The 72,089-nt window shown below is 35.4% G+C and overlaps 2 protein-coding genes and 1 pseudogene across 2 annotated transcripts; 2 read left to right on the top strand and 1 right to left on the bottom strand.

Annotated features, from left to right (window-relative positions):
* The first annotated feature begins 23,289 nt into the window (after positions 1 to 23,289).
* LOC148192359 (uncharacterized) lies at positions 23,290 to 23,912 on the top strand (annotated as a pseudogene).
* A 2,248-nt stretch (positions 23,913 to 26,160) lies between these two features.
* On the top strand, positions 26,161 to 27,228 carry LOC124826404 (MLP-like protein 43). The gene is made up of 2 exons (XM_047299231.2): positions 26,161 to 26,399; positions 26,694 to 27,228. Exons 1-2 carry the CDS (start codon positions 26,213 to 26,215, stop codon positions 26,963 to 26,965), a joined length of 459 nt encoding a protein of 152 aa, XP_047155187.2. The 5' UTR covers positions 26,161 to 26,212; the 3' UTR covers positions 26,966 to 27,228.
* Positions 27,229 to 32,669: 5,441 nt separating this feature from the next.
* On the bottom strand, positions 32,670 to 34,247 carry LOC124826403 (MLP-like protein 43). The gene is made up of 2 exons (XM_047299230.2): positions 33,947 to 34,247; positions 32,670 to 33,259 (listed from the first exon to the last, which is right to left on the bottom strand). The coding sequence occupies exons 1-2, from the start codon at positions 34,221 to 34,223 to the stop codon at positions 32,988 to 32,990; spliced, it is 549 nt and encodes a 182-aa protein (XP_047155186.2). The 5' UTR covers positions 34,224 to 34,247; the 3' UTR covers positions 32,670 to 32,987.
* Positions 34,248 to 72,089: the final 37,842 nt, after the last annotated feature.

The raw sequence follows: 72,089 nt of genomic DNA, 5'->3' as shown, positions 1-72,089 counted from the left end.
TGAAAGAATCAATGTTCTTCATTACAGAGCATATAACAAATGGAAAAAAAAATCAAAGAAACCAGGGATTCATACTTTTGAAACCCAGCCTCAAACCCCATTTCCAGTTTCTGTAAATCGTCAACGGCAAGCGGCTCCCGACGGCAAGCGGGAAGCGGCCCCCGACGGCAAGCGGCAAGCGGGTGCTAGGCCAGCGACTCCACCACTGGCACGGGCCGCACCAAGCGGTCCACGAACAACACCATCTGAGAAACAAAATGAAAAGGAAGAGAAACGGGATCGAGATCTGGATCTGGATCGGCCACCGCTTGCTCTTCACTCTAGCGGCGATGTAGTCGCAGGCGAGGTGGAAGCCGCACTCGAAGTCGTCGCACACGACGAGGTGGTGGTGGCTCCCGATGGCGGCGAGGCGAAAGGTGGTGTGGAGAAGGAAGAAGAAAGCTATCGATGCTCGAGGAGGAAGAAAAAACCTTACTCGCGTGGCGTGAGAAGATGAAGATGGTGGTCACGGCGTGGTTGAACGGCGCTGCTTGTGGGTTTGCGCGTGGTGACCGGCGGTGCTTGCGGCGATCGTAATGACTGGTGATGGTGGCGGTCTGATGATGGGGTTTGGTGGAGAGGAGAAATCGTGACGGAGGGAGGGAGGAAAAGATGAGATGAGAGCGCGAGAGATGAGAGCGAGAGTGCGAGAGTCTGAGAGAGGGTTTTTGATATTAACCTAAGGGTATACTGCCTCGGTTATATTTAAAACCGGTGCCTAAACCCTTTAATTGCATGAGTTACACAGCGAACCGGTGCCTAAACCATTTAAAATTTATATTATATGCCTCGGTTGGCCTTTTACTCGAGACAGTAACATCTATAGGCATCGGTTCAAATATAACTGAGGCATATAACTGCTCAATATTTACCGAGGCATATATAACTCGAGACAGTAGAACCGAGGCATATATAACGCGTTAAAAAAGCTTTTTTTACTAGTGTAAGAATTAATCCAAGCAAGAATTTTATTAATCTTCCTTGTAGCTTTCACTTGTGTTATCAGTTTTGTAAACATTTTTTACCGTGTATATTACATCTATAATTGTTTTACTTCCTCCTCCACTTTATCTTTAATATAACAAGTTAGACTGAAGGGTCATTCTCATACAACTCGAAATTTCTTTTCATTTGAACTACATGCAAAACAGCAGAGGCCATGTACTGTCATTCTCTTACAAAGAATCATGTTTTTTTTTTACTGGTATCATTATTACAAGAAAATGTATTTTGTGTGGCTTTGAAAAGGGAACTTTGTCAGGAACTTTTTTTATTATTATTTACAGTAAGCCATTTCTTCTGCCGGTGGAAGGTAGCAGAAAGGATTTTGATGTAAAACAAAGATTAGGTTCAAGGCTTATCTTCTCTATCTTTCAACAAAACCTAAACGAGAGAAAAATAAGAGAACCAGAGCACCACTCCCACTCCACGAGAGCAATGGAAAACGACGATGAGAGTGATGAGAGTGGCACGAGAAGGCGAGAGAGAACCACACCACAAGATTTATCAGAAGACGACGAGTACAAGAGAAATGAAGTGCAGTTCATTAAGAGTAAAAAAGGAAAAAATTAAAAATATTATGTCAATTATAGAAAATTAAAAATATTATGTCAGTTATAAAAAATAACATCATTGTATCTTTATTTTCTCTATTTTAAATTAAAAGTAATGTAAGTTAAATTTTATCACAAAAATTATCATTCTCCTATTCAATTATAGTAATAATTGACTTATAAAGTCTCATCATATTTAATATTATGTTACAGTTTTAATAATTGTGACGGATGGAGTATAATTATTATAATAAGTATCATAGAACCTAATTTTTGCACTAGTGATGTTTTAACTTTTCATTACTTAATATATAACCAATCTCTCATTTTGAATTCATTCATTTAAAACAAACAATTTTATCTCAAACTCAAACATTTATATTCAATTAACACAATATTCCAGCATAGAATCAAATACTGTGACTTGTATGTTTATGCTAAATATTTATACAAAAGAATTCTTTATTAAGTATATGAACATATCCTTATAATTCTAAACTAAGAAAATTTCATCTTTAGTCTAAGGATGACATATAAGACCTCTAATCCTCTTATATATAAAACTTTTCAGAACCAACTCAAAAGAAATAAGAAAAAAAAAACTTACTTTAAAATAAATTTTAATAAGACAAATGTACTCTATTATTCACTAAGATCTCTACAAAATGATGACCATATCTTTGAGAAATAGAAACGTAATGATTTTTATAAATAAAGTTTGAATGGTTAACTCTTTTTTTTTCTATTTAAACTTTACCATTAAAAAATCAAATATTTATACTTTATATCAATTATCCCACTTTCAATTTCTTACATTAACCAATTGTATTTAGCCGCAGTACAAGTAAAATTTTTCTTTTTATCAGCACAGATAAAAAGTAATGTTAGAAAGAGTTGTAATTTTCTTTAAAAATTTAAAATATCAAAATGAATAATTGAATTTACATTAAAACACGTTGCACTAGTGCAGAAAGGGCTATAGACGTCCGTTCTTTAGGCTTTTTGACGTCCGACGTTCGACCGACGTCTTTGCGGGTGACGTCTATGTAGACGTCCGTTGTGTCAGGCCCGACGTCTATATAGACGTCCGTTGTGTCAGGCCCGACGTCTATATAAACGTCCGCTGTGTCAGGCGGACGTCTATATAGACGTCCGTTGTGAACCTCTCGGACGTCTATACACTACTGCAGAAAGGGCTTTATTAGACGGGTTATTTAGGGTTATTTACGGGTTATTTAGGGTTATTTAGGATTATAGGGTTTGGACGTTTGTTTGTGCACTGCAACACGTTTGAAGAGCAGATTCGAAATGAAAATGGAGGGAGATGGAGGAGTAAACGACCTAAAACGTAGGCCAAAAACGCCGCCCAAGAACACGCTACAAACTGCACAAAAATGCACAGAAAACCATTTTTAATCGGTCCAAATGAAAGATATTTCATCACTGAACAATTTAATCGGAATAAAAGTAAGATTAAATGGTCCAAAACAGATAAAAACCAACCTGGAAATGCAAGGCGTAGAGGGAACTCTCACGGGTTCGCATAACTCCTCGCGGGTTCGCGTTTTGGTTAGTAAGTCCTTATTTTAAACGTCTTTTGAACGTCCGTTGTGGCGGGGGCGGACATCTATAATATAGTAGACGTCCGTCCCCCTCCAGAACGGACGTTCAAGAGACTAACAGTAGTTCAACCCATCAGTCTCTTGAACGTCCGTCCTGGAGGGGGACGAACGTTCAAGGGGCTGACAGGTTCAACTACTCTCTCAGTCTCTTGAACGTCCGTCCTGGAGGGGGACAGACGTCTATATATATTAAACGTCCGTCCCCCTCCAGGACGGACGTTCAAGAGACTGAGAGAGTAGTTGAACCTGTCAGCACCTTGAACGTCCGTCCTGGAGGGGGACGGACGTTTAATATATATAGACGTCCGTCCCCCTCCAGAACGGATGTTCAGGAGACTGACAGTAGTTCAACCCATTAGTCTCTTGAACGTCCGTCTTGGATGGGGACGAACGTCTATATATATTAAACGTCCGTCCCCCTCCAGGACGGACGTTTAAGAGACTGAGAGAGTAGTTGAACCTGTCAGCCCTTGAACGTCCGTCTTGGAGGGGGACGGACGTTTAATATATATAGACGTCCGTCCCCCTCCAGGACGGACGTTCAAGAGGATGACAGGGTAGTTGAACCAGTCAGCCCCTTGAACGTCCGTCCTGGAGGGGGACGGACGTCTATATATATTAAACGTCCGTCCCCCTCCAGGACGGACGTTCAAGAGACTGATGGGTTGAACTACTGTCAGTCTCCTGAACGTCCGTCCTGGAGGGGGACGGACGTTTACTATATATAGACGTCCGTCCTGGAGGGGGACAGACGTTTACTATATAGACGTCCGGCCCCCTCTAGGACAGACGTTCAAAAGGCTGAATCTTCAACTCACCCGTCAGGCTTTTGAACGTCCGTTAGAGGGGTCGGACGTCTACTATATAATAGACGTCCGGCCCCTTCTAGGACGGACGTCTCCACACTCAATTATTTACATTTATGCCACCGGTCAATTATTTACGTTGGGGTTTTGGTGGACGGACGTCCATGGAGTGACGTTAAAAATCAATTTTGCACTAGTGTTGGCACGGATGGGTAAGTTAAAATGGTTTTCCACACCACTTGTTTTTGTGCATATAACAACAAATCCAGAACTAACTCTAAATTTTTTTTTCTAGAATGGTTATTGACACTTGGCTTTAGTGTATAGTACTGTTGAAGAGAAAATACGATTATTTGCTAATAAAGTTGTATTTGTTTGACGTGATACAGTGATATAAGACGATGAAATTAGAATAATTTGCGAGACACTAGTAAAAAAAAGCCTACTAACGCATCATATACGCTTCGGTTACTACGAAACCGAAGCATATAAGTACACAGTGGCATTACTGTAAATATAGAAACCTTATACGCTTCGGTTAAATACAAAACGATGCATATTAGCTATACTGCTTCGGTTAAATGGAGCAATCGATGCCTATAAAGTCCACTGTCACATCCATCAGCAATCAGACTTTCTTCTGACAACTTTATAGAATGTTTTTTCTGCTTCGGTTCACTCCAGACCCGAGGCATATACTCTCTTGCTTCAGTTTCCACAGATCTGAGGCATATACCCTCTGCCAAAATCCAACTATATTGCCTCGATTTGGCGCCCACGTCGTACGGTATAGGCACCGATTTTGCCGTATAACTGAAGCGATAGCTCTTTCGTAGGTTCAAATTCAGATTTCACTGTTTATCTTCCTCGCGCTCGTTTCTTCTTTTCTCTCTCGCACTTTCTTCATCTCCGCTGGTGCTCCCTGCTTTCACCGTCGCTGCCTCCGACGATTTCTCCAAGGAGTCGACGGTGCCTCCACTTCTCTCGAGCTAAAGGTTGTGCACTTCCTCCATTTTGTTCTCCTCTCTACCCCAAAATGAATTCTTCTTCCACAGGCTTCTTTCCCCATTTCATTCTCCTCTCTGCCCCAAAATGAAGCAGTTCACGCTTCTTCCACTCGCTACTGCGGCCACCACAGTCGCCTCTCCTAACTCCGTCAAAACCCGCCCCTCTCGCAAGCACAAACACTCCAAAGAAAATGACCCTCCCTCCGATCCCAATCTCGTCGTTCCTTCCCCCACTAAGTTCAAGAGTCCCTTGCCTCCGAGAACCCCCGCTTCCAACCCTCTCAAGCGAAAGCTCGCCATGGCTGCCGAAGCCCTAACCGACAATTCCCTCCCCGCATCCTCCGATTCCGGCGTCAAGGTTGTTTTCACCTATTACTCTTTTCGATCTAACTTCCCTTTCTCGCTTCTTTCCTTTTTTGCAGGTTATTGTGAGGATGAGGCCTTTCTCGCTTATGGGGTTTTCTTCTTCTTCTCCTTCATAATGTACTAGTGTATAATGGTTTTCCCCTTACTGAACTAGTGTATAATGGTTTTCAAATCTTCAATGATTTGTTAAGATTCAGAGTGATTTAAATTAAAATGTCATGTTTGTCCTCTTTGATTTGTAAAATACTATCTAAAAAATAACACTTATAGGGATAATGATAACGGTAATATTTACCATTATCTGTGGTGCATTTTTCATACCAAATGAACTCTCTTTGAGCTTGAATCTTGCTTAATCCTCTCTGTCATTTAACATTGTGAAAAAGTCTAGTTTAGGTCACACTTAGGGTTTTCATCACTAATTCCCTCATTTTTTGTAGGCAAATTGTGTGCATTGGAAGAGCATCAAAATTATCAAGAGCTGGAACCCAGGAAAAGCTGCAAGAGCACATGATTTGAAGGAAAATGAAGACATTTCTCACACCTGCGCGCCCCACCAGGGGCGCTGAGCTTCTTTTGCCTCGCAATTCTCGCGCCTAGGTGTCCTAGAAAGGGGGCTGAGCACCATTCCTCGCGCAATTCTCGTGCCTGGGCGCCCCAAAAAGGGGGTTGAGTCCCATTTGGTTCGCATTTCTCACGCCCGGGTGCCCTAGAAAGGGAGTTGAGCGCAATTCCTTGCGTTCTTGCGCCTGGGCGCCCTCCTGTCTGAGCGCTAAGCGTGACACTTGCTTATGTGGCACCCTAGACCTATTTAGGGCTACCATGCAACGAGGGTGCCATCTTTTGGCGGCTGAAGCACGAAACTCACCTTCTTAGACCTCTTGGAGCAAGTTTGGGTGTGGTGGAGCTCTTCCTTCCTCTTCCTTGGGTCTTCATCTCTTCCATTTTCTTTTATTGTAAGCTCAAACTCTCTATTAAGACCTCGACAAGTGTACCAAATTGTATCAAGTATTATAAAATGGTAAGACCAAGTATCGTATCCTAGAAGACTCACGACACTAATCATGTAATACCTTAACTAATTAAGACTTAAGAAAAATTTCATTGGTTTAAAATGCAAAATACAGAAAAAGTAAATATGAATGAAATTTGATCAATTGGGGCAAAACACAAAAGTGAATGGATGATTTTGATACTATGAGATGAGTATGTTGTTGGGGTTTAGATTTCACCATCCTTACTCTCATGCATAGAAGAATTCATCTTCTTCATTCAACTGTTAATGTCACTATCTAAATTACTTAAAACTCGATCCCTCGGCGAAGAAAGCCTAACCTTAATTATTAGACCACAATCCCTTCCCTAATAATTAATTTTGCATTACAAACAGAAGCTTAAGAGAACCAAACCTCCTATCCCCATCCTTGGGCAATATTTCTTTTGGGAGAAATTCTCCAGATCGTGGTTTTTAGGTATTTCCCAATAACAAAGAAGACCATAAAATCATGCTATGAATGATCAAAACATAACAAGCATAGAGCAAAGGAGAAAATCCCTAACAATTAATGAAAAAGCATATAATAATTCAGAACAAATTCAAATACATGAGAGTTTAGAGGTTACATCTTCCTCAACAACAAATGAGTTTAGTTCTCCATAATCATGGAGAAACTAGGTGTATAATGGAATGAAAGTGATAGAAAAATCCTAGAAAATGAAGAGGAGAGCTTCCGCATCCAATTTTGCCTCCAGAGAGTGAAAAAATGTGTTTTTGCATCTCTGCTGCCTAAAGATACCAACCCTAGGATGAACAAATCCTTAAATAGAGCAAAAAAAAAGAGTCCAAGTCCAACGCGCTGGCACTCAGCACCCCTACTTAGGGCAGCCAAGCGGTAGTACGAGAGTGGAGGATGGAGGATAGTTAGTGATGATCGGTGATGAAGGTGGAGGATGCAGAGTGTGTCGTTGAAGCACTACATGACAAAGTTGAGGATGCACCAGAATCATTGAGCAACCTAACCCAATGTTTTCTTTATGTTGCAGGTGAAGGAGTTGTCAAGGTGGTCGAGGTACGTGAAGGTGTTGGAATTAGGTGAAGCTTGGTTGAGTTAGGTAAAGCTATTGTCAAGCTTGTGCAACTCATGGTGGACCTTTATGGTGCACTTGTGAAGGTAGCAAAGGTCGTGGAATTGCGAAGGTGTTTATCATATCACCGTGAACGAGTTTGGTAGTCTTGGGAACCCTTGTTTACAAGTTTTAATAGTGTTGCAGGTATTAGGAAAGAGCAAGGTGGCTGGTGGCTTATGAAGATGGTGGAAGTGTGTTAAGTAAGAGGTTCTTTCTTTGCGTTAGCATTGTTTGTGGTGCTTTTGTGATGCATCATTGAAGGGCAACCAAGGTGGTGGATTTTAATGAAGATTAAAGCATTTTTGAAGCTTTCTGTGCAGTTGGATAAAGGTATATGATGTTTAACAAAGTTATCATTTCTTGAAGCATTTTATGATATAATATAGTCATATAATTATAATTATGTTTGGAGGTTTGGTTTGTTAGGGTGACTCTTTGAAAATTGACATTTCAAATTACCATCTAATTGGAAAATCTATGAATTTAATTGGACAATCTGTGAGTGGCATTGCTTTGGAGGTTAAGTGGAAAATCTTGGCTCAATCTTGCTTGAAATCTTGATAAGTCTTCAAGAGGTAAGTCTTATACTATCTTTAACTTTTATGAATATATGACTACGTTAACGTGCTATGTTTATTTTTACCTTTACTTTTAATGAATATATGAATGCATTATTATGTTTATTTAATATATGAATATATGAATGTATGAATATATGAATGTCGTATGTTTAATGAATATATGAATGCATGAATTTGGTAATAAGCTTATGTTATGTTGAATGTATTATACTTTATTTAGTTGTATGTTATGTTAAATGTATTATACTTTATTTAATTATAGTGTGTATATTTCTTTAAGTAAATATAGATGGAAGAAGAACTAGATTTGTCTTTTTTGGACGGTGAAGATATAGACGATGATGTGGTTGGTGTAGACTTTAATATAGTCACAATGCTACATCGAAAATTACAAATAACCACCTCATTGGTCGCGCTAGCAATGTTATGCATTATTGGACAAGCCTTGAATATATTGAATATGCACTCGAGTGATTCAAGTAGTGTAAGCAATTTCCTACCAGACAAAGATCGTCGTAGGAAATAGTTAATTTTGTACACACTGTATACTAGTTGGTGTCGCAACATTACTCGGATGGGTCCAGAGGCATTTATTTACCTTTGTGCGAGACTAAACAACAATTGGGTTAGTTAAGGACGTCATTTGGTTTACAGTGGAGGAACTAGTAGCTCAATTTCTTCATATAGTTGGCCATAATGTTAAGAATTAAAGTGTACCATTTTTCTTCCATCGATCTAGAGCAATTGTTAGCAAACACTTTCACAATAGGTTGGATTGTATTATTAGTCTAGAATTTGAATTTTTAATTCAGTCCCCAGGAAATGAGGTTCATCTGTATGTCCTGAACAACAGTCAACTTTACCCGTACTTTAAGGTAATGATTCAACAATTATTAAGATGTTGTTTTATAAAATAAGAATAATGTTTTTGAGTTTTATGATGACTTGTTCATTCTATGTTTAGGATTGTTTAGGGGTCATAGATGGAACTCATGTTCGAGTAAGGGTGCAAAAATCAGATGCTCCGAGATATCGAGGGAGAAAAGATTGGCCAACTCAAAATATTTTTGTCGCGTGTGATTTTGATATGAAATTCACATACATTCTACCTGGATGGGAAGGGCTCGTGTACAGGTTGATCTTAATGAGAACATGGAATACATTCCTGAAGAGCCCATCTATCCAGGGTTTTAGCCCTACCTCCACATCCCTCCCAGCTATGGACGAGTATAGTCGAGGGAAAACTTAGTATGTGCCTTCCGTCCCATTCGAAGGCACTTCATCCTCATGTGGGTCGAAGAAGAAGCACTATTACAAAAATAGGCTTTTAAGTCTGCTAATTTAAGTCTTTCAAAAGAAAATCAAACTTAAAAAATATGTGGTGGCAATTTTGTAATTTAAAGATGCTACTTTAAGTCTGTTAATCTAATAGCAGATTTAAATTTTCATTTTAAGTCTCTTTAAAGAGAATCAGACTAATTTTGCATCTATTTAAATTTCTAACAGACTTATACTGATGTTAATCGTAAAAAGAAAAATTAAATTAAATTTAGGTTTTAACCTTTGGGTCGTCCTTATATTTGTTGGGTAATCTCAAGTGGGTCCTCGTATTTGCAACTGTCTCAATTGGGTCCAAATATTTGAAAAATTGAGCTAATTTTGCCCTGTCCGTTAAGTTTTCATAAAGAGCGTTAAACAGATGCTGAGCTTTAGTTTTTTTAGATGGTGTGGCATTGTGTATTAAATTGAATGGGTGATGTGTTATAGAATCAACAAGTCCACGTGGAAAAGTTATATTTTTTGGTAGCCCTAACATCCCTGACATCCAAATTGTTTTACATCTTCGTCTTAGGCAAGAAGAGGTTGTGGAAACACTGTTCAGCAGAGAAATGTCTCGTTCATCTTCGTCTTGCAAATGCACGGGTTGCGGCTTTCAACACAGTAGTGGTAATGGTAGCTGGTTGGGTGTAAAACCTACTTGCTTCTGTGGTCATAATGTAGTGTTTCGTATTACGAGAACCTCTAAAAACAATGGCAAAAATTCTGGGATTGTCCTAGCTTCAAGGTAAGTTTAATGTAAGCATAAATGTTAGTTTTATTTTTTAGGTTTTGACGAGAGAATGTGTCTGTTGGTGGAGCTATTGTGACTTCTGTTTGTTGAGTAGATTGGTTAGTAGGAAGCACTATTGTTGGAGGTCTTTGTGGACAAGATTTTTTGTTGTGTCCAAGTTGTTTGTAGAGACCACATTATGTTTTGTTCCCACCCTTTCTTAATTCACTGTCATTCTTCTTCAACTCCCAAGCCTCTAGTCTTCGTTTCTTCTTGGGCCTTCCTGGCATTGTCCTCTTCTTTAGGGGTAATACATCTGGATATGATGTAATTTCCAAGACATATTGACCATTGATAGGATAAATGATTGTGTTTTAGGTCTCTTCATAAGTAGACTTCCTAAACTAATGTCCAATGTAGTCTTTTGCATTTAAATTCAAGAATTTCATTGTAGTAATGGCATGAGTGCAAGGAATGCCAGTAATTGTCCATTTTCTACAAGTGTAGTCCATGTTGTCAACATTGACAACAAATTGCTCCCCAAATTGAGAAATGTGTTCAACTTCAAATAATTTTTCTGATGACCACTGTTAAACTCGCTTTTAGTCGCATCAAAGCCAACAAACTCAGTTTCCCCACTAATGTAGTAAAGGGATAACCAAGGATCAATCCAAGGACCAACTATGATTAAGTTTCAGAGTGTAAAGTTAATTCTTGCAATTATTTATTACTTGACTATAAAAACAAGGTGGGGAAATAGAAAATGAAACAGTGAAATTAAAGAGAAAAGAATAAAGGAATCAAATCTGTATAAAAGAAAAAAAATCAAGAAATAAAATGCAAAGATATAAAAACAAAACTGGAACCTAATCTAAATTGTAAAATAACTGCATAACAAAACAGAACCTAAACTAAAATGAGAACTGAGTGCAATTAACACTAACCTAATACAACAAAATGAAACTAAAACTAAAACTGAACAAGATTCTAAGAGTAGACAGTTCAACATCTAATCTACTAAACTTAGTCTATTCATAGGAAAACAAAAATCAAAGTAAAATTAAAATGCAATACAGATCACTCTATCCTAATCTATATATCACCAGAAATCAATCAATAACAGAATTTAGAATTGAAACAAATCAAAAACAGTACCTAAATTCTAAAAGCAGTATCACAATAAAAAAAAAAGAATTGAAGTCATAGGTGAATTGCACATTGAACTGAATAAAAAAGTGCTCAGAGCTCTCAGGAAGACATCCTGATAATATGAATTCCAATGCAGGATATTCTAAGTCATATTTCAGAACTTTAAATTGACTCTTTCCACTAATTTTTCCAATCAATGTTCATTAACCTATTCATCAATCTAAAATTCACAAACAAATTCAAGAAACACATATTTGAATCAATTTTTATGCATTGGACTGTTCTCTGTCTCGAGAAGACATCTCGATGAAGAATGCTCACTACGGAGACATTTAATTCCAAACGGAACCATAGAAGTGCAGAGTTACAGAATCCAAATCATTTTCTCAACACATAACAAGTACAGAAATCAAAAACAAAGAACAAAATCGAGACATAAACAAGAACAGAACAGGAACACAAAACTCAACTTTATTAACATGAAAAGAAAATTTTACAAACTACCGGAAATCACCAAGACTCTCGCGGCCTGTCACCCTCGCGATCGTCTCAACGAAATCCAAAAGTCGAGAACTCTGCTTCTACAAAAGCGGAATGGAACCCTAACCTAAAGAGCTTAGAACTATGAACAGAGAGTGTATCTCAAAGTGTGTAAAAGTATTATCTGTCTATTTACAAGGTGAAAGCCCTTTTTATAGGGTCAGAAAAACAAAAGAAAACGAAAGAGCGAAAAGGAAAGGGGGAAAAAGAAAAAATGGGAGATGGAGAACCTTGCTGCGACGTTTCGAGCTCTCCACGTGGCAGCTCCGGTCAGCTCTTCTTTCTCACTGGTCAGCTCCAGTCGTCTTCTCCTCTTTATCTTCACCGGTCAGCTATCCAGGAAGCTCTTCTCCTTTGGGCAGGGTTGATCTTCTCGCTTCTCTCTCTTTGCTCTAGCTTCACGGGAGTTTCTGCCTAAGTGAAATGATAAAACAAGACCCCCCACGAGTGCAGCTGCTGCTCTTCCTCAAAACGCAGCGTTCCACTTAGTTGGAGCCCAACCCAGCGGGCCAAATTCATTTGCATCAGCCAATTCCCAATGCCTTTGCTGACCAAGAAAACTAGTCCAGTTGACGAGGGCCCAATCTGCACTTTAAGGATATAAAAGAGATTTTCAGAAAATATTAATTGGCTTCTTATTAAAATCACTAAAAATACCTTTAAAAATCTATTTTTAACTAAAATTCTATAAAACTAAAGAATTAAAGAAAAAAACTAAAACTAACCTAATTCTAAACAATTAAAGGCAAAAATACACTAACAAGGATTTCTAGACACAGAAAAAGATGCAAATTTGGAGAGTTATCAACCACTTGTCATGAATAGAAAATGACAACACAGTTAGCAACAAAGTAGTAATAAATGTGAACACAAGTTAATTGTATTATTAAAGGTACCTTGGTAACCAATATCTAGTTAACCATGATTCCTTTTGAAATCTGTTCAGAACTTTAGGGCAGATAGAACCTTCATATGATGCCATTTTTGTCCTATTGGTAGTCCATTTCTTCATAATGTAAACCCTAATGTCTTCTAACATGGTAATAATTAGCTTAGACCTAGTATGAACTAGCACACTATTGAAGCCCTCACACATGTTGTTCACAAGAGTGTCACACTATGATGTAAGGGTGAATCTAGATCTTGACCAAAATCTTGGAGAAGTAAATGTCAGTCAATATAACTTGTCAAGTATTTAAATGTCAAATGTGAGTGTATAAAATATTTATAAGAGTGAATACATACCTAGGTGGAACGACAATAAAGTATTTAAATGCCTCTAAATTGACCTCTTCAATTTTCCTCATTTCAGACTCCCATTGTTGTGGATATATAGATGTTGTTGCCCTCCACATGAGATGTTTAATGTTTTTTCCAAGATATTTCTTTCTGAAGTTTGAATACAAATGTCTAACACAAAATCTTTGTTTTACCCTAGCTAGAAGATCTTGAATAGCTAGCAAAAGACCCTGACATTTTAAAATAGCAAAGTTAGCTGAGTTATATGTGAAATATATTATAATTTAACATTTGCTTTGACTGACCTTTTGTTGGTCTAAAATAAATGTGCATGATGCACACATAGCTTCCCCACCAAGGTCCTGAATGAGAAGCTCCAAGAACCAAGTCAACGAGTCTTTGTTTTCTACCTCAACAACAACATATGCTATGGGCAAAATTTATTCATTTCCATCTCTTCCAACTGTTGTTAGTAACTCCCGTCCATACTTGCCTTTCAAAAAGCATCTATCCAACCCAATAATGGGTCTACAACAAATGAAGTTATCTTTGCATGCCTTCAAGCATACATCAAATCTATTGAATATTAACCCGCCATTACTATTTTCAACTTTTATTTTCACTATCGAACCTGGATTTGTTCTTAGAAGCTCATGACCATAACCATAAATTCTTCTAAATTTTTCCTTGAATGACCCCTCAACATTATCTTTTGCAATGACTCTTTCCCTTAAAGCCATATTTCTAGAAATTCCTACATTCCATTTCCTAGTGACTTTGTCCCTAATGTCCATGACCTTCATATTAGGGTTTTCTCTGACAGTTTTTTCCATCCTTTCACTCAACCATTTTGAAGTCATCAACTTTACATTGAAATATCTACTATAGTTGTGATCATCAATCACTTTTCTTAGCTGCCATGAGTTGACACCACACATATAGGAGGAATAAGCATATCATTTGTGATTCCCATTTCCACCCAAACACTTTACAGAAACCCTCTTCTTTTCATTCTTAATAAATTTTAAATTTCTCCCATTACTGAGTGCATAAGTCCTAATCGTGTTTGTGAATTCCTTTTTCTCAGCGAAATAGGTTCCTACTTCCCATTTATTTTCCCCCAAACTTTTAGGCATACTAAAAGTGGGAAACCTTATCTTAATGGAATCATCATCCTCCTTACTATTTGGAGCACTAACCAACTCATGTGACAGCTACTCAATGTCCGACAAGCCACGAACATCATCAATAGAATCATTATCAGTTGTCCGTGAACACTCACCTACTAGAGTGCAAGGTTCTTCTCTCACATTTCCTTTAGAAGTCCCAATGTCACACTGAAGGCTGACATCAACTAGACTTTCTTCACTGACAGGCTCACATTCAACATCCTCATCTACATACTCATCCTCATAAACATCCTCATCTACATCTTCTTCATCATCTACATATTCATCCTCACCCTCATCTACATCCTCATCCTCTTCTACATCCTCTAGCTCAAAATCATGTACATCATGTACCTCAGCCTCCTCTACATCATGTACCTCATCCTCATCTACATCATTACTATTACCACCACCATGACCAACTACATGTTGCATCTCTTTAGCCACATCATTGTCAACCTCCTCCATTTGTGTTCCAACTTGGGCATTACCCTCACCCACCACCTTTGTGTTCGAACTTCAGTATGACCATCACCTTCACCCTCCACCATTTGTGTTCCAACTTCAGTATGACCATCACCCTCACCCTCCTTCATTTTTGTTCCTACTTCACCATCGCCATCACCATGACCCTAATAACCTTCCATCATTTCTCTTAGAACTTGACCATCACCATCACCCTAACCCTCCTCCATTTTTGTTCCAAGTTCACCATCACCATCACCCTGACCCTCCTCCACTTGTCTTGCAACATCACCTTCATCATCAACATGACCATCAACTCAATCAATCATTTCTATTATTTGTGGTTCCATGCTATTATCAACCACGTAGAGATGAACTTCATCATTTAACCTTGCAATGATCATCACTCAATAATTCTAACCTATCTGGAAACACTCACTGACCTCCTAAGAAAACACTCGCATAGACAGAGGACCACTACTTTTAAACAATTCAAAAATGAAAAATCGGAACCACAATGTCTACACTATACACAATTAAACATGCAAAATCAAGATCACAACGCATTATAATAGTCAAAGAGCAACACAATAACCTATTTCAGATTACCAATCCCTAAAATGAAGATGTAGTACGACGTAAACGCAAAAACACATTATACCTCCATACATCCCAAATAAAAATCCAACCACGAAAGGAAACTAACCTTAACTCGCGTCCACTTTTGGTTCGGTTCGTCCACCTGCACCTGATTGTCTTCATCTTCTCTAAGATTGCAAATCCTCTTCTCACACTAACCAAATGAAATCCCTAATTCCCTAAAGTAAACAATTAGATTGGTGCCACGTCAAACACTCTTTATTTAAAAGTCCACGTAATCAAACAATACACATCACCATATTATTTGTGCACCACATCAGCATCTGTTAACGCTTTGTCTGAAAACTTAACGGATAGGACAAAATTGACTCATTTTTTGAAATATTTAGACCCAATTGAGATAGTTGCAAATACGAGGATCCACTTGAGATTCCCCAACAAATATGAGGACGATCTGAGGATTTAAACCATAAATTTATCTTTTTAATTTCTTTTAGGTTTCACAGTGCTCCATAACCCTACCATTTCTCTCCATCCCCATCTTTCACATGGTTTCTCTCCCTCCCCATCTCTCTACCAATGATTTTCTTCTCAATCTCTCATCTAGCCGGCAACGATGACCTCCGGCGGCTCACCAGCAATGACGCGTTAACGGAACAATGCCAACCAATTTTCATGTACCAGCGTTGAAGGAATGACTTTTGAAGTTGAGAATTTGGGATTGAGGAATTTTGTGTGTTCTTGATGCTCATTTACAGATTGTTGTTGTGTTTTGGGGGTTAGGGTTTCAAATTGGTGCGACTAGCGATCTGCGACGATTTGTGTTTTTATTACCTCCGGACGATGATTTGTAAGCCTCTCTCCCCCCTAGTCGGCGACAACCACTTGCGACGATGAACCAGTGATGACATACCAACAACCATGGCAATGATACTTCTTTCTTCTGATTATATTCTATGTAAGTACCAAAGTCTCTTCCTTTCTCCTTTTATTCCTTCATGATGAGATTTAGCAAAACCTATTGTAAGCACCAGAAGAAAAAAAAAACAAAAATCTCACAGGACTTGAATTTTCCTACACCAGTTGAAATTGATTCTGAGAGGGAAAGTTGTTTCGCATTTTTCTCAATGAAAGCTTTTTCTCAGGTATACTTTGATTGGTAGAGAGTTGTTTCGCATCGGTTGTGTCATTCTATATATGTGCTATATGATATCATTCTCATTCCTTATCCTTCTACATTGTATATTTTGGTTTCTCAAACGTTTTTATAATTATATTTATCTAATTTATCTTTCTTATCAAGCAAAAACTAGTATAGTATAATTGATAACTTCCACTAATGAATCTGTAAATCATCACAATCATTACAGAGATAGAGTGTAACTTTTTCCAATATCAAAAGGTATCTCGTGACGAAGCTTAGTCTTGCTAGTGAAACTGAGTAAATTTGTTCTCTTTTTTGTAAAGTTAACACCTTTATAAAATAATTTTACTTATTTTTCAGAAGCTAATTTATTTTCGTGGTTTACACTTTCAAACGTAGATCAAATTATAATGGCAACCAATTTTATCTTCATTCCATCTGAAAAGCATAGTAATAATGTGGCTACAAGATTACTAATTTTGAATGGAGCACAAACATGATAGAAAATCATTGTCAAGAAGCAGGACAAGTGATCTAAATTTAGATTTATCTCCTCTAATGTGGAGATTAGATTTTGATTAGGTTTTTAAGTTTTGTTTAGGTTATATTTATACTTAAAAGTTTAAGTTAAACTTTGTGTATACTACAAATTTAGAGATAGACATGTTTTATTTTGATTTTGGAATCACTCTAAAAATACATGGAATTACCGACAGAACTTTATCAACGGAATCATTTCCATCGGTAAAGGATGCATTACCGACGGATTTTATCGACGAATGTAAAAAAGTGATTACCGACGGAACAAAATCCGTCGATAAAGCCTTCGATAATTACCGACGAACAAAATTCGTCAGTAATTCCGCCGGTAAAAAGAGCGGCAAAATTCCCGCCCATTTTTCCTCTCTCACTGCACGAAGAAGACTACATTTTCATCTCTCACAAATCGTCATTTCTTCTTTCAAGAGCATTTCTCACCTTCTCTGCAACCATTTTTCACTCTCGTGAAACCATCTTCCCATACTGCCACCGCTGCCGTTGGAGAGCGCCACCGCTGCCGTTGGAGAGCGTCACCACTGCCATTGGAGAGCGCCACGGTTGTCGTTGGAGCGTCACCATTGCCATAGGAGAACTCCACCATTATCGTGGGAGAACCACGCGGAATGCCACCGCTACCGCTGCCGTTGGAGAGCGCCACCAGGAGAATGTCACTGCTGCCATGGATGCTCAAAAACTAATTGAGGATTTTTCCTAATTTTAGGGTTTCAAAAACAATAGGACAACCTAAGTTTAGTCTTTGATTTTGGTTTTGAATGAATTAGATTGTTGTTTTGGTTTAGGAATGAAGAAAGTTTGATAAAAAAAAAAATTAAAATTCGAGGAAACAGACGAAGGGGAAAGAGGAAGAAGATGAACCAGATCGAGATATTTACCGACAGACTTACCGACGGCTTTTTTCTTCGGTAATTACCGACGAATTTTTTTAGCAATTATCGACGGATTTGTCCTTCGATAATTACCAACGGCCATAAAAAGCCGTCGGTAAAGGTTACCGACAATGTTATTACCGACGGAGTTAGGTCCGTCAGTAATCCGTCGAAAAAATGCCATTATCGACGAATTTTTTACGTTTTCGACGAATTTTGATCGTTGGTAATAAATGTTTTTCTTGTAGTGAATTCTTTATTATGTATTTAAATTGAAAATTTTAAAATATATATTATGTTATGAAAATTTTGTTGTATTTTACGTGTTGGTTTCAAATTAAACAATAAATTTAAGTTTATTTTAATGTATAAATGTATGAAAATATAAGTCTGTTGGTTAATAACAGATTTAAATTTTACGTCTGTCAATCAATAACAGACTTAAATTTTAAGTCTGTTGTAGAACAAACTTAAAAGGTCTAAAAAAATAGACTTAAAAAGCTTGTTTATGGTCGATGTAAACGATGTCCAATTTGATAAATTGACGATCAGGCTAGATGGCTTCATTAATGTCATGGTATCTAGCAATGTTCATTTTGAAAAGATTTCTAACATGGTCGAGCAATAAGTCATTGTCATAGAGAAGAGAAATGGAATTCTCCGTCGCACCCCTACATTCTTATACACAGAGGGAAACATATGGGAGATGTTGAGTGTCATGAATATTTCAGATGAAAGCCTTATATATGGAGCAATGTTATGATTTCCTTTATGCAAATCCTACATGGACTTAAAGGTTGATGGGACTTCCACCATATAAAAGATGGAATAAGTTATGTAAGATGATCATGGGTGGTGACTGACTCTAGTTGTGTATTTAATAATCTTAGTTCTATTACTATTACAACCTTAAGTGAACTTGTATTGTAATTTGATATTGTTGGTACTTAAACATTGTGTAATGTTCTTGTAATGGTTATCACATTTTTTGAATTAAATTCTTACTATTAATATTCAATTGTTATTCTGACATTTTTTGTGTTAATTTTTTGTTGTTGTAGTTATTACTAAATGAGATCATCATCATCCAAAAGGCCACGAAAAAGTCATAAGGAAAAAGAACAAACAACTAAGACAAAAACTCCTGCATATACGAGATCATCTATTGTAAAAGTATTAGATCAACGTCGTTTCTTCAGTAACAACCATCAGATGGAACATTATGCTTCTGACTTCTACACAAGAAATATTGTGGTACCAAAAATTATGAATTTTGAATCATTTGCCACTTCAAGCTTATATTTTCAACAACACCTTGTATTTCAAGGAGTGGTAGATTTTCTGACATTGGAGTCATCGTTCTATCCGGATTTGATCAAAGTGTTCTATTCAAATCTAAAGATTTCTGCAAAAATGGATATCTTCTTAGTGAGGTGAACAAGAGAAGAATTAGATTGAAACCAGCTGATTAGTGTAATGTTGCTCATATGAAGTACGAGAGTCAGAAATTGTGTTTCGCAAAGATCCCAAATGGCTTTCCCTATGAACGTGACATGGCATTGGCTATTATGGTCAGACCAGAAATGCAAGGTCAACGAGTTAAAGTGGTTGGTTTTTTTAATATTAATGATAGACTTTTGCATTATATTATCGTGTACATGTTGACTCTACGACCTGAAAATTTTGTAAAGTTACTGCATAAGGATATCTTTATGTTATGGGTGCTTAAAAATAATATAGCTATCAATTGGTCTCATCACATCATGCAACACATGCTTAAATGCAAGGTCGGTAACACACCCCTACCATATGGTCTCTTGATTACCCAAATCCTGCAATACAGTGGAGTACATCTTAATACCGACGTCAGCACTCAAATTGGGACCAAACAACATTTTTCAAGTAATTCTTTGAAGAGGTTGAATATTGTTAATGTCAACGGCGTTTGACAACACAACGTCAGTGATAATGAAGACGAAGAGTAACCACAACATAAAGTCCTCAACATGAGCACTTTGTGCAACCTTCTCTCTATCCTTCAAATCCTAATATGATGATTCAAATGTGAGAGGGGATATAAGACTTGCAACACAGAAGGTAGGATATGGAACAAATGCAGGGGCGGGTTCAACGTATTGAAGATAACTTATCTAACTTATCCCTCGACATGAATCGACAATTTGCTTACCTTAACCATAATGTTAACTTAATTTTGCATCATTTAGATGATTAAGTTCTTTATTATTCGATGACTGTATTACACAACTTATTATCTTACCAATAGTAAAAAAATAGGTTCTAACGTGTTATATACGTTTCGATTTCGTACAAAGCAAAGCGTATCAAAACGTGGTGGCATTTTCGTAGATATTGTGAAGTTATATGTTGTCAAGGAAAACAAGCCGTAAAAGGTATATTGTTATTTATGAATTAAAGTTAAATTAAGTAATTTATTAGCGCATGATTTTTCTCATAAAGAAAATGAGAAAATTTTCATCATCTCATAATTTAAGTGTAAATAATATTAATTAAAAATGTCATACAAGTTATAAAGATCAGGTCAATATTAATTTCCATTCTTAATGACATTAATATAAATAGTTTTTCTAAATTAGAGATGTATGACATTTTGAAATTAGATCTTGCATATGAAATTGATTTGTAGGATCATGTTGTACCATTTTCTTTATATATTTTTTTGCATACGCTTTAGAAAAATATTAAGGGTTTACATCATTGTCCCTTAACTAATTATGTCGTCGTGCTAATTACACCTTGACTAAATCATATTTTTGCTAAGATTATATTTGCAAGTTAAATATGACATCACGAAGGAAAGATATTCCCCTAAGAAACAGAAACACATTCTTATAATTTTGCAAATCCAGAACTGTAAAGATCGCAAATCTCTTGATGTAGCACATGTCTCTTTCCCAGTGAGGTGTTGAACAGATAATTTATAATATTCAGAACTTGATGCAATGCTTTAGTTAAACTAATATTTATAAAAAAATTTAAGTTTCAATATCTGCATTACAAGGATATCAAGTTTTAATTATTATGTAAGGACTTAGTTAATTGTTTAAAAAGTAAAAGTTGTATAACCGATAGTTAGAAAGAGTTGTAACTTCTTTAAAAATTTAAAATATCAAAATGAATAAATGCGAGCCACATGCAAACTTGACGTTCATTGAAAGTTACCAAACCATCCATGAATGTGAATGTGACAAGTTTTGATCATGCGAAATTCATTTGAATAAAAAACACAAATTTGAATTTGTTAGAAAAGTTCAATATACACACGTATCTATACACTGATAAAATATTATTCACTTTAAATTAAATTCTCACAAATTTATTTTTGATGTCACTCCAGAAAGCTTCCTACTAATGAAATATCTTATTCACATGTCACTCTCTTATTTTATCAAATGTGAAACTTTGTTTGTATGCAAACAGAATTTATATTAAAACACGTTGACACCGATGAGTAAGTTAAAATGGTTTTTCTCACCATTTTGTTTCTCTACATATAACAACAAACTCTCAAAAAAAGATTTTGTAGAATGGTTATTGACAGTAAAGTAGCATGCTCTCGTATTTCATAGTACAGTCCTTGGTTGTGTGTATCATAAAATGGGATCGAAGACAGTGAGTTAGTAGCTGGTGATTAATAGAAAGTTGGACATGATTAGAATCTAATTAATGTTTCAACTGATGAAGAAGATGGAGACGGATCAATCTTCATTCATCGATCACTCTAATTTTTACGCGTGAAATTAGTGTCTTCTCTACATTAAATTAAAATTATTCACACTTCCTAATTTAATTATAGGGACACATTATTGACTTATTCAACCTTAATTTAAATAAATATTAAAAAAATAATACTTAATTAACTTACACTAGTTTCAAATAAGATCATGCAAGATATTATTATAACTTTGACATCTCAATTTATATTGATATTTAATATTCATTAATTATTTATCATCACATAAAAATTTATTAAAAATAAAATAAAATAAAAGAGCACAAGATATGGAAGACTATTCTAAACTTATGATAAACATTATATTTCATAAAAGATAGATAAATTATACTTGTTAGGAAAAAAAATCTAGATAAATACATAGACGTAAATCAATAAGTTACTTGTATTGTTATCTATGAATTAAAGTTAAATTAAGTAATTTATCAGCACAATGATTTTTCTCATAAAAAACATTAAAGATTTGAACTACACATGCTTACAAAAATGCAAGCACCGGTCAATGTCATCGACTTATTGATCCAACAAACCATGATAGATTAAAGAAGAATCACTCTCCACCAAAGTCTTTAAAAGTTTTCTCTCCAAGCATTATGCAAAGTTGAAAAAGCTAAACAACTACCTTAAACTAATTAGTGGGTTGAACTTGTTATATCACGTTCATAAATGAAACTACCGTACTCTTCCTAGTTTGAATATTGAAAAACTTTAACACCAAAAAATTAGAAATAGTATTACCCATATGTTTCTTAACTTTATTCTCACTTATATACACTAACTTCTTAATTTTAAAAAAAAAAGCATAAGGAAATTGAATTTTGAAATTTACTATGATTTCTCATCCACCAAATCATTCGCCGTAATTATCCTAGTGGTATCTACTTGACTCACTTTAAACAAAAATACTACAAGGAGACTTCATAAACTGAACAACTAAATCTAAAGAAAAAAAAATGCAAATCCTACAAAATTTCTTTCAACCATTCCTACAATTGAATAGTAATAGAACAAATAAGAGAAAAATTCAACATCATAGAAAGAACATATAAAGCATAAAATCATTCATATTTTTTATCAAAACCAATAAATAAACAATCATACCATAACTTTTATATAACCAAGTGATATGCATACAACCAAATCAAGTTCTCTCAATCGATATATTCCATACAAGAAGAGTGACAATATATATATATATATATATATATATATATATATATATATATATATATATATATATATATATATATATATATAATTAACATGAGATAGACTAACACTAAACTTAAATAATTGTTAAAAATAGATTATATTATCATTGATTAAAATATAACATTAACTAAACAAATATAAATATTAAAATTACACAAAAACAAATTTGAGAGCATAAATATCACTAGTGTAGTAAGGGGAAATGACAGCGGTTAATTTTGTTAAAAGGATAGGATTTTGCCTCGGTTCAGCCTTATCCGAAGCAGTAGATGTTTTGATATTTTTTATTTTTTATTTTTGGTTAAATTGTTGATAAAAGAAAGCCAAAGATTAGTGTTTGGCCCAAAGACGAGATCGGTGGTCGTCATCTTTTGTCTATTGCATAGCACGGTGGTTGCAGCAACACCCCCCATCATTCACTATGAAGTTGTCCTTGAAGTTCCAAGGTGATGAAAACCACCACGAACACAGCGAACAAATCATGACGGCGAAGGTACCCATGACTATACTGAACAAGCCCTTTCTTTCAGCCGTCACCGCCACCACCGCCACCAACTCCGTTTCCGAGTTTTCCTTCTCACTCTCTTCAAACTTCACATCAGGCCCATCCCTCAAAGTCTCTTACATGCCCACCGCCTCTCAACCCTTCTCCCTCTCTCTCAAGTCGGGCCTCGGCCTCTTGGGCTCACCGACCCACTCCCCTCTCGTGTTCTCCGCTAACTTCTCCCTATCCCCAACCCCGACCCCTTTTTTCTCTCTACAATTCAAACCCAATTCGGCCACTTCTCTCTCCACAAAACCGTTTTCTCTGATACCCCACCACCACCTTCTCCTCTCCCTCCCACACATCAAATTGTGTCCAACGAATCTTCCTCGGGTTGGTAGAATCTGAAATTGGAACCGTTCGATAACAGAGACCAATCACACCCTAACATTTTGGAAAACTCTAAGAACGATGCAAAGCACAGTTTGTCACCTGTCATTAGGGTTATGGCTCGGACGGAGCGACAATGGCGACACCGACGCGAGGAATGCAGCGACTAAACGCGAGCAATGGAAGCGAGAGCGAGGGAGTGAGAAAGTCAAGTGTCGAGGAAGAACGAAATGAACAGTAGGTTACGTTTTTTTGGTTAAGATACATGCATATATGCCTCGGTTCTACACCCCCACCGAGTCATATAGTCCTCAGAAAAAAAAAATATATGAAATGCTTATATGCACCGGTTCTGAATGAACCGAAGCCATAGGCTCTGCGCAGAATTCAAATTTCAGAGACCTGTTAGGGACAAGTGCGCTTTTAGGCTTCGGTTGTTGCCTTAACCGAGGTAATATTCCTTATATGCTTGGGTTGATTTTGAACCGAGGCGTATAAGTTCGCTTAAACTACAAAAATACCACCGCATTTTGATAGGCTTTGGTTTTACCTAAACTGAAGCCTATAGCGCGAGTTAAAAAGCAGTTTTTTTACGTGTATATATCAAATACATTAAATTTAATTGAAATTTTATGTTTTAATTTTAATACAGAATTAACTTAACCGATTTTATATTTATTGATTATATAATCGATATTATTAGTTTGTAATTTAGTAATATTATTGCATATTAACTGTTTCTGTAGTTTTCTACTTCTGATTGAATTCTCGTATTTTAACTATGATTGGTGAATATATGTCAAAAGTTTTCTGATATCAAAAGTTGAGTTTTGAAGACAATGATAATAAATTCTAATTAATACGTAACTTATTAAAAAAATTTGTTATCATTTACCTAATTATAATACGTGATTAAGCCGTTAATTAAAAAGACTTTTAAGTTAATTCATTCTATCTTTAACAGTTCGGTCATTACACTCTTAACCATCCAGTCTAATGTGAGGATTTACAACTGTGTTGTTGATTTAAGGATTTGAGTGATATACTGCACATTAACATTTGAAGTTTTGAAGACATTTTCCCGAATAGAAAGTAAAAATTATTTAAATAATTTGAATTTATATATACGAACAAAACATTTAACTTGAACAGGTTTCAAACCAAAGGAAAAACAACATTTATACTTCTGATGACAGCCAATTGCAACGCTATATCTTCAATTTTGTTATTTTTTTCAAATATTTGAGATTTTATTTCATAATGAATTTTATTGTGCCTGAGAACTATATACACACTGCCTCAAGTGTTGTGTGTAGAATGTGTTTGGTGAGATTCACATGCACATTGTCTAATGATTTTCACGACATAAATCTTATAAAGTTTGAAATGATTCAGTGATTGATGGGTCGGTTTCAGTACTTTTTGTTTCAATCATTTGCTTTTATTTTTGTATGTTACAGGCTTTCATGCTCCTTTTACGGATAAAATGAATTTATCAATCTCCTCGTTTCATTAAAATATTAATAATTTTATACCACCATCCATATTTTTTGTTATTATACCATTTAACAAATTATTCTGTTCCTACATTTTAAGCAACGTTTTTCTATAAAAGTCACAAACCACAATGAAACCAATATAATATTAAATATTACATACCGAGTGATGAAAATATGAAAAATAAAATAAAGTTTATAATCACTTCTCAAATTTTATATTAGATGACATTTATATCTCCTTTAATTTAAAATAGCTATTCTTCTTCTTCTTTTTTACTCTTTTTTATAAAATAATAGTCATTGCTTAATATTTTTAAAATGAATATTCATTTTCTTCATTATTTTAAAAGTATAACTTCTTTATGTTTTTGATAATGTAATGGCACCTCCTATTTTATTTACCAATATAATATATTTAATATTTTAAATTTTAATTTTCATATTTTCAAAAAATTTAATTAATATGGTATTTTTAAATATAAAAAATATGCGTAATTTTGCTAACAATATAAAGAAAAGGAGTATTAATCATTAAAATCATAGTTGAGATAAAAGTGTACTTAAAAATTAGAAAACAAAATAAGATTATTTTACCAAACGCATGGATGCTAATTTTAAAACTAAAGAAAAAGTAAGTACATATAAATAATTTTAGAAAAAATATGTCATTTTTTAACTTAAATAGTTGGACTTATTGCTAATGAAAAATCACATAATAAGATACCAAAATTACAATTTTGGTTACAGATTTAACTGTTGGCATGGAATATATGTATATATATATTACTATGTTTGGAGTTTCAAAGTAAAATCTGATTAGCAATTTACTAGGGTTTCAAAATGGACCCGTAGTTTAATTAGTTTGGAGGAGATGGTAAATTATGATCTATATATAAGAGAGATATGGTGGAAATACTCTTCATCTCCATCTTTGTCTCCTCTTTCTACTCTTTCCTTCTTCATTCATCATCATGACACTTGCTGGTAAAATCAGCTCTGAAATTGGGGTTCATGCAACTGCAGCAAAGTGGTTCAACCTATTTGCAAAGCAACTCCATCATGTTCAAAACCTTACTGATAGAGTCCATGGAACCAAGCTCCAACATGGTGAAGACTGGCACCACACTGAGTCCATCAAGCACTGGACTTATGTCTTAGGTAATTAAACTTCTAATAACTCTGTCAATATGCAACCCTAACGTAGATTTTACTGTTATCCTAAGTTTGAATAAATATAGTTGGCCTCTCTACAGTTCTCCCAGTTTTAGGTCTTGGTTCAGTTCATTACATATTGATTTTGATGTAAGATAATTTAGTGATTACTTCTAAAAACTTTTTAAATGTTGTTTGCAATCATAATAATTACTGACACTTTTAAAAGAAACAGCTAATTTCATGAGAAATTATCTTCTGTATAATTGTGATATTGGTTTTGATTTTGAGAAAAAACAGAGGGTAAGGTGACAACATGTCTCGAGAGTATTGAATCTGTTGATGAAGCAAACAAAACAATCACCTACAAGCTTTTCAGTGGAGGCATTGATCACCAGTTCAAGCTCTTCAAGTTCATATTTCAAGCAATTCACAAGAACAGTGGTGGTGCTATTATCAAATGGACCGTTGAATATGAGAGGGTTAGTGAGGAAGCTGATCCTCCGTATGGCTACGTCGAGTACCTGCACAAATTCACTAGAGACATTGATGCTCATCTTCTCAAGGCATAGCTCCAAAACGATATGCAGAAAACTAAAAATAATAATAATAATAAGAAGAAGAAGAAACAATGGGCTTTGCCCTAGGTTAACTATAATAATATATGTGTGTGGAGTTTGACAAAGGATGGTTATGTTATGTAGATCATTCCTTTGTGTGGAATAAACTTGGATTTGCATGCGGTTGATGTTTTTGATGTCTTGAAGTTTGTTGAATTATTGTATGTTCAAGTGATCAATGTGAGGCATATGGATATTTATGATGTGTGTAAAAATATATATTGTCTTGTAACTTTTTTTTTTTTAAGTTTATTGAATTAATTGATTTTTGTCAAAATCTTCAACAGCACGCACTAATGAAAATTTCAGTGATTTAATGAATGTTTTTCAAAAGAATAATGAATGTAACATAATATACAAACGATCTCAATATAGAAAATAATGGAACTCATCATGTGGGACTTAGGGTTAGGATGGTAATTGTTCTGGACCTCATTCTCGTGGGTTGGGAAAGTGTCAGGGTTCCTGTACTATGAGATAGTGTTGTCTAGAATCTCTCTTTCTTTTTTTATGGCTTTGGTCTCGACCATCCTTTTCAATATAACGTTCTCTTCTCTCGTTGCGTTCATATCTTGTGCATTTCTCTTCTTAAAGTTAGTGAATTTCTACTGTATTTCTGGGTTCTGGGATTACGATTATGTTAACTGAGGAAGGTCATTCTTTTTTTTCTCTAATCAACTTGGTTGTGGACACCATATTTTCCTTTTTTCTCTTGGAACTGAGCATTTCTTCACAGAAAATTACTTGACCCATGTTGGAGCCAATTGTTCTTACATAACTGAAGAGGTACATGCAAAGAGATTTCGACTTCATGTACTTCTTCAATCTTCACTCCATCAACCACTTCTTTCTACCTGTACTCATCCTCCGTAAAATGGATAGGTGTTGTGTTTGCAAAAGATTCTTTGAGCGTTCAAGTCAACTTTCAGTTTCAGCAAAAAGTCAAAATGGTAATTAATGTAAAAAAGTGAAAACAAACATTGATTATGGTTATATTTATAACATAATTTAATACTCGTGCGTCCTTATTAAGGTAAGAATTTACCAGATTTTGCTAAGTTTTTGTGAGCGGTGTGCCATTAGATTTGGTAGGTCAAGATGTACTCTGCTAGCCAACAAGTACTTGGCTAGGTCGCTTGAGAGGTAGTTCATCATTAGTTTCGACAAGCGACAGATGGTACTGGTAGGAGGTATATAGCCCTCGGAAGGCGGCACCTAACTATCAACAAATGACACCAAGTCTTGGTTGAATGCATATAGCCCTCAGTAGGTGACACTTAACCTTCGGCATGGAGTACTTAACCTTTAGCTAGTACCTCTTGGCATGCGAAACGTGATCTCAAGAGGTAGCAATTAACCGTCAATAGGTAGTGTTCGACCCTCAACATGCGGTACATGACCATGAGGAGGCAGTAGTTAACCTTTAGTAGGTTGTATTTGGCCCTTATGGCACATTATCCTCAAAAGACAATAATTAACCTCGATAGATAGTATGCCCTACACTAAATTGTACTAGAAAGAGACCGATGTTAATAAGATACAAGAGTATTGAGTCATATACAATACATAAACATATATCAATAAATTACATAAATTGGTAATCATCATGTATTAAATTACTTTAATTTAAAGATTTAATGGAATTTAGTAATAGGGGTCCTACTTATTTAAGCTTAAAAAAGTTAGTGATTATCATTGTTTTTTTTTTGTTTAAATCCTCGGATGGTCCTCGTATTTGTAAAAAATCTCAAGTGGGTCCCTCGTTGAAAACAGTCTCAATTAGGTCCTAAATTTTGAAAAATTGAGTCAATTACACCCTTCCGTTAAGTGTTGACAGACGGCGTTAAGAGATGTTGAGCTGTAATTTTTTTAGAGGATGTGTCATTGTGTATTAAATTCAAAACATGCCAACTCATCATCTCTTTCTCCTTCCTTGTGCCACCACCCTCATGGTCATCGCCAACCACCACCGAAACCACCATACCACGACCTTCAACCACACTCCATCTATCCCATGCGCCATCGTCAACCATGGCAACCACCGCACCAGAAACATGCACGAAACCCAAATGGAGCAAATCATGCCACCCTTGTCGTCGCACCACAACCAGTCGCCTTAGAGATCACCGAAAACTTGCGAAGAGGCAAACCCAAAAATCGCACAACACCAAGACCCAAATTGCGAAGCTTCTTCGTGCATCTCCCTTTGCGCCACGACCACCCAGAAAATGAAAACTAGATAAAACCTCAAACACACCAACTCAAATCGTGCAAATGCGTTCATCTGTGGTGTCCAACGACTAGTGTCGTGAAGATCTGCGATTTTGAGAGTTGCGTTTTGCATTTTCTTGTTCGAGATCTGGGTTAATTCTTTTGTGTAGGTTGCTCAAAGAAGATGATGGGCTTGACAAAGAAGAGGGTTAATTCTTTTGTGCAGTTTGTAGAGTGTGCTTGGCATTATACTTGGAGGTAGTGTTGGGACTCGTCTTTACCCACTGACCAAGAAGAGGGCAAAACCAGTTATTCCTCTTGGAGCAAACTATAGGCTGATTGATATCCCTCTTAGCAATTGCTTGAATAGCAATGTGTCCAAGATCTATGTTCTCACTCAATTCAATTTTGCGTCCCTGAATCGACACCTTTCTCGTGCTTATGCAAGCAACATGGGAGGCTATAAAAATGAGGGTTTTGTTAAGGTTCTTGTTGCTCAACAGAGTCTTGAGAATCCTAATTTGTTCTAGGTAATAACACTTCCTTAGTGCTTTAACTCTAATTTTTTGCATTTCCTTTTATGACCTTGATTATTCCTTGATTTAATCCTTTATCAAACTTGATGCGATCATTGCAGGGTACTACAGATGTTGTGAGGTAGTATTTATGGGTTTTTGAAGAACACAATGTTTTGGAGCTTTTGGTTCTACACTAGTGCAATCAAGGGAAACGAAAGTTGTTATTTTCGCCCACAGGCAGTGGTTCCTAAATCGAGGCATATACAAGCGAAGGAAAAATGGGTAGGCTTTTTGTCTCAATTCACAACTGAGAAAAAAAGGTGTAGGATTTTACCTCGGTTCATAGGTAACCGGAGCAGTAAGGTTTTTCCTTTTAATTTTTTTTTCGAAGGACTTTTCGCCTCAGCTCCTTCTGAACCGAGACAGTATCTCGGACTCTACTGTCACGGTTGGGACCTGAACCGAGGTAGTAGAGTGTTTTTTATTTATTTTTTTTTATTTTTCGCCAGCCTTTCTATATCTTAGCATTTTTCTTTAAACCCTGAAATATCACATAAATCTCTCTTGACGAAGGCCTTGTAGCTTTAGGTCTCAACCATGATGTCTTCTTAAAGAATGGTTTAGAAAGCTGGTTAATTTCTACAGCAAATAACCATTCCAATAAATCTACAACATATAAGAAATATAGTCACAGCAATCGAATTGAACACTTCACTACAACATAGTTTTGAGTCCTTATCTACATTTTAAGTTTCAATCTGATCCCTTAGATTTAAAAAGTTTCACTTTTGAATATACCAAATTCATCTTTCTCAGTTTTTGATACAAATAAGTTGAAGACATTAGTGTGATCGATTAATACAGTCACCAATTAAACTTTAAGGGATTAAACAGAAATGTCAAACCTTTTAAAATGAACACACTAGATTGTATTTTGGGCACATATCAATGACATTATTCAAAGAAGTAAGCAAGGAAGCACTTTTGGCATCTTCACTCTCGAGAAGCTTGATAACAAGGTGCCCACCAATCTTCAACACTCCTTTACCGTCATCTAAAGAAGAAGAGTCATCATCAATTGGCTCCAGGTGAAATTTGTTGCCAAGAGCCAAATCCAAGGCACGCATCCCAAGCTCAAACGACAAGGATGTGTCTTTGGTAGTGATTCTGAAGACTAAGGGACACATATCAGAGAGTACCACCGAAAACCCTCTTTCCTTGGGAGAAAGGGCTCTGAGTCGATGGTGAGAAAGGGTGGTGACGTCAGCAGAGATGGTTAGAATCCTAGAATCGTAGTGAAGAGGGGGAACCTTGACTTTTTTGGTGTCAACGCCGAGGACGGAGCCTCCACCATGGAAGGGTCCCAAGCTCTGACAAGCCACCTGGAGCCACCATCTGGGAGCGCAATCGAGGTCGAGAACGGTGGCGCCACGATTGATTATGTTGTGTTGCTTCTAAATTTGAAGAAGTTTGAAGGCGGAGAGAGCCACGTATCCTAGTCATTGAGCCTCCTTGTAGAAAAAATATGTAGTTCCCCCTATACCCATCTCCCCAATGCTTCTAAATGATTCAATTAACGTGCTTTGGGTAAGGAATTTTTCAAGGTGTTAGGCATCGGTTGGAATTTTAACCGAGGTCATATGGTTTATATGCCTCGGGTCCCTAGTGAACTGAGGCAGTAGATCAAGATTCAAAAAGTTGTCAGGCCAAAAGTCAATTCTACAGGAATTTTTCAGGGTGTTAGGCATCGGTTGGAATTTTAACCGAGGTCATATGGTGTATATGCCTGGGTTTCCCTTGAACCGAGGCAGAAAAGTTCAACTAAACTACAAAAATGTCACCGGGTTCTGATAGGCTTTGGTTACTCCTAAGTTGAGGCTTATTGTGCCAGTTTAAATCCTGTTTTTTTACTAGTGTTGGCTGGTGATCATTTGTATCGAATGGATTATTAGAAATTTATCCAAGTGCACAGGGAGAGTGATGTTGATATCACTATCACTACCTTGCTAATGGATGAAAAGCTGGCCATTGCATATGGTCTAATGAAGATCGATGAACATTGTCAATCTAATATTGTTTGAACTGACTCAGTTTTAGGTACACCTTCAGGCCACATTAGGTTTAACGGAGAAGCGACGACTGAGGAAGGCGGTAACAGAGGGATAGGGTGTTAGGATTTTGAAATTTCCATAATCTTTTTAATTTTTTCCTTTATTTCACTGCATTCCATTTTATAATTTAATTATGTCCACGTAATAAAATAATGACCTAAACATATTTACTGTGCACTACATCATCATATTTTAACACCGTCTGTCAACCCTTAACAAAAAAGATATAATTGATTTAATTTTTCAAAATTTAAACTCAATTGAGATTGTTTTCGATAAGAAGACCCACTTAATATTCTTCTATAAATACAAAGACCATTGAAGTGATAATAAGATGATTTTGTTCATGTATAAAATTAATACTGATTTTCTGATTTCTTCCAGGTTAGAAGCTACGCTGCTATGAGTCAAACCTAGGGAATGTTTGTGCACAGTTGAAACACAATTCAGCCTGAAAAGAAATATGTACAATTCAACTTTTTGAAAATTGATTTTGGCGGAAAAAGCTTATATTTCTGGTCTTTATTACGGAGTTTCAATTGAGTATTTCTTCATTTATTCATAAATTTATGCATGCTTAATAATTTTATATTACCATTTCCTGCACCACTAACATATTTTTACTGTTTAGGATGAAAATGGAGTAGTAGGATACACACTCACCGACCTCACTCCGTTGTGATCTGGTTTCTATTGGGATAATTTATATTATTTTACATTCCTGATTCTTTCTGAAAATTTCATTAATGCGTTCGCCGTCGAAGATTTTGACACAATCATTTAATTCAATCAGCATTTTATTTTTCATAAAAGAAAAATATAATATAATAATTCAATCAACGTAAAAAGATAAAGAGCATGGACAGAAAATATATTTTTTTACACAAATCATAAACATTCATATTCATCACATTGAACTCTAGAACATACAATAATTCAACAAGCTTCCAGACATGACCCACATGCATATCCAAGTTTATTGCACACAAAGGAAGGTTCTACATAACATAACCATCCTTTGTCAAACTCCACACAGATATATATTATTTTACAGATAAGCACTTAACCTAAGGCTAAGGCCATTCTTATTTTTTTTTTTAATTTTTTTTTAATTTTGTGCATAACATTTTGGAACTATGCCTTGAGAAGATGAGCATCAATGTCTCCAGTGCATTTGTGCAGGTACTCGACATAGCCATAAGGAGGATCAACTTCCTCACTGACCCTCTCATACTCAATGGTCCATTTGATAATAGCGCCGCCACTGTTCTTATCGATTGCTTGAAATATGAACTTGAAGAGCTTGAACTGTTTATCGATGTCTCCATTGAAAAGTTTGTAGGTGATTGTTTTGTTTGCTTCATCAATAGATTCAATACTCTCCTGACATGTTGTAACCTTACCATCTGTTCTTTCTCAAAATCAAAACCAATATCAGAATTATACAAAGATAAACAAATCGACTTACACTAAAAAAAATTAAAAAAATGATCAATTTAAACAATTAAATCGGTTTTTAAAATTAATGATCAATTTTAGCTTGTTATAATTTAGATTCATTTGATATTTTTATTTTTGAGTAATTCTTTAAACTCAAATACTGTTAATTCTATTTTTAAAAGTAACTTTTCTTGTTGCTTTTTAATTTTTTTTGGTTCAATTTTTATCTTGATGTACTGTTTCTTGTCATTAAGAACCTAACCTAACAACTGTTAAAAATCACGTTTCGCTGTTTTTTTGTTTCTCCATGAATGATATTTTTTCTCGGTTGGATTTTGTTGCACTTGATCTATTTATGCCAAATATCATTCAGTCAGTAAATTAACATTTGATTGAAATTATTTATAATATAAGTAATATAAGTAATTCTCATGAAATCAGCTATTTCGTTTAAAAATATAAGTAATTTCTATTATTGCCACTTTTTAAAACATTTAAGAAGTAACAAGTAAATTATCTTACATTAAAATCAATATGTAATGAACTGGACCTAAACCTAAAACTGGAAGAACTGTAGAGGCCAACTATATTATTGAAACTTAGGTTAAAAGAAAAATATACCTTATTGACAGAGTTATAAGAAGTTGAATTACCTATGGTATAAGTCCAGTGTTTGATGGACTCAGTGTGGTGCCAGTCTTGACCACGATGCAGCTTGGATCCATGGACTCTATCAGTAAGGTTTTGAACATGATGGAGTTGCTTTGCAAAGAGGTTAAACCACTTTGCAGCAGTTGCATGAACACCAATTTCAGTGGTGATTTTACCAGCAAGTGTCATGATGATCAAAGAAGCACTAGAAGGAAAAAATGAAGAGACAAAGATGGATGATGAAGAGTATTCCCACCATGTCCCTCTTATATAGAACATAATTCACCTACTCTTCACAACTAATTAAACCATGGGATCCATTTTCATACCTACTAGAAAAGGAAATACCTAATCAAATTTTATACATTAAAAACTCTAAAGATAGTAAGAGATATATATTCCAGTCCCACAAATAAGTGTGTAACCAAAATTGTAACTTTGGTTTCTTTAGTCTGTGATTTTTTTTTTATTAGAAACAAGTCTAATTATTTGAGCTAAAGAATCACTTATTTTTTCTAAAGTTATACTAAAGATATTTACTTTTTCTTTAGTTTCAAAATTACCATCATTGTGTTTTGTAAAATAATCTTAATTTCTTTTCTAATTGCCTTTATCACATTATGTTTCTAATAATGAATATTCATTTTTATATTTTGAATAAAAATAAAAATACCAATATTAATTTAAATTTAAAAACATATGAAAATTAAAATTTTAAAATATAACAAGGTATTAGTTTGGTGAACAAAAAAAAGGAGGTGGCATCACATTATTAAAAACATGAAGATGTATTCTTCTTTAAAAACATGAAGAAAATTAATATAATTAAAAATATAACATATGACTATTATTTTACAAGAAAAAAATATCTATTTTAAAATCAAAGGAGATACAAATGTCATCTAATATAAATTTTGAGAACTGCTTGTAATTTTTATTTTTCTTTTTAATATTTATTACAATCTAGGTTTCTTTAGAAAAATGTTGCTTAAGAAAGAGGGAGAAAAATTTGTGAAATGGTAATCTAATAAGAAACGTGCTATAAAATTATTAATATTTTAATTAAACGAGGAGATGATTAAATTCTTTTTATATAAAAAAGGAGTGTGAAAACATGTAACTTTAAAAATCTGCAAATGATTTATCTTCATAAATAGGAAGTAGTGAAATCGACCGAGCAATAGTTAAATCATTACAAAATATGGTTCGATTTTGAAAAAAACAGAAATGATTATAAAATGTCGTGGAACTCGATAGACAATGTGCATGTAAGCTGACCTAAAACATTGTACACACCACACACTAGGGAGTGTGTATTTAGAACAGTGAATAATGCTTGCATAAATACCAAGTTAACCAGTCATAATATTCTTAAGCATAGTTAATTAAATTCATTTGTGAAATAAAATTAATAAAAACGTAGCCATTTGAAAAAGAATGGGCTAATTATTAACGTTCTCTGTTTTAGGTTGATTGTTTCTTAATGGGAGCAATTGGTTGTTAGGGTTAGTTTTTCTGTAACGAGAAAGAGTTTTTCTAACCGTAATCCCTCTTCTTTCTCTGTGTTTCAGGAATCCTATATATCTAGGGTTCCTTCCCCCTTTTCTCTTCTTGTACAAAAACATACAGAAATATTATTGAATGTTAAAAGTTCTTACCTTTCTCTGCTACTTCTTTTTCTCCTGGGTCTTGTTGTTTCTCTTTCTCTACACCTTGATTCAGCTTCTCCAGGAAATGTGTTTCTGCCATAGAGGTCTCCAGAACCTTTGCTGCTTCCGCATGCGAGTCTCTCTCCACGTTTTATCATATATGCTACTTTAATATGATATCAGAGCAGATATAGTACCTTGTTTGTCTTCTATGGTGTTTCTCTGAATTTGACTGATGCTGTAAGAAGGATTGTCAACCTTCTCTATCATTTGTAATATCTTTTGCATTTGTTCTGAAGTAAAGTTATTTTGAGCAGAATTAGTGCTGATTTGGGCAAAGTTAGAATGTGATTCTGCAGAGGCAGAATTGACAGAATTCCATTCACTCTGTCCTCCTTTTTCTTGACTATTGTTATCCCCTTTTTTGTACCAAGGTGGATTCCATGCTTGGAGTAACACTCATCCACTGTGTGGTTCATCTTATGGCAGTAGGAACATTTTTTCTCATACTTTGAATTCTTTCCTCTTCCTCTTCCTTGACTGCGAGGTCCATTTCCACGTCCATTAGGTTTCCAACTTTGATAATTTCTCCACTGGTTTTGCTTGTCAATAGTGTTGGCAAGGACCTTAATCTCAGTATTCTGGCTGTTGACTCCAGAATCATGCCTTTCTTGTTGTATGATGAGGGAGAAAACACGGTTAATACTAGGAAGAGGTTCCATTAGCAAAATTTGTGTTCTCACAATATTGTAGCATTCATTCAATCCTTTCAAGAAGCAAACAACATGCTCCATTTCTCTGTATTTGTGAAAAATCTTGGACAAATCACAACTGCAAGGAACTTTACATGTGCAGCAAGGTATGGGTCTAAGAGACTCCAATTCTTCCCACAAGATTTTTATATCAGTGAAAAATTGACTAACTGTTCTTTCTCCCTGCTTGATGGAGTGTATCTCTTGAAGCAAATCAAAAATCTTGAAGTAGTCCCCTTTAGAAAACCTTTCTTTAAGTTCTTCCCATAACTCTTTGGCATCCTCCACATATATAACACTCTCTCCAATCTGAGATGAGAAAGTCTTGATAATCCAGGAAAGCACCATCATGTTGCACCTCTCCTAGGAATCAAAAAAAGGGTCATCTCTTTGGGGTCTTTTGATCCCTCCATCAATGAATTTTAACTTGTTCTTGGAGAGTAGAGCTCTTCTCATGTTTCTACTCCAAGAAGCATAATTGGTCTCATTAAGGACCTGAGAAATGAGAGTGAGACCAAGATTCTATCCTGGATGTAGATAGAAAGGGCTGGAAGGATTATTGGTCTGGTCTGTGTATTCCATGATCCAAGAACAACAAAGAGAGTAGGAAATAATCCAAACTATGGGAAACAATGCTCCTACTTCTATAAGATGAAACACACAGTGGATGAGTGTTACTCTAAGCATGGATATCCACCTTGGTACAAAAAGGGGATAACAACAGCCAAGAAAAAGGAGGACAGAGTGTATGGAATTCTGTCAATTCTGCCTCTACAAAATCACATTCTAACTTTGCCTAGATCAGCACTAATTCTGCTCCAAATAACTTTACTTCAGAACAAATGCAAAAGATATTACAAATGATAGAGAAGGTTGACAATCCTTCTCACAGCATCAGTCAAATTCAGAGAAACACCATAGAAGACAAACAAGGTATGTTTTCCTGGATCATGGACACAAGGGCCACTAATCATGTGACCCATGACAAAAACAACTTTGTTACTTTCCATAAGAATAAACCTATATCTGTTAGGCTGCCCAATAATGACATTGTCACAGCCCATTATGTTGGGATAGTTCAATTTTTAAGAGATTTTATTATCTTCAATGTTTTATACATACCTGAATTTTCTTTTAATATTATATTTGTCCAAAGTTTAACCAAGGACATACACTGCACACTAATTTTTTCTTCTAAGTTGTGTCAAATACAGGACAACTCTACATTGAAGATGATTGGATGTGCTAATGTCTACAAGGGCCTCTACTACTTGCAATCCTTCCCTGTCTCTGACCAAGATTTAACTGATAAATTTGTTTTCTCCTATGAACATGTAAACATAAACTTGTGGCATTATAGGCTAGGCCACCCTGGACACAGAATTGTTAAAAGATATGCAAGAATTTTACTTATGTTCAAACTGCTTCTAATGATGCTTGTGATATATGTCATTATGCCAAACAACACAGATTTCCCTTTCCTAAAAGTGTTTTTGTTTCTACTAATTGTTTTGAAGTTATACATTGTGATATATGGGGACCTATCTCCATTCCTTCTATTAATGGGCATAAATACTTTCTCATCATAGTTGATGATTATAGTAGACACACTTGGGCTTTTCTTATGAAAAATAAAGGTCAGGCTAGGGATTTACTGTAAAATTTCATTGTTAAAGTTAAAACTCAATTTGACAAAACCATTAAGATCATTAGAACTGATAATGGGCCTGAGTTTAATTGTTCTAATGTGTATGATTCTCATGGTATTGAGCAACAAACTAGTTGTGTTGAAACCCCACAACAGAATTCTGTTGCGGAGAGAAAACACCAACATATATTGAATGTTACTCGTAGTTTACTTTTTCAATCTAACATGTAAGATGGTCACTATAGTGGGACATATTCTTACACTCTATAACTAGAGTGTGTCGGGTGTGAAGGTGGTGAGTTTCTCTTCCTTTTAGTGGAAAAACAAAGAAGTGAACATATATACATAAGAGGGAGAGCTTTAGGATATTTCTGGGTCTCTTGGTGAAATAACAAAGTGTGAGAGTGGTTAGGTGTGCATGTGAAAATGAGTGGGTGTGTTGGAGAAGAGGAGTGTGGTTGTGGTTGTGAGTTTATGATTTTTGGAGCATACGGTGAATCTCTGTTTTATATAAGGAATAGTGGTTATTGTGCATAAAGTTTACGTAAAAATCAAGATGGGTGCAAACTTCATGTAGTTTAGACAAAATGGTCGTGGAAGAAGAAGAAGAAGAAGAAGAACCCAAGAGGAAGAAGTGAGTGTTCCCACAAATCCTAGCAGCTCTTTAAGCCCTCCTCTGAGTGGTATCACACCTTTAAATCATCAAAGATTTTTTCCCTTCGTGTTTTCGAACTTTAAAAATCATATATGCCATATCAGCACAGCTGGCGCTCACCACCCTGCTCTTTGGAATTTGGTACTCATCACCACAAAAAGAATGCCCAGACACATGCCATGCGAAACAAATGGGGCTTAGCGCCTATGCGTGCCCTGCACCTTTTGACTAGTTGATTTTGTTATTCTTTGTGTTCTTCCTAGATTCCAATGCCTTGAATTGGTATATATTCTTTCACAAACATAGATTTAGCCTACAAAACAAGGGGTTTAAGTGAATGTGTTTTGGCTTTAAGTAAGGTGTGGTGTTGGAATTGGTTTTGAAGACAAAATAAAAGAGAAAGGAAGAGAGAGGAGTTGAGTAGGGGATTAGTTGCATGTGTGTACATTAATTTGTATAAAAGTGAGAGTGAGTATATGTAAGTGGAGGAGATAAGAAAAAAGAATGATGTTGTGAAGTGGGTATGATAAATGAAAATGGAAGAAAGGGAAGGAGTGTGCATGCGGGTGACGTAGAGTTGGAAAGAGAGGAAAATGAGTGTTAGAATAATTGATAGTTGAAAAAGAAAAGAAAAGGTGGAAAAAGGGTAGAGAATGAGAAGAATTAGTACTTCTGGAAAAGTAGAAATTGTGGACTTGCATGAGGCCTACCTTGGTGAGAGAATGTTTTATTTTCTTTTAAAATACAAGGGTGCGAACTTGTTGATTTTAGATGGGTGCTTTAGTAAAACTACTTTAAACAATTAGTGAGAATTGTTGGTTATTTTGTTTGGCCTCATAGAGAGAAACATATGAGGGCAAAGGAGAGAGAGAAAAAAAAGTTGTTGACTTTTTTTGCCATGTCAGTGCATAATTAACTTCGTTTGTTTCTATTTAACGGAAGGACTTTGTTGATGCAAAATTTACGAAGTAAGGACGCATTTGACATTATTTTCAAAGGTTGGACCTAATTGACCCATTTGAGCAAAATTGGGGAAAAAATAAGCTATTAAGCCTTTATTATAACATTAACTGATGAATTAATCGAATACCAAACTAACTTAAGCATTATAGTATCTTTAGCAGGTACATCTGATCGGTAGGAGTATTTGAACAACTAGGAAGGAAGCTCTGGAGTGAGGAAGACAACTTGAAGTGAACACTCAATCTCATGCACTCGAAATATTGTAGTACGCACTATGGAGCAGAGCAAATCTTTTAAGCTTACATAGTGACCACAAAGAAAAGATGGCGAGTGGTCAACCTCTAGCCCTCACTCCCCCAAGTGCAACTTTCGAGCACGTTCCCAGAGGAAAACACCAGAGTCGATCAACTATCTATGCCGGCCAAAGGAAAGAAGAAGGGGCAACTAAAGAGCATAATACGGCAAGTGCCCACCAAACTCCTAGTTGGAGAATGTATGAGCACAGTTGTAGTTGATCGAGAGGAATGGAGATCAAAAGTTTGAACTTTGATGAAGCAACAAGAAAAAAGGCTTGTCGATCAAACCAGTGAATTAAAGGCGGATCACACTCTTTGTAACAATTGGAGATGACCTCTATAACAGAGGATTTTCCATGCCCTTCCTCAAATGCCTATCTCAAGAAGAGGCGTAGTAAGTTATCGAGAATATGTATGAGTTTGTGTTGTGCACGTAAACTATTATTTTCTTGTAATTTTGTCGAATGTGTAAGCTTTTCGATACGATAATAATTTAGGTCCTACGTGGAGACAGAGATTCGAGTGCCCTTGAGGAGTCGGGGAGATAGGTTTGAAGTTGTGATGGAAGACGACTCAAATCTCTTTTTATTGAGAACAAGTTGTGACGACGAAATGCAAGGAAATGACATTGGTTTATGAATGGTCTGACTGTGATGTTATCTTTTGCATCGAGATATGATGTTATGGCTTGTTATAGTTTATTTTTAATGTGTTTATACTGTGTTATATAATATGGTATTTCTCGTTGCTCACCCTTGCATGTTGTAGTTGTGGTTCCACTTGTAATGATCATACTTCTACGAGAGTTGATGATGTTGTAGATGAAGCTGGATTGGAGTAGCTCGATAAGAGAGACGAGGAATAAAATTTGTCGGAGTTTTTATATTTTAAAGTGGTTCTTTATGTACGTTTGATTTTAGTGTTGTAAGAGACAATTAATATTTGTTTAGTTGCGGTGTACGGACACATGATATGTTTATGGTTTTGCTTTCGCGATTTAAAAAATAAAAACTTTAAAAATTTGACAAGAACATTTTTATAGAATTTATACTTTATTATTTCTGCATATGACATTCCATTAGGGGTGTTACACCTACCACAAAGAAAAGAAGATAACAACAATTTTATTTTCATCTAGCTAAGAATATAATTCACAATCCATTAAATTCATATTTATACCCTACAATTGTCTCCTTTCCATGCTTATTTGTAATCTTATATACACTTGCATGGCAATAACCCAACCAAATAAATCAAACAATCCAAAAATATTGTACATTCAATACTTAATTATGATTAATTTTATAATCTTTAGAATCACAACTTAACTACGTAATACATAAATACTATCATATAATAAAGAATTCTTACTACCATAATTTTACATCACTTGCAAAAGAATAAAAATATTTTATCGTATTTATTCTGGGTCTTACAGGGGAGACAACTTTGTTTATAGGCGTAAGGTGTCTCTAAGTTGTAGAAGCAAAACCTTAAGATCTTCAACTTGGCTAGCTTGGAGACCAAGGTAAAAATCCTCTCCATTAGGAGAAATACATATGACCATTAACATAGGAGAATCTTCTCCATTCCTAAAATGACACATGACCACTACCTATGCAAAATCCTCTCCATTGAGAGCATGACACATGGTAAAAGATTGTGTCTCAAAAAAGAGGACAACTTGGAGACACTCTAGGCAAAATCCCATAAGATTCTAGAAGGTTTTCTTTCCAAGCTAGGTTTTTACCCTAGATCCATGTGTCACCTTAGGGCCCATCTTCTTTAAGCCTAAAATCCTAGACTACAACTTCAGGCCCAAATATAAGGCTCAAAAGAAATCCTAGACTACTTGGCCATTATACAAGGCCTAAAATAAACCTAATGTATTGAGAACTGACTAATGACCCATGATGATAAGATCTTAGGACCACCTTCCATAAACGACCCCAACCCTTTTTTAGTATGCATGACCATGGCTAGGGGGTATGCCATTGTTTCTATTTTTGTTTGTGTGACTATGTTTGTTTGTATGTTTATGTGTTTATGAGTGTGTCTATCAGTGTGTATGTGTGTGTGTGTGTATGTATCTTTATGCGTCTATGTGTATGTGTGAGTGATTGTGTGTGTTTGTGTTTGTGTATGTGTCTGTATCTTTATTTGTCTATGTTTGTGTGCATATATGTGTTTATATGTCTCTCCATGTGCGCGTGTGTGTGTTTGTGTTTGTTTGTGTGTGTCTATATGTGTGTGTATCTTTGTGTGTGTATCTTTATGTGTTTGTGTGTGTATGTGTGTTTATTTGTCTATGTGTCTATGTATGTGTATTTTTTTGTGTTTTTCTATGTTTGTGTGATTATGTATGTTTTTGTGTGTGTGTGTGTGTGTCTTTGTGTGTTTTTTTCTAAGTGTGTTTGTGTCTGTGTCTAACTTTGTGTCTCTGTGTGTGTATTTATGTTTTGTTTGTCTGTGTTTGCATGCATCTATGTGTGTTTGTGACTGAGTCTCTTTGTGTTTTTGTCTAGGTTTGTTTATGTATATGTGTATCTGTGTCTGTGCATTTTTCTTTGTGTGTGTATATGTATGTCTTTGCATGTATATCTATGTGCGTTTGTGTCTTTGTCTGTTTGTCTATCCATGTGTCTTTGCTTGTGTGAGTTTGTGTCTGTGCCTATGTGTTTGTGTTTAGGTTTCTACGTGTTTATGTTTTTATGCATTTGTGTATCTTTGTGTCTATGTGTCTTTGTGTGTGTGTGGATGTGTTTATGTTTGTATCATTATGTGTGTCTGTGAGTCTTTGTGTATATTTGTGTGACTTTGTTTATGCGTGTATGTGTTTAAGTTTGTTTGTGTCTTTATGTGTCTGTGTTTTTTTCCATCTGTGTGTGTGTTTGTGTTTGTGTATCTGTATGTCTTTGTGTTTTTGTGTGTGTATGTTTGTCTATGTGTATGTGTGTGTGTGTGTATGTCTATGTATGTCTTTGTCTGTGTTTGTTAGTGTATCAATGTATCCTTGTGTGTATGTGTTAGTGTGCATCTGTGTCTGCGTGTGTATTTATGTATGTCTATGTGTATCAGTGTTAATGTGTCTTTTTCTATGTGTGTCTATGTCTAAGTTTATTTGTGTGTTTGTGTTTCTGTGCCTTTATGTGTTTGTATCTGTGTGAATCTTTGTGTGTTTGTGTTTGCCACTAGGAGGTCAGCTTGGAGGAAGTGAGCTTGGAGAGCTCGACTTTAAGGAAGTCATCCTAGAGAGCTCGCCCTAGAGGAAGTCGAGCTGGAGAGCTTGGCCGAGAGGAGTTTAACCTGTAGGATCTCGGCCTAGAAGGCTTAGTCTGGAAGAGATCAGCTTGTAGGGGGTAAGCCTAAAGAACTCGACCTACAGGAGGTCAGCCTAAAGAGCTCGACCTGGAGGAAGTTTGCCTAGAGGAGGTCTCCTTGTTGGAGCTTAGCTTGTAGGACCTCAACCTGGACAACTCAGTCTGAAGGAACTCAACTTGGAGAGCTCAACCTAAAGAAGGTCGCCCTAGAGGAGCTCGAACTGTAGGATCTCAATTTGAGACTTCAGCCTTGAGGAAGTCGACTTAGAGGAGGCTAGCCTATTGAAGCTCGACTTGCAAGACATCGACCTAGAAAACTTGGCCTACAAGAAGTTGGCTTGGAGAGCTGGGCCTAGAGGAGGTCGACCTATTAAAGCTTGGCCTAGAGAGCTTGTCTTGAAGAAGGTGGGCTCGGGGGCTGAACCAATAAGAGCTTAGCTTGGAGGAGGTCATCCTGAAAGAGGTCGGCCTGAACAGCTCGACCTGAAGGAACTTGACCTAGAGAGATCGACATGTTGGAGGTAAGGCTTTTACAAATTACCCATTGTACGTGATTGACGGTTACTACTTTTAAAAACTTGGAATGCAACACTTCAATTTCGTGCTCTTAAATACCTACTAATTTAATAGGTTTCCAATTCACTAATTTGACAATTCTCCTCTCATATGAACCCGACCACATTCGTCTTTGTTGATAAGGGGACCTATATCAAGCAAAACACATATCACATATATGTTTTTTATAATGAACAAAAGAAATGTTTTTATAGTTTCTTGCACAACAAATGACATGACAATTGCTTGATATTTACTGTGTTTGTGCTTGAAATAATTGGTATATGAATTCATTGTATGGAAATGAATTATAAGTTGAAACATATTGCACATTGTATATATGAAAAAAATAATTGATTAAACTGTTTATATAATCTGTTAAATTTCTTCAGATTTCAGTACATGCTTAATAGGGACAAAACAACTTTGAAATAATCTATTACATTAGTTATTTAATCGGTTAAAACACGTTGTTATGCCGATATGTGTTTGCTGAGTGCGTTGATGTGTTTGGAGTGGAAAATGATTTTAGAATTTGCTTATAAGTACATAACATAACCAATTACATAAGCTTCATAATCGGTTACGTTGTTTATCTTGTGAAAGTCATTTTCATTTAAATCCATAACTGCCTATAACGGTCGTATTTGTTTGTTATTGACTTGTGTGATTTATTTAATCGACTGCATGCGCCGTTTAATCTGTTAAATCTGAAGCAAATGCACAAATGTTACAGCGGAAATAAAAGCTTAACAAATTATATTAAAAGCGTAATTGATTAAATCACATTAGGATTAATCATGTTTCAATACTTTGACATGAACTTACACTTTGATAACTGACTTTTTTGTTAAGTATTAATTTCAGAAGCGTCCTAAGACTTCTTGGAGAATCAAGATCATACATTTGGGTGAAATCAAGATTCTTGCAAGATAGATGAGCTGATACATTGTTGATCAATTCTACACTTCTTATGTATTCTTTGAGGATCAGTGTCTACTTTGCAATAAAGAAGATTGTGTTCTTGTTGCTATTATCCAAGAGGAGAACCTGAGTGTTCTGCATTGAGAGTTGGGATTGCTCTCAAGGTGTACAGAAAGTTGGGATTACTTTCTTGGTTTGTGAGATTTTGAGGTGTTTACATCTTGTACTATAAGTGATATTGAGTGGGAATGGAGACTGCATTGAGAGGGGATATCTCTGTATTCTTGCTTGTAAACTCTATCATTATAGTGGTTCCCTTCAACTAAGGTTGTTGAAGGAAGACTGAATGTAGGCTTGACCAAATGAGTATAAATCTTTGTGTTGATCTTTCTCTCATTCTCTTTTATTGTCGATTCATATACCTTTCATATTGATTTCAGGAAAACTAAAAGATTTTGCAAAGCTTTTTGAAAGAACTATTTTTGAAAGCAAAATCCAATTCACCCCTCCTTTTTGCTTGAGATACTGACATCACTTTTTCTACATTCTCCTTATAGAGCATGATATTAAACTAGATGGATGAGTTGGTCGGGCTGGGTTGATGATTGTGTTGATATGTTGGGACGATGGGCCAAGTTAGCCTAAATGACCAGGATGGGTGGGGTGGATGGGATAAATTTGAGGGACTTCTTGGCCTAGTTGGCTTGATAGGTGCGCAAAAAGGCTTGATGGTTATGCATAAGGGTTGGGCGATCTTGCTTGGGTGTTTGGGATAGGTTGGATGGAATGGTTGACCATTATAGTCGTTCTGACGGGATGGCTGGATTGCCAAGCGGGCTAAGCTATCCAAGTGGGTCGGGATGGAGGGGATGAACGAGTTGGATGAATGGTCGGGATGGACTGGTTGGCTTATCTTGCGTGGGTTTCTAGGATATACTAGATGGACTAGCGAGCCAGAAAGGTTGGGTTGGCTTGATGGTCGTGTTGACGAGCGACCAAGTTGGTTGAGTTAGCCCATTCTTACTAGGTTGGTCGAGATGAAGAGGTTGGGTGAATGGTTAGACTAGGTGACCTATTTGTCTTTGGTGTCCGGGATAGACTGAATGGATTGCCTAGTTGGGCTGGCTTAATAGCCATGTTGACAGGTTGACAAGATGGTCGATCTAGAGTGATCGATGGGGTGATTGCTTAGATGACCAAACTTGTCGGACTGTAGGAGCTCAGTGTGTATGAGCTCATCTTGGAAGACACTAGTATAGTAAAGGGAAACGACAACGGTTATTTTCGCTTATACGTAGCGCTTCCGCAACTGAGGCATATACTTGCGAGGCAAAAAGGTGTGTGCGTTTGCCTCAGTTCAAATCCAACTAAGGCAGTAGAGGGGTTTTTTCTTTTTTTTGTGGTTTTTTCTTGTTTTCACCATTCACCAGGTCGGGATTTAGCCCTTGGCCTAAATCCATCAAAGCCCACCGCTTCATGTCACACCATCATTATCAAAGATTCCCAATTACGAAGAACAAAGAACAAGGACGGCGTGTTCCCACTACCACCTGAAGGGAATCAATCAAACACCACCACTCCTGTAGAGAATCAATCAAACATAAAACAACCCAATCGAAATCAAAAACAAGGGAGGGAAGGAAGCTTCCTCCTTTGCTGCGAACTAGAACGGAGCGAAGAAGAACAACAAGAATGGCCACCGTACCCTTGCGACCTTGCCGCGTCTCCATCGCGACTCCGTCGCGCCATTGATAATCCCTCCGCCGCGCCTCCATCAAAATAGAGAAGAGGAAGGAAGTCTCCCTCTCACCAACGTGAAAGAAAATGGGAGAATAGAGAGAAGCAACACAACTTATGTCTGAAAATGCCTCTATTCGCGAAATTTAACCCTAAACACATGTTATCACCTCAGTTATTTTTTTAACCGAGGAAATAAGGGTCTACGGTCTTGGTTCTCTAAAGAACCGATGCCTAAGCCCTCTTTTAAAAGTAAAAAATAAAAGTTTCATCTATTTTATGCCTCAGTTCTTTAAACAACCGAGGTAATAGACCTTTGCGATAATTACAAAAATGTCATTACGTCAGTTTTTTTAACTGAGACATATACGTTTGTGATAATTACAAAAATGCCACTGCATTACTTTTGGCTTTGGTTACAACTAAACCGATGTCAAATGCGCGAGTTAAAATCTTTTTTTTTTTTACTAATGAGAAGTCAGTCGACTTGGAAAAGGTCGACTTATAGAAACTCAGCCTAAAGAAGCTTGACATTGAGGAGCTCGACTAATAAGGCCTCAGTTTGAAGAATGTCAACTTAGAGGAGCTTGGCCTATACAAGTTTAACCTAGCGGAAGTTGGTCAAAGAGCTCAACTTAAAAGTGATCAACAACTTTTAAAAATTTGTTTCTAGGAAATTAACTTCTAGGAACTAGACCTGAAAGAATAGTAAAAATTCGAATCAGAGGAATTTGCCAAAAAAATATACAATATATTTAAAAATAACAATTACAATAATAAAACCTAATTTTCATCGTATATAGTTTGACTACTTTATTATTTTTATATTAAAAAAATAACTCATGCACGGTCATAAATAAAAAGAAAAAGTGTATTTTAACCTATTTTTTAAATCTACTTAGTTCGTTGAATATTTAAATCTTATATTAATTTAAGAAAAAAATTGAAATATTTTATACGCATAAATTATCTTAATAGCCATCATAGGCAATAGAACTCAAACTAATTTTGAACATTTTAGTGTTATTTCCATTTATATTATTTTTATATATGGTAGTTTAGTTTTGAACAATTTTTAATATACAATAATTATGGTTTTAAATTAGTTAAATAATTCCAAATCGTTGAAATTTTTATATATGGTTTATTTGAAAATTAAAAAAAATAGTTAAATAATTCCAAATGATTAAGATTTAGGTTTTCAACTACAATTTTTTAAAATAATAATAATAAGTTTGTGTAGTTTTTCTACGTCATGATTAAATTAGATTATTTTATGTTGTTTCTGAGTACAACATGTCAGGTCAAGTATAAATGCACTACAATGAGATAAGCACTTACCGATAAAACAAACAAACAAATATTAATTATGATATTTAATGTGAGTTATTGCGGGTAGGTTATTTCTGTTTCTCACCTTTCATTATAATTCTATTTTTTATTTGAACATTTAGATATTATTTATAATAGAATATGGTTATATTAAACAGACAAAAACGTATTTTTTTTATTAATGTGAATATTAAATTTTATAGTTAATTTGAAAATAATTCGTATTTCCTTTATATATCTCTCGAATCATATTATCATGTATATTTTGTAATAATAAGAAATTCAAATATGTCAACGAGAAAAAGAACAACTACATTAAGAAAGAAGACAATACGATCAAAGCTGTTAGGATTTGTTTGAAGTTGATAACAATATAAAATTCAGCATGCATTTGCTGCGACTTATATAATAATTGTGATCGTTCTGTGTAAACACGTGTTTCTTAAAAAATATTTATATAAAAAAATTATTTGTTTAAGGAATAGAACTTAAGTAAAAATAATTGTTTTAGTTTATAAAAAATTTATATGAGCACGTTCCACGCTTATAAATTCTGCCAAAATTTTATTATTACAATTCTTTTATGTTATTTATATTTTTTTATTAGGTATGAATTAAAATAATGATAATTATTTATTTTACTTTTATATTAAACAATTATTGTACATTTTTTAAACAATTATTTTATTACAATTTTTATATTAAGAAGTTGTTCAAGTCAATTTTGGTGTTTAACTTTTTTTACTGTGAAACTTTATTTGTTATATTTCTATAAGTTTTAGTTAGAGAACTGATATGTGAATTATTTTACCCTTCAATTTTCATATGTTATTATTTATTTAAAGTAATGCCAAGAAAAACATGTCACAATATACGGCAATTATTTCAAGCTTAATTAATGTATAAGGGGAATGATAATTTTACTTTGATAGAGCATCAACATTTATAATTTATATCAAATTTTAAAAGACAAAAATAGATATTTAATATAGTTAAAGTTTTGTAACTTTTAATGAAAAAGCAAGTAAAGATTTTTTTACCGATTTTTAAATTTTATCGACGTAAATAAATCATCAGTATTTTTTTTTTTTTAAATAACACTCTTTTACTATTCAAATATAATTTTGCTTCCCAAGACTGAATACTCAATGTTTTTTTTTCTAATTTTGCAGATTGTTTGTTATTGGAATTATATTTTTTTAAGAACAAATTTTTATTAATATTTTTTTCTAATTTTATAAATTTGTATATTTATTTATAGAGCAGATAGGTGTGTTAAAATAATGAGACAGATTATTTTACTTTAAGATAATCTTATATTACAATTAGAATTTTTATAAACACTTCTCATTATTTTAAGAACACTTCATCTCTCTAGAACTCTATTTCTCAAAGTTCTCTAACTTCTCTCTACTCTTTCTCTTCGCTTAGTTATTTGTTCGACGATCAGGAGGTGCCTAGGCGATTCTAGCATTGAGACCTTCGTTTTGTGTAAGACCTGTATAAATAAAATGATTCCTTACCTTAAGCATATTATTTTGTGGTATTAAATAATAAATTGTGATGAGAATCAATGTTGAGAAATATTTAAGGAAGGAAAGGAAATTAAATTAATATTGGTTTCATATTAATTTTCGAAAAAAGTTTGGAAGAGTGTTTAAGTATAATTGTTTGCGCTATTATATCAGTGGATGGAGCCTGGTCTAGTGGTTGATGTGAGTGTGCATGGAGGGTGTGTGTGCTTGGTCTCAAGTTCAACCTAAAGCCTTATTTCACTTTGCAACAAATCAAGAATTAACTCAATTGGAGTTCGGTAGAGAGAGTAATGAGCAAAATAGTCATCAAAGGTCAAAGCAAAGCATACCAAGGTGTGATTAAACTTCCATCTTTAATAATTTTACTACAGCTAGCCCTGTAGTCCAAAAATTTTGAGTTTTGTGTCCAAAGAAAGATATTTGAGTCTAGTTTCCAAAAGATCAAGAATCAACTCAATTGGAGTTTGGTAGAGAGAGTAATGAGCAAAATAGTCATCAAAGGTCAAAGCAAAGCATACCAGGGTGTGATTAAACTTCCATCTTTAATAATTTTACTACAGCTAGCCCTGTAGTCCAAAATTTCGAGTTTTGTATCCAAAGAAAGATATTTGAGTTTAGTTTCCAACAAATCAAGAGTCAACTCAATTGGAGTTCGGTAGAGAGAGTAATGAGCAAATTAGTTGTCAAAGGTCAAAACAAAGCATGCCAGAGCATGATTAAAGTTCCAATTTTATTAATTTTACTGCAGCTAGCCCTGTAGTCCAAAAATTTCGAGTTTGGTGTCCGAAGAAATATGTTTGAGTCTAGTTTCCAATAAAAAAGAAATCAACTCATTTGGAGTTATGTACAAAGATTTATGAGTAAAATAACAAGCAAAGGTTAGTGTGGACAACATTCAATTTTACTCGTTGGGAGCACTTATCTACACTCTTTAACAAAGAGTGTGGGTAAGAGGGTATTGAGAATTCTCTTCCATTGTTGGAAGAGGAAAGAATGAATTATGAGAATGTGAGGAGTGAAAGAAATGTTTGGTGAGTTGGGGTACATGTGTTTGATGAAAAACAGTGAAGAAGAATGAAAGTTTGATGTCTTGGGTAGAAGAAGAACATGATGGAAGAAGAACAGAAGTGGAAGATGGAGATGGGTATGGCTTGGTTGATGTAAAAGTGGCATAAAAAAGAAAGGTGCTGGAAGACGACCAAAGACCGTGAAGGAAGAAGCTTGGGATGGCCTTTGAAAGCAAAGAAAAAAATGAAGGAATGGTGGGTTACGTAAATGGTGTTGGTGCAAGAGAGAAGAATGAAATGTAATTTAATGGTTTTGGGGTTCACTTGAAAGTGTAGGTATAGAAGGGAGCATGCTTAGAGTAAAAAGGGGGTGTATTATAATTAGGTGTTTTCTTTGATGTTGGGTATTAATTAAAAAGCGGGGGTGCACTAGAAATGTTGTTCTAGTTGATGGAAGTGTGAAATTAGTAATTTCACGAGGGTGCATCAGTAGGAAAAATAATTAAATTTATTTATTTAATTATTTGTGATTTTAATTAATTGTTGGTGAATGAATTTGGTTGACTTTGGGCATGATGGTGATCTGCGTATGGTTGTGATGGTAAAATTGTGAGAGCAAGCATTCTATCATTTCCTTAGAATTTTGTCGAATCGATGGTGTTCGTATTGCGATACGATAGTGTGTTGAGTCTCTGTGGAGACTGAGATTCGAGTGTCACCCTCTCCTCGTGTGCGAGGACTAGAGAGGGTTGGATGTCTCGTCCAATGACTTCGGCTCGTGTGAGATGGCGTTGCAGATGAGACAGAGATGAAGTAACATGACGAGAGTTATGGGAATAACCATGGGGGACTTATCATGTTTTAAAGTAATTTTATGTCTTCGAATAATGAATTTGATATTTGTAAGGTTTTAACCTTATGTTGTAAGACACTTAGACTTTTGATGGTTTAGTTCCGCGATGTTAATTTAAAAAAAAAAAACTGGCGTAAATTTTTGGATTTTGTTATTTTCTTGTGGCACTCCGTAAGGGTGTTACATTTTGGACCGATCAATTTCGTGTTCTTCAGCTGGTAAGTGGTTTCCATTTCTGTCTGTTCTTCACAGGACTGTGAGCATGCAACGTTTCTGTATTGCATGTGGCTAACAGTTTTTCCTTCCATTTTCTAGCTCAAATTAGGTTCTAAGTGTTGTTCTCTGGTGAGTTGTAGGTTTCTGTTGAATTTCCTTGCAGAGTAAGGTACAGTTGGAACGTTTCTGTGTTTGGGGCTGTTTATCTCTGAGGTAAGGGAAGCTAAGTTGTGTTTTAGTTATCAAGTTGTGTTGTATGTGATAGATTCTGTGTTATAGTGCTGTTTGGTTGAAAATTCAGCTTGTGAAGTGTATGTTCTTGAAATGTCAAATTTTGGAAACTGTGGAATGATGATTATGAACTGAATTGAAAGTTGTGTGCTGTTGTATTTGAATATATCCATATGAGAAATCTGTTATAGTGGTGATTAAGTATAATGTGAAGTGAATTTGAGCTTAATTAGTGTATTTGAGAGGAAGTGAGGTAGTGGATTGGAGTATTAGGGATCAAGTGTTGTTCTGGTCTGCTGGGGTAGTTTAGATAGGTCATTTGTGACTTGTTTGAGTCATCAAACTAGTTAAAAACAGGTTCAAAGTGGTAAAATTGGATTTGGGTCTCTAAGTTAATGAAATTAAGGTTTTAGAGTTGGATTTGATGCATAAACACTTTAGATTGATGTTAGGAATGTTTAAAATCATTTAGTCAAGTCTAATTAAGTATATACAACGAATTAGAAGTGTTAGAAGTTGGCAAAGTTGAGTAGAATTGGTAAGGAGGGGTTGAGTTGCATAATTCTGTAGAATTCCGTTCTGTAGATTATGCAGACTTGCTGTGCGAATGGATTCGCATAGCGAGTCACCTTGGCGAAGTGCTCTCTACCAAGGCATAACGATTGGGTGCGCTGTGCGAGTAAAGTGAGAGGGTTGCTCTGTGTTTGTCAATCCGCTTAGCGAATCAAATCGCTATGCGACTGGTTGGGGTCTGGAACCATTATTCATTTTATTCGAACATCGAGTGGGTCTCGCTCTGCGAGTGTTTAGGAAGTCTGAGTCTCTAACTGAGGTTCTCGCATAGCGAGTTGGGACGCTATGCGAGGGGTTGGGGTCCGATACATTTCACAGTTTATTCGCATAGCGAGTTTAGTCGCTATGCGAGAAGTTAAGAGGAGTTGGTCTCTGTCTAGGGATTTCGCAAGGCGAGTTAGGTCGCTGTGCGAGATGCTTATGGTTTCGCTATGCGAAGGCTTGCGTTGTGCGAGGGGTTTAGTTCTAGTTTAATTTCTCGTGTGATCTTAAGTTGTTTTAAATGAAATATTGAGTGTTGTATGAAGTAAGTTGAAGTTGTATCATGTAATATCTGTGGTTATGGATTTATGTCGTATTTCAAAGTATAAAGTTCAAGTATGTTTAATGGACGTAATTCCATGATCCTCAAGGAGAGGAGACATGGCGGTGCCCTATGTTGTGATTCAAAGTGGGATCTATGGTTGAGATTCAAGTAAGTTTAGAATGGATGCAGGAGCTTAGTCTTGGGGGTTATCCTGAAACTCCAATGGTCTTTCATTCTCAAGTAGAGAGGATTGATCCATGTCGTGAGGAGTAGCAAGAGGTCCTAGTCTTGGGTGCTTCCAGTATGGCCCAAGGTGAGTGATAACGGACTAACCTCGTGAGTGTGGTAGGGTGAAACCCATTGACAACGGCTTTGCAAAGCAGTAGAAGCCACCACGAGTGCACGACCCGCCATAGCTCGACAATCATTTTAAGTCCGAACAGTCAAAGTCAGTGTGGTGTTATGTGTAAAGAGTTTAAGTGATGTGAATTGAGGTATGATTAATCTTTGTTTAAACTAGCTTACCTTATTGTGTGTGCTTGTATTTTATATGTTCTGCTGTTTCTTCTTATGCAATGACCATCCTTAGGATGTGAACAGCGGAAGAAGATGTCTCTCTGGAACAAGCATTGGATGGAGGTGATGCTGCTGGGTAGTTGATTCAGTTCATTAGAGACTTGTATATAGTTTTGAATAGTATTCAGTTTGTATATAAAGTTTTAAATTTATAGTTGTTTTTGGATGTCTGTAAAGGTAACACTTTTTACTCTAGATGGATAATTGTTTTACTTTATCATGTAGGTTCTCTTTAATATAGTCTACACTATATATTTTGGGATGTTACAAAAACTATATTTTTATAAACTATAATGTGAATATAAAATTTAAAAAGTATATTTAATTTAGTATTTATAAATTAATTGGAAATAAATTATTTAAAAACTGATTAGAATAAATAAGGTAATTTAAATATATGGTAAATATAGTAATATAAAAATAACCACAATAAAATATTGTAATTACGGTTGTTTTTTCTAAAATTAATTTTGATAAATATGTATTTATTTGGTTCAAATAATTTATGTAATAACAAAATTTGTGTAAAAAATTAGAAAAATAATATTAAATAATAATATGATCGTAGGTGAGAATATTTTTTAAAAAAATTAATTTGAAGTTAAATATTAGTTATATAAATGTAAGACATTTAGGTTTATTTGTAAAAAAAATTATTTAAAGAAAATATTAAAAAGTATAGAACTTTTATAAAAAGGTTTTATTTACAAATATATAAAATTAAAATATAGAAAAATACGAAAATTCTTAATAGAAAAATATATAATTTAATTTTTTAATAATTTTCTTTAAATAAAATATATTTATTAATAGAAAAATATATAATTTAATTTTTTAATAATTTTCTTTAAATAAAATATATTTTTTAAATTTATATACCTATGTTTATTAAAAAATGTAATTTCTAATAAAGTAGTTTATTATAAATAAATATAAAAATTTATAAAATTAAAGAAATGTTAATAAAAATCATAATTTTAACAACAAATAACCTGCAAAATAAAAAAAAAAATTATTACTAGAATTCAATATCTAACAAAATAAAATTGTACTTGAACAGTAAAAAGGTTTGGTTGAGAAAAAAAAATACTTTTGATGGTCAACTCACATAAAGTGGTCTATAATATAAAAAGTAATCGCAATTAAAATACTATTTGTTTCATTATACTGAAAACTTAAATTTATAAAGGTTTTACAACTGTAGTCTCAAAAACTGTTAAACATCTAAAGAAGGTAACACTTATATTATAAATATAATCACATGACATCTTTGTTATTTTTTGGAATAATTAATATTATCTTCTTTCCGACATTTTTATATAGAAAATCTGCTAGTGAGGAATGATATTATCATTTTGCAATATATAAATTATTCTATTATCATGCTCATGAATCGTGAGTTAGGTGAATATGTAATTGTTTACCAAAACTAGCACAACCAAAATCTAAATGTCTTACTAGATATACAATATTGATGGAAATGTGAATGGTAAAAAAAATATATTGAATAGTTTTATTGGTATAATTTAGTAAAGTTGAAGTTTTAAGAGATTGATTTCAATCAGTATTTTTAAATTTCATTCGTCAATATTACTCCTTTTCACAGTTTAAAAGTTGATTTTTTTCATGAATCTTTTAGCCCTTACTAAGTAGTTGTATAGTTTCGTTTAAACTACAAAGAGAATACTTTAACTGAATCTCATGAATTATTTATTAATAAATGAATAAAATTACTTAAAATTAAGTGAATTATTTATATTATATATATTTTTAGTGTGGGAGACTAATGCAGAAAGACCTTTTATATTGGTTAAAAAAGTTTTTTATATTAGAATCAATATAGATACAAACGATATAGAAAGTTTTTACTTTCTATACGGTTTCAAAACTAGTGCAAAAAAAGTTACATTTTATACCAATTAAGTGTTGATAAGAGAAGTGATTCAATCTAGGGAGTGTATAAATTGTCTAGTACCAAGAATGATGTGAATACTTAAGGGTAACGGAAGGTTATACGTTGACTAGGGATACCAGATTAGTGAATAATATTGCAAACCAATAGTGGATGAAACTCAACTAGACGGTATCAGTGGATACCAGGAGTGCCTAGGGATAGCAGGAGGTGTGAATACTCATCCAGTCTAGGATAACAGAAGTTTTTCGTTGAGTGAGGATACCGGAAGTTGTGCGAATACTCATATAGTCAAGGGTGACTAACAACTACTTATTGACTGAGAAACTAGGAGTTGTGAGAATACTCAATTGATATAGGGTAACTGGAGGTTATTTGTTGATCAACGATATTAGGAATAGTGAAGAAAACTTCACAACCAAGAGTGGGTGATACTCAACTAGACAATGTATCACAATGATACTAGAAGCATCTAGGGATACCAGGAGTGATAAATAATACTACACAATTAGGAGTGAGTTAGACTCAACTAGTCAGAAGTAACAATGATTACTCAATACGACTACGAACACCTAGAGTGGTTTAAAACACTTAACTGTACATTGAATATTTAATGAAACCCTTTAAGTTAACTTAGAGGAGTACTAGATGTAGCTCTAACATGTGAATCAATAAAATTTTTTTGTGTGTTGTAGTCTTTTTGGTAAACAACTGGCTCTTGACGAAGGCAATCATTCTAGGCGCTCAAGTTAGCATCAAGCTTTCAGCTAGCGTTTACATCGTCAACATCGAGTTAGTTTTGTAAACGATTTTCACGAAATTTCCTTTATAGATAAAGTACAACTAACTCATGAGTGTTACGTACATTATCCTCAGTCCTCTAGTCACGAAGAAAAAAATTATGAAAACACTATTCAACCCCCTTCTAGTGTTTTCTCGTAACTTCAGATACTAGGACTGTCTAAGGATACCATAAATGGTGAAGAACATTGTGGAACTAGGAGTGGGTGAAACTCGGTTCTAGTTAGAGTAATGATGGTTACTTGGAGTGACTTGAGATATCAGAAGTGGTGAGAATACTCAGTTGTAACCTTGTTGAAGATTATAGTGGAACCTTCTAAGGTTGTAGAGGAGACTGGATGTAGCTCGGTGGAGCGAACCAGTATAAAAATAAGGTTTAAACCCTCATTTGGTCATCGTATCTGTGTGTCAATCTCAAGTGGATCATCGTTTTTTTTTCGGTCTCAATCGAGTCCATAAACTTGTAAAAATGAGCCAACTAAGCCCTCTCCGTTAAATTTTCGCTGACGCCGTTTACAGTTGCTGGCATGGTGCCCACTTAATATGTTGATGTGTACTGTTTGATTACATAGAATTGTTATTTAAATTAAAAGATTATGAAATGGAAAAATTTAATTGGTTAATGTTAAAATTATAGGGTTTCCTCTTTGTGATTGGGGTTTCAAATCTGTATGTAGGTTTCAAATGAGGTGCAAGCCACCATGGTTGTGTGAGATTGATGATGGAGGTCGCGATTGAGAAGATGTTTGCGGTTTGGTTCTCTCTGTAGATGTGTGTTCACAATGATGTGCGAAGATGGTGTTCAGGCATGGTCTCTATAGCGACGACTTCTACTCCAATTGGTTTTTTAGATCTCTGTACTTCTCTTGCAGGTTGAAGGCTTGTGCGCGAAGGAAAGATAATTGTTGGTAGTGCTGGAGCAGCAGAAGGGTTTTAGTGGATTCTTTACCAATATTTGGGAGGACTTCCCCATACTCTAAGGATGAAAATTCCAACATTAAAAGCTCCCATAAGTGAACATTAATATCAATAACTCAACATTAATATTCAAATTTTTATCTGCATGTGGCTTTTGGGTGTACAAGAAAAGTGGCAATTCCCCCTTGAGAACAACTTTCTTTGCCTCAACCTAGCGATAGGCAAAACAGTATTGAAGATGACCCAATATCAAAAGATAAAAAAGTGTTGAAGATCTATAATCCTTGTTCTCTAACAAACTACAATTGGTATGGACAAAACTTGGATATAGTTTTCCAAGTGTTAAACACAACACAAGTCTAGTATCTAGACCACAAGTTTAATTTGACAGTTAAACTTCTGCCAATCCATGATTGTAATTTTGTATTATCAATTTATCAACCCATTTCTACCTTATTGTCAATACTTAATTGTAATATCAGTTTCTACATCACGTGACATTCCGCATTTCTGATATCATAATTGTATTTATACAATTCGCAGAAAAGCTTTTGTTTTAATGTGGTTTTGTTTTCATAGTGTCTAGATTTCATTTAGTATTTAAATCCAAAGAAACCATCTAATTTAATTTTAATCATGATCTGTTTATTAATTTAAGCCAAATAAAAATGAGTCATATATGCAAAATTAAATGAATGTGGTAACTAGTATATCAGTTTTTTTTCTATGAACAATATATAAGATCAGAACTCTTCAAATTATAACTTAGAGAAACCAGTATATGCCCAACATAATTGCAATTAACACAACAAACTGTGAATTCAAATTAATTGTACTTGCAATATATCCCTTAAAGTGGCAATGAATTTTGACTAGTTTTGGCTTCTGAAATCTCCATGTACATATGCTTTTGCACTTGCAGTATTTCTGTTCTACAGCTTCTATCAATGTCTGGTTGTACCTATCAGCTCAATTTTGATTAGAATGTATGATTGAATTGATCAACTAGGAAGAAGCAAAGATGGGGTCAATTCAGGATTCTCAAGTGTTGATTCCTAATTGGGAGACCAAGCAAATACACCAAGCAAAAAAAGGAAAGGGAAAATCCCCAAAATCTCGCTCCGTCTTTCCTTTCGAACCTCTTCTCCCACTGCTTCAAAACGATACAGTTATGTTGTGACCAGCGGCGAGCTTGGCGGCGACCGGTGGCGCTGGTGGTGGCTCGTGGCTTGCAGCGGCCGGCCTCGCTCAAGAGGCGATTGATGGAGGAACGAGAAAGCTCCTATCTCACGAATGAAGAGAAGAAGGAGAAGGAATGGTTGATTATACAATAGAACACTCATTCAATTTAATACACATTGCTACGTCAACTAAAAAAAATTATAGTTCAGCATCTGCAGACGGCGTCAATGAAAACTTAACGGAGAGGGCTTAATTGGCTCATTTTTACAAGTTTATGGACCCGATTGAGACCGAAAAAAAAACGATGAGCCACTTGAGATTGACACACAAATATGAGGACCAAATGAGGGTTTAAACCTAAAAATAACTATGTATTTATCTCTTTATTCTTACTAAGCGCCTAACTTACAAATTATGCAGTTGCATATTACTTTACTGCTACAAAAACTCTTATCACCAAACACATTTTCATTAAGAGCTAGCTTTATCAAAACGTTGCGGCAAACCTATTCAAACGATTGAAAAACATTTGGTTAAAGAACTCATATTTTGAACTAAATTTTCAAGTCTAGCGTGTAACAACTTACATAAACCTTTCAATCCTTGACAAATATTTTAGATTACATCCTTGTAGTGTTTTTCTAGGTACTTCACAAAAGTCTATCAACCTTAGTGCCTTGATCGAAGAAGTCAAATATCTTGTGGTTGTTTCTTCATTTATGAATGCAATAGATGAAGTAGTTCATCAGCACAAGATGTCCATTCAAGGATGCCTATAATCGTCGAAGAAACTTCTCTAGAAGAAGAATCTGTGGCGATGGACGACACTATGGTTGCATCAGAAGACAAACCTCCAACCCCCACACATGAATCTGCTATCCCTACACCTCAACCCAACATCTCCACAACAACCTCTACCACTCAGTGAACTTAACCCTTCGCCATGCTCTCACCCGAAAACCCATTTTTCTTATCCAACATCATAACCACCTTCTCTATCCTAGATCAAATTACTTCGCTCATTGTTGAGAATAATGCGCGACAAGAAGAAATATAGCAAGCCAACTTCTTGCACTCAAACATGCTGACCCAACACCACTGCCACCACCACCTGGACAATAATGTTGTCTATGAATCCTTTGATGTTTATCAAATAAGAGGGAGGAAAAATATATGCTGAACAATTTTTTTCAGGGAAAAGAAATCGTTTTGAAAATAGAGGAAGAAACATCATCTAAGGGGAGGAAATTATTTTGTTAAAAAGGGAGAAATATCATTTTCATTTGAATGTACATTCATTTTATGAAAATTATATCTAATTTTTATACTTTCTTATGCTGAATGATTATTCTTTTTTTTTTCTCTAATACTTATTCTATATGCCTTAATACAATTATTTTTTATATACTTTTGATACTTAGAGTGTTTAGTATGATTTGATGCTTATATCTTTATTTCATGATATTTTTTTGCTCTTATACATTAATTATGATTTTTACATTTGTTCTGAAGAATGATTTATGACTTATGGAAAGTCATCTATCATTCATACATGCTTTTATTAAATACATATTACATGTTGTGATATATCATATGCATAAACAATTAGAATGATAGAAGTCCCTCTTATCAAAATCGATTATCTATCATGTAGTTTTATATAAATTACTAGATAAAGACTCTAATATATTAAATGTTTAAAACTAAATAAACGACTAGCATGATAAAGTTGCTCTAATTAATCCTTCTCTGATGCCAACTATTTTGAGTTTACATAAGTATTTGTTAAACATAAAAAAGAGGAAGATTGTTAAGACAATATCTTCTAAGAACCCTTTATTTTGATGTTTAAAAAAACATCTAATGAAATAGTGTCTATAAAAATGATCGTCTAGGATAACACGTTAAACACTATAGTACATTAATGATGCTAAACGTGTAATGTTTTAAATCCAAATGTATGAATAATATTTTTTGTCTATTGTTGTTTCTCTTTATTTGTGCAGGTCATAAGAACAAATGCTTTACAAAAGCTTTACGCTGAATAAGAACAACGTTAGCAGATACAAAGAAATTCTAGGTATGTTTCTTGAATGAATTTTGTGTGTCCAATCCGTACAACGAGCATAGTTGTCTTTTCAAAAGCAAAGTAACATTTGATCTCGACAAAGGGCTACAAAACCTACTTCAAAGTCAATGCTTTTGAGTAACACATGAAGTTGCTTATGTAAAGAAGACCACATGAGAGATTCTATATGTACTTATTTTTAAAAACACTCAATTGTTTTTGGATAATCAAAAGTGATTTAAAACACTTAGTTTTTTAACTTAATGGGAGTTAAATGTTACAGTGAGTTGGACTACTTTATACTAGGAGTGATTATGTTTGTTATAAAACCCAAAGTGGTGGAATTCATTGTATCATTAGATAAAGGGCAGAAAAGTAAAAGCACACTCTCAGATATTAACTCTCTTAAAAGTAATGTGTGCACGTGCTGGTGAGATAAACCAAAAACAGAAAGAGAAGCGTGAATCAGAGAGAGGGAGAGGTGAGCTCTAGAAGCTCCGCTAGGGTTCCAACCCTTCTTCCTCAGAGCACCACCACCACCACGGAGCAACAACAAGATGCAGAAGAATAAACGGTCAAAGGCTTAACAACTGGTCTCAGGTAACTGAATAATACTTCAAAATTTTATTATTAACTTGTAAATGAATGATACAATGCTTATTTATACACAACCGCACACACTGTAACAGAATAACTTCTGTTTTGTTTATTTTCAACACTCCTCCTAAACAAAACAGTAAAGATTACAAGATCTGACGAAAAACCCAAAACTTTTAAGCCATTTCACCGATTGATCGGTGAAATTTTCAACTTTTCCACTCCGATCTGCTTTCTAAGCTTTAGAAAGCGTTCCCCCTTTAGTGCTTTGGTGAAAATGTCTGCAATCTGGTCTTCAGATCTGCAGAACACCACCTCTAGCTTCTTCTTGCTTACTTGCTCTCTGATGAAATGAAAACGTGTCTCGATATGTTTGCTCCTACCATGTGAGGTAGGATGCTTAGTCAGGTCAATGGCTGACTTGTTGTCAACAAGCAGTCTGACCTTCCCTCTCCCTTCAATCTTTAACTCATTCATCAGTGAGTCAAGCCAGGCTGCCTGACAAGTGGCTTCACATGCCGCAATGTACTCTGCTTCACATGAAGACAGAGCTACAACAGGTTCCTTAGTCGAGCTCCAGGAGATAGGTGCTCCATCAAAGTAGAAAACATAGCCTGCTGTACTCTTCCTATCACCCTTGTCACCACACCAATCCGAGTCTGAGTAAGCAATTACTCTTACCTCTCCTCCTGATCCATGTTTAGGCAGCAGAATTCCATACTCAGTGGTACCTTTTAGATACCTTAGAATCCTCTTTACAGCATTTAGATGAGACACTCTGGGGTTTTGCATAAATCTGCTGACCAAGCCCACACTGTAGCTAATATCAGGTCTTGTATTGCACAAGTACCTTAGGCTCCCAACCATTCTTCTATACTCAGTCGGGTCAACAGCTTCTTCCTCAGGATCTTTCTCCAGTTTTATGCCCACCTCTGCTGGATTAGTAGCAGAGTTGCATTGATCCATGTTAAACTTAGTTAACATGTCTGTAATGTATCTAGACTGATGCATCATCATACCTGTATCAGTTGTAGTAAATTCAATCCCAAGAAAGTAATTCAGTTTACCCAGGTCACTCATCTCAAACTCTTGTAGCATCTGGGCCTTGAACTTGTTAATTTTCTCATCACTGCTGCCTGTAACCAACATATCATCTACATACAGGCACACTATCACCATATCCTTCTTGTCCTTCTTCTCATAACACTGAACATAAACTCCATGTTCAGACACACATTTTTCAAAGCCAATGCTTCCCATGAATCCATCTATCTTCTGATTCCAAGCCCTTGGAGCTTGCTTAAGCCCATATAAGGCTTTCTTTAACCTGTATACCTTGTCCATGTGCTTCTTGACTTCAAAACCTTGAGGTTGAACCACATAAACTTCCTCTTCCAAGTCCCCATTTAGGAAGGCAGACTTTACATCTAATTGATGTAAAGTCCAGTTGTTTTGTACAGCCACTGAAACTACCAGTCTCACTGTCTCCAATCTGGCCACAGGTGCAAATACCTCTCCATAATCAATTCCAGCTTGCTGTAAAAAACCTTTAGCCACCAATCTGGCTTTGTATCTAGTCACAACCCCTTGAGGATTTATCTTAGACTTATAAATCCATTTTAGAGCTATGGGTTTCTTGTTAGGAGGCAATTCTGTCAGCTCCCAGGTCTGATTTTTCACAATTGACCCAATTTCCTCCTGCATGGCCCTGTTCCATCTCTCATCCTTCACTGCCTCATCAAAATTCACAGGTTCAGCTTCTGCTATTAATGCAAAGTGAACAAAGTTACCTTCTGATGAGATAGTTGCCTCATATGCTAGGTCATAGTCTCTCAAATAGGTTGGCAATTTAGTAACCCGAGAAGACCTCCTAACACTCTCCTCCCTCCTGCATGCTTCCAATTCTGCTGCAGGTTCACTCTCCAACACAATGGTTGGGTTCTCTTTTCCTTTATCTTCCCACTGCCATTCTCCAGTTTCATCAAATTTCATATCCCTGCTGATTGAAGCAGTACCTGTTACAGGATCATACAGTTTGTATCCTCCTGTAACATGATACCCAATCATCACTAGTGGAATTCCTCTATCATCCAGCTTTTTTCTCAGCTGTTCTGGAACATGCTTGTAGCATAGGGACCCAAATACTTTCAGATGCTTCACATCTGGCTTCACCCCTGACCAAGCTTCTTCTGGTGTGACATCTTTGAGTCTCTTTGTTGGAGACAGATTTAGTACATAGGTGGCTGTCAACACAGCCTCACCCCACAAGAAACTAGGTAGTCCCTTGCTTTTCAGCATGCATCTCACCATGTTTAGAATTGTTCTATTTTTCCTCTCTGCTGCCCCATTGTGTTGAGGCGTGTAGGGAGGAGTAACCTCATGAACAATCCCTTCTTTTCCACAATATTCTCTGAAATCAGTGGAGATGTACTCTCCTCCTCCATCTGTTCTCAGTATCTTCAGTTTATTCCCACTTTGCCTTTCAACTATATTTTTGAACTGCTGAAAATGTTGCAGTACTTCCCCTTTTCTCTTTAAGAGATACACCCAACATTTTCTGGTCCAGTCATCTAAAAATAGTAGAAAATACCTGCTGCCACCAGCTGTCTCTACTTGCATAGGGCCACAAACATCCGAGTACACCACTCCTATTTTCTCTGCAGATTTCTGGGGTAAAAACCTTTGAAAACTGCCACGGGTCTGTTTGCATTGTACACATTCCCTGCAAACAGTTCTTGGAACATCTACCTTTGATAAGCCAGTCACCAAATTCTTCCGACTTAGCATTGAAAGATCTTTAAAATTCAGATGTCCAAATCTGAGATGCCACAGCCACTCATTTCCCTCTTCTGCTGCAGTAAAACAGTGATGGTCTACTGCCTCCATCACCACTTTAAACGTTCTGTTCTGGGAAATTTCAGCCTGGATCACCTCTTTTCCCTCTTGATTGAAAATGCTTAGGCCATTGTTTTCCATCTTCATTACATAGCCCTTTTGAAGTAATTGTCCAAGACTAAGTAAATTAGTCTTTAATCCAGGTACATACAGTACCTCTTCAATGACAACCTCTCTACCATCTTCACCCCTCAAAGCTACTCTGCTAGAGCATTCTGCCTCCAAACTGCTGTTATCAGCAAATTTTATCTTCCTATTTTTCACTTTCTGCATTCTCACAAACCAGTCTTTTCTCCCAGTCATGTGAGTTGAGCAGCCTGAGTCAAGATACCATACAGTACTTTCTGGTTGCTTATCATCATCATAGGCCATCAAAATTACTGCCTCTGAATCTGATTCTTCTTGGACCAGATTAGCCCTCTTGGGTTTATTCTTGGCCCCTTCACCCTTCCAGCACTCCTTTGCATAGTGACCCAGCTTCTGGCAGTTATAGCACTTCACCTTTTTCTTATCAAATTTCCATTCTCCATCAGCATTCTTTGCCTTCTTCTCTTTTCCAGATTCAGTGGATTCTTCTCCTTGCTGATCCACATAATCTTTTCCTTTCTTTCCTCCTTTCTCGCCTTTCTTGAACCCCTTTTTACCTCTCCATTGTGATCTGGCCTGCAGGGCCTGCTCCTGACATTGCCTACATTCATTAAGACGTAACTCATGAGCCTCTAGTGAATGCAGTAATTCCTCACTGTCAATATCCTCTCTTCTACGGGTTTCTTCAATAGCAGTCACCACATAGTCAAATCTGGGAGTTAGGGTTCTCAAGACTTTATCTACTATGTATTCATCATTTACCTTTTCACCACAAGCTCTCATTTTATTAACCAACTCCTGGACTTTATCAAAATACTCAGCCACGGTTTCACTTTCCTCCATGATCAGAGTTTCAAATTTCCTTCTCAAGGCTTGCAGTTTAACCTTTGCATTTCTATCTCCATCACCGTAGGTTTTCATCAGCATTCCCCAAATCTCCTTTGCAGTGGCTGCATTAGAGATCTTGTTGAAAATTTTCTGACTTACACATTGATACATCAAGAACCTGGCCTTGCTGTCCAGTTTCTCCAGTATCTTGTGTTCTTTCTTCTGTTCTTGGGTTGCCTTTTCACTCAACACAGGCACTCCATCTTCAATGATTTCTAACACATCCTGAAAGCCAAACACCGCCCACATCTTGATCCTCCAATCTGCAAAATTCTTGCCATCAAACACAAGCAATGGCCCCTGAAGTCCTCCAATTCCAGCCATCCTTTCTTGCTACTATCTTTCTGAATCTTTGATCTAAACCCAGTCAAAGAAACCTCCTTTTCTGCAGTTCTGGATACACACACCTCCAGAATACAATGCTCACTTTTCCACACACCTCAGGATAGCAACCTCGCTCTTGATACCATATTAGATAAAGGGCAGAAAAGTAAAAGCACACTCTCAGATATTAACTCTCTTAAAAGTAATGTGTGCACGTGCTGGTGAGATAAACCAAAAACAGAAAGAGAAGCGTGAATCAAAGAGAGGGAGAGGTGAGCTCTAGAAGCTCCGCTAGGGTTCCAACCCTTCTTCCTCAGAGCACCACCACCACCACGGAGCAACAACAAGATGCAGAAGAATAAACGGTCAAAGGCTTAACAACTGGTCTCAGGTAACTGAATAATACTTCAAAATTTTATTATTAACTTGTAAATGAATGATACAATGCTTATTTATACACAACCGCACACACTGTAACAGAATAACTTCTGTTTTGTTTATTTTCAACATCTTTTTAAAAGTAGTGAAACCTTTTAAGAGTGCTTAAAGAAGAACTAAACGTAGCTCAATTGAGTAAACCAGTATAAAAACAAGTATTTCATCTCTACTATCTTCTCTTGTGTTTGTAAAGGCTTTTTAAAATTCTTAAGTGTTTATGCATACTGTCTAACCTCTGCAAACAATGTCTAACATTAATTATGAAAATTTTTTCAAACTCTATTCAAACCTTCTTTTTCTAGAGTTTGCCTGTTGTTTCAACGCGTATTGGGTGAGTAAAAGTACTTTGAAATAAAAGAATATGAGATATAAGAAGAAAAGTAACCTAAGTTTCTAAATACAATTTTTGAGGACAAAATTTGTGTTAGGGAGAATCTAAGAAATTCAAAAATTTGATAAATTTATATTAGGAAAAAGTTTAGGTGCAGAGGGTTTAGATATTAAAATAATATTATTATATGTTAGATTTAGGTGGTGTTTTTTAAGTAATTATAAAGTGGGCTGTTGAATTTGGAAAGGAGATATTTCATTGGTAGTGGAATTGAAATGACGTAAAGGGAGTAAGTGATTAAAATTTGAATTCAAACCAACTAGACATAAGCTAATTATATTATATTCACCTATAATATGATTAATATAGTAAATAAAGGTTAGTGGTTGGGATTTGGTGTAGTTTTCATAACCGAATCCTTGATATTGTAGATATTAACAAACATTATTGTTTATATTTATGTTGTTTTTAGATTAGAAAGTTATTATTACATCTTAAAAAACGTGAGATATATGGTGAGGGCGTTTTATTTGGAAGGAAACGTGTTAAAGGACAAAAATGTGTCCGTGGTAGTGCACTTTCAGGAAATAACTAGAAGTTTAAGAGATTTTTGGAGAAGTGGAGAAGAGAGTTCAAGTGAAATTTATAGAACTGAATTGAAATTTGAATATCAGGGTAAGGCAGCTAATTTGTTTAATTTTACTATGATTGATTGTTTTCGAAGTTTGATTGAAATTTAGTATTATTAAAAATATAGATGCAGTTGTACTGTCTTTTGTAACAAGAGTGTAATGAAATGGGAATTTGATGATTACCAAACTATAAAAAATATGAATATGCTGCGTTTTATTTAAGGGCATATGTAGTGTGTTTTCGAAATTTCAAAATAACGTGATCCTTTGAGAATTAGGCATTATAGTATTTAATTTGATTACAGAATACTTTGTTGATAAAATTTGTTCATAATTATTAAATTTATTACTGACGCAAAAATCCATCTATAAAAGAAATGACAAATTTCTTGTTCAAGTCTCAAGTTTATTGTCATATATTTTTTCCAATCACATACTTCCACCTTCTATTTGGGTTTCCCGTTTTAGCTCTCGTGTCTCGTTATTCTCATCGACATTGGTGGATTGTTGTGGCATCATCATCAATTGTGACAGGATCGTGGTCTCATGAAGGTTTGTATTGTTCGTGATGGTTCCTCTGGTCTTGTGAGCTCCATTATCGTATGTTGTCGGAGTTTGCGTTTGTTAGCAGATTATGAATATTATGCAGTGAAGTAATGTGTACAGAGAGAGGTAGAGAAAATGAGGTAATTTCTTGTTAATAGAAGAGGTACATTCAAGAGTATATAAAGCTGAAAAACAAACTCTCTAACTGTATGACCGTTATTAGTTGGAAGAATATTGGATTAAGACAGCACAACCTTAATCCAAATTCTCCATGTATTTCACACATAGTAAATCTCTCAATTTTTCAAATATATTTTGTCTCAAAGCCTTGGAAAAACATCAGTTATTTGATCTTCTGTAGAGCACTATATTAGTTCCAATATTCCTTTACTGACTTGGTCTCTTAAGAAATGAAATTTTGTCTCAATGTGTTTACTTCTTTCATAGATAACTGGGTTCTTGGACAAACTAATAGCACAATTATTGTCTACTAGAAGTTGTATTGGTTTTCTACACTCTAGTCTTAAGTCATCAAAGAGTGTTTCCATCCACACACACTGACAAGCTGTTTCTACAGATGCAATGTATTATGCTTCACAGGTTGAGAGTGCCACCACATTTTGCTTCTTAGAGCACCATGAGATTGGTGCTCCCATGTACTTGAAAAGATAGTCGAACGTACTCTTTCTATCAACCTTATCACCACACCAATCAGAGTCACACCAAACCTCCAGAACACCTTCAACATTGTTTGTCTTTTTAGGAAATAAGAGACCAAAATATGTTGTTCCTTTCAAATATCTCAAAATATGTTTGGCTGTTGACATGTCTGATAGCCTTGGTTCATTCATAAATCTACTCACTAGTCCAACTCCATAGCTAATATCGGGTCTACTGTTGTAAATATATCTGAGTGACCCTACAATCTGTATGTATAGAGTTGCATCCACCTTCTTCTCATCTCCTTGATCTGTTAACTTCAGGTTTGATATGACTGGAATTGAAACATTGTTGCAGTTCTCCATGTTGAATCTCTTCAAGACTTCATTGGCATATCTTCTTTGATGAAGAAATATTCCATCCGCTGTCTGTTAGAATTCCAGCCCTAGAAAATAACTAAGATTACCAAGATCAGTCATCTCAAATTCTTCTTTCCATCTCCTTTTGAAATCTTCGATCTCACCTTCTGAGTTTCCAGTCATGATCAGGTCATCTACATACAAGCAGACTATCAATATGCTTTGATATGTAACAAACTTTACATAGATTCCAAACTCCACTGAACATTTGTGAAATCCAAGTCTGATAAGCAGTGAATTGATGTGTTTATTCCATGCACGGGGTGTTTGTTTAAGCCCGTATAAGGCTTTATTTAATCTGAAAACCTTCTGCTCCTCTCCATCATTCACAAAACCTCGAGGTTGTCTCACATAAACTTCTTATTCTAGTGGCCCATTCAAGAAGGTTGACTTAACATCCATTTGGCATACTTTCCAGTTCTTAAACCTGGTACTGCTACCACCAATCTCACAGTTTCAAGTCTTGCAACAGGTGCAAACACATTTGTAAAATCAACTTCATGTTTTTGTAAAAAAACCTTTTGCACCTAATCTGGCTTTAAACTTTGTCACTTCTCCATCTAGTTTATACTTGGTTTTAAACACCCACTTAACATCAATGGGGTGTTTATGTTGCAGTAATTCTACTAGCTCCCTTGTTCTATTGTTTTCACTAGCCTTTAACTCCTTAATCATTGCTTCTTTCCATTCTTTTATATCAAGGACTTGCTTCCAAGTCAAAGTATGTACATCAGTAAAAAAAGATAAATGAACGAGATCACTAGAGTTGGTTATATCATTGTTTGAAAAAACTTCATGATCTGAGAGACTGGTGGAAGGAAATCTTGTTCTTTGTGATCTTCTTTTATGAACGCCATCATCGGTAACAACCTGTTCAACAATAGAACTTTTATCTTTTAACAAGCTAGGTATGGACTCTGGTTGTAAGTTTGCTTCAACTTTCTTCCAATTCAACGTTGCAGCCTCATCCACTATTACATCTCTTCTAATGATGATCTGTTTCTTTTTTGGACTGAACAACCTGTAAGCTCCTGTTGGATGATAGCCAACTAAGATGAGAGTCTCACTCTTGTCATCTAACTTCTTCCTCCTCTCGTCTTGAACATGTTTATAGCAAACAAACCCAAAAATTCTCAAATGGTGAGCAGAATGTTTGTTTCCTGACCAGGCCTCTTTAGGAGTGCGATCTAGTATTGCCTTTGTTGGACTTCTGTTCAACAAATAATGAGGCAACTTCTTTCCCTTTATCATGCATCTAGTCATGTCAAGCAACATCCTGTTTCTTCTTTCGGCTAACCCATTATGCTGGGGTGTATATGGAGCAATTACTTCATGCATAATTCCTCTAGAATCACAAAACTCATCAACTTCTTTTGAGTTAAACTCACCCTTGACAATCAGCTTTGAATATTTTTATCTTCAAACCAGACTGCCTTTCTACTAAAGAGCAAAACTTTACAAAATATGAAAACACTTCTCTTTTTTCTTTTAACAAGTAAATCCAAAGTTTTGAGTCCATTCATCTACAAAAATTAAGAAATACTTGTTACCTCCAAGTGATAGCACATCAAAGGGACTGCACACATATGAGTAGATACACTACAAAAAAAGCGCAAAATATCGGCGGCCCTTTACCGAAGATCCTTAGGCCGTCGGTAATTAAGTGGTGATTTTAAAAACCGAGGGTCTTAGGCTGTCGGTATGTTTGAGGGTGAATTAAAACCAAAACTTCTGATTTCCCTCTCCCATTTCGAGCTCGTCGACCAAACCCTATTTCCCACTCCCTGCGAATCCTCTCCTCAGGCGCATTGTCTTAGTGTCGTCACGGTTGTTCTCAAGGCGTAACTGCGTCATCCTTCATTCAATCGTGTTAGTGAGGCGGGACAGCGGTTGTCGTTGACGGTGTGAGGACGGTTGGTGACTGAGGCGACTGCCGTGGAGTAGGGACGATTGGTGATTGAGGCGTCATCCTTCATTCGGTACGCTTGGAGCTTTTGTTGAGTGATTCTCCGGGAAGGGTGTTGGTGGACGGTGATTGGGGCATTTATTGCGGCTGTCGTGGAGTAGGGAGGTTGTTGCCGCTAGGATTGCAGTAAGGTTAGTGTTTTGTTTATGTGAATTTTAGGTTTGGGGCTTGCTCCTTAATTGATTGCTATTTGTTTTCCTGCTTCCAATTTCTTGCAATTCCTTGCAAGTCATTCTATATTGGATTGTGGTTGTGGCACCAGGGGTTGTGCTTCGTGGATAGCGTGACGAGGGCATTGTGGTGGTGACGTGTTTTGCCTTTGGCTTTAAGTGGTGGTCTACTTGGGCTGGGGCTGCCATTGTAGAGGGTGTTGTGGAGCTTTTTATCAGGTTTGCTAACTTCCACCGCTGTAGTTAACTGCATTTACATGTTCCTCTTTTAGTGCTGGATAATAGCATCATTTTTCCTTATTTATGTTCTTGAAGAATTTAAACACTAGATCAAAATGTAACAGAAGATTTATGCACAAACTTGTATCTTTGTTTTTGTCGAACACCATCAAATATCGTTAGCTTCTACTTCTTGATTTGATATGAAACTGTACATGACTATGTCAAAACTATGTATTGGATTTTTTGGTTGTTTTATCTGAATCTATACATTACAGCTAAGTAATCCAACCAATACTTATGATTCAATCGCTTGTTTGTTGCACAGTTTCTTTTGTTGTTTTAAAATAAGATCCTTTTAAAACATTTTTTATACATGAGTAAGATACAATCTAATTTACAATTCCTTATTCAGAACTAAACTAGTACTAAGTGAACCAACAAATTAAGTTCCCAGACTTCATAACCAAATCAACATCAGCCTAGAGGTTTTATTCTCTTTAGGTTGAGTTCTCTTCTTCAATATAATATTATATTTATACAATGTACTCAGTGCACATTACCCTTCTTTTTCTTACCTTTAAACCAGTTAAGTGTGGCCTTCACCATGACCAGAAATAACTTTACAGTTACCTTTTATTTTCCCTCTCTCATTTACCATTTACACAATTTCATACTGGGCCACTTGGCCTCCACTTTCTCAGTTTCCCAAACATGGATCTTGACTCAAACACCATCATCGTGTTATGAGTGCAAAGAAAGAGTATAAAAATCAACCTAAAATGTGACAGAAGTAGGAAAATTATAAACGTTTTGATTTGATATATGTCTAATTCTAATAATTGGTGCCTTGTCTGGCACCTTAGAATTTAGAAGGATACCAGTGCTCTTTTTAGTTGTCCTTGGCCCATATTTATCTGTCACCTATATAAAATTTTATCAACATTTATCGTTCTGTGGTTCTGAATTTATATATGTTTTAGTTATAAGGATTTAACTTTATCTTCTGTTAATGGACCTAGAACATGATTATGAAATAGAGCAATTGAACAGTGAGGCATAATTAAAGATCCTGCCAAATGGGATATTTCTTCAACTTAAAACCCCACCCATTTCCTACTCCTGGAATGTTTTTTTCCCTATGCAAAATTTCCCATCTTCCTATCTCATTATTAAATCCGAAAGAGAATAATACACTCCACAAAATTTGCCTTTTCTCACTCCTTTAAACTCATGACCAATTTATTATCACACTGCCACTAACCTTACTTCTACTTCTATTTCACTTAATTTATTCTTTCTTTTTTCTATTTCTCCATTCTATATCTTATTGTTATCCTTTCTTCATCTCTTATTTTCCCACACTCTCTCTCCCCTGGAAGTTCCCCCTATTAACAATAAGACTTTCACTTCATCATTCACCTTTCACACCACAATACAACAACCACTCCTACTTTTCTTCAACACCAAACTTAACTACATTTTCCTTTGCTACCTCAAGTGTGCTCAAAACAATTGGCATTAACAAAAATGTCCACAAGTTGTACAATGTAGCTTACACAAGTGGATCACACTAGAATCAAACAATTAGGGTCAAATCTCTCTAACTATAGAATGTGCCAGAATAGGTGCACAGTGTTTGAACATATAAGATACCTATCCAACAATGAAAGGAGTGTAAAAGCTAGGTTGAAAGTTGTGTACTCAGTTCAGAAATTTCTACATATATACACATCATGAAATT

The sequence above is a fragment of the Vigna umbellata genome, chromosome 9, assembly GCF_029865625.1.
Source record: "Vigna umbellata cultivar VRB3 chromosome 9, Vumbellata_1.0, whole genome shotgun sequence".
NCBI lineage: Eukaryota > Viridiplantae > Streptophyta > Magnoliopsida > Fabales > Fabaceae > Vigna > Vigna umbellata.
This window is presented reverse-complemented; position numbering and strand designations above follow the sequence as displayed.

Bases quoted from the DNA above. Each gene is read 5' to 3' on its own strand.
- LOC124826404 (XM_047299231.2), top strand. From the start codon at position 26,213: ATGACACTTGCTGGTAAAATCAGCTCTGAAATTGGGGTTCATGCAACT. The intron at 26,400-26,693 runs GTAATTAAACTT...GAGAAAAAACAG, and splicing joins GCACTGGACTTATGTCTTAG to AGGGTAAGGTGACAACATGT.
- LOC124826403 (XM_047299230.2), bottom strand. From the start codon at position 34,223: ATGTTCTATATAAGAGGGACATGGTGGGAATACTCTTCATCATCCATC. The intron at 33,260-33,946 runs GTAATTCAACTT...GAGAAAGAACAG, and splicing joins ACACTGGACTTATACCATAG to ATGGTAAGGTTACAACATGT.